The sequence below is a fragment of the Bombina bombina genome, chromosome 7 (genome assembly GCF_027579735.1).
Source record: "Bombina bombina isolate aBomBom1 chromosome 7, aBomBom1.pri, whole genome shotgun sequence".
In the NCBI taxonomy this organism is placed as follows: Eukaryota; Metazoa; Chordata; class Amphibia; order Anura; family Bombinatoridae; genus Bombina; species Bombina bombina.
In genome coordinates, this window is record NC_069505.1 from 431,671,771 (window position 1) to 431,743,859 (window position 72,089).

At 41.1% G+C, this 72,089-nt stretch overlaps 1 protein-coding gene and 8 non-coding genes across 9 annotated transcripts; 1 reads left to right on the plus strand and 8 right to left on the minus strand.

Moving 5' to 3' along the window:
* Window positions 1–19,322: 19,322 nt before the first annotated feature.
* LOC128636838 (U12 minor spliceosomal RNA) lies at window positions 19,323–19,473 on the minus strand. Its single transcript, XR_008398750.1, has one exon. It is a non-coding gene; the product is annotated as a U12 minor spliceosomal RNA (small nuclear RNA).
* Window positions 19,474–20,682: 1,209 nt separating this feature from the next.
* LOC128636835 (U12 minor spliceosomal RNA) lies at window positions 20,683–20,832 on the minus strand. The gene has a single exon (XR_008398746.1). It is a non-coding gene; the product is annotated as a U12 minor spliceosomal RNA (small nuclear RNA).
* Window positions 20,833–21,970: 1,138 nt separating this feature from the next.
* LOC128636830 (U12 minor spliceosomal RNA) lies at window positions 21,971–22,120 on the minus strand. Its single transcript, XR_008398741.1, has one exon. It is a non-coding gene; the product is annotated as a U12 minor spliceosomal RNA (small nuclear RNA).
* A 731-nt stretch (window positions 22,121–22,851) lies between these two features.
* Window positions 22,852–23,001, minus strand: LOC128636836 (U12 minor spliceosomal RNA). Its single transcript, XR_008398747.1, has one exon. It is a non-coding gene; the product is annotated as a U12 minor spliceosomal RNA (small nuclear RNA).
* Window positions 23,002–23,745: 744 nt separating this feature from the next.
* On the minus strand, window positions 23,746–23,895 carry LOC128636832 (U12 minor spliceosomal RNA). The gene has a single exon (XR_008398743.1). It is a non-coding gene; the product is annotated as a U12 minor spliceosomal RNA (small nuclear RNA).
* Window positions 23,896–24,622: 727 nt separating this feature from the next.
* On the minus strand, window positions 24,623–24,773 carry LOC128636837 (U12 minor spliceosomal RNA). The gene has a single exon (XR_008398748.1). It is a non-coding gene; the product is annotated as a U12 minor spliceosomal RNA (small nuclear RNA).
* Window positions 24,774–25,510: 737 nt separating this feature from the next.
* Window positions 25,511–25,660, minus strand: LOC128636833 (U12 minor spliceosomal RNA). Its single transcript, XR_008398745.1, has one exon. It is a non-coding gene; the product is annotated as a U12 minor spliceosomal RNA (small nuclear RNA).
* Window positions 25,661–26,748: 1,088 nt separating this feature from the next.
* LOC128636831 (U12 minor spliceosomal RNA) lies at window positions 26,749–26,898 on the minus strand. The gene has a single exon (XR_008398742.1). It is a non-coding gene; the product is annotated as a U12 minor spliceosomal RNA (small nuclear RNA).
* A 347-nt stretch (window positions 26,899–27,245) lies between these two features.
* Window positions 27,246–58,634, plus strand: POLDIP3 (DNA polymerase delta interacting protein 3). The gene is made up of 9 exons (XM_053721330.1): window positions 27,246–27,413; window positions 32,998–33,385; window positions 41,566–41,652; window positions 42,030–42,134; window positions 43,105–43,293; window positions 44,967–45,044; window positions 56,546–56,675; window positions 56,792–56,858; window positions 57,569–58,634. The coding sequence occupies exons 1-9, from the start codon at window positions 27,343–27,345 to the stop codon at window positions 57,741–57,743; spliced, it is 1,290 nt and encodes a 429-aa protein (XP_053577305.1). The 5' UTR covers window positions 27,246–27,342; the 3' UTR covers window positions 57,744–58,634.
* The last annotated feature ends 13,455 nt before the right edge of the window (window positions 58,635–72,089 follow it).

The following is a 72,089-nucleotide window of genomic DNA, read 5'->3' on the forward strand; positions in this document are numbered from 1 at the left end:
GTGTACAATCGGCAGTCCCCAGAGTTTATACCTTTGGCCCCTGAGAGAAATTTAATCTCAGGTTCTCATTCAGTCACTTTCACACTGTCTGTAATTTTAATTTGTATACCCCTTTTTTAATACCCTAATAAAAGTTAAGTTTTATCTAACCCCTATCCTTAGGGCCTCTTTACCTATGGTACCTGAAGTAACTACTTGACCCTGTGCTGTTGAGTGCTATCCAAGTACATTCTTCCAATTGCGTCAGCAATTGATTTTCTACAGTCCCCAGAGTTTACTGGTTATAAAAGTTCAGACTATTAGGTCGTCATTCAGGAAAAAGGATCATAACTAGGGTTAATATACATTCTGGTAAATGTTGGTAAAGAGGACAATGCTGAGATAATAACGTAACATTGATTTTGTTAGCCTACCCGACACCCAGTCTGCTAATAAGCAGGGATAGGCACAGACAAAGGCTGTGGTGGACATTTTCCAAAGTACAGACCTTAGTGAAGGACACCAAGGTACATTTGAAATTAAAAACATTATTTTATAGTGCTTGGTGTTATTATACTGATGCAGGTACCACTGATCCTATAACCATCCCTCCTCTGGCTATACCCATGAGCCAGTGTCACTACTGTGTCATTATATAGTGCTGGGTGTTATTATACTGATGCAGATACCACTGATCCTATAACCAGCCCTCCTCTGGCTATACCCATGAGCAAGTGTCACTACTGTGTCATTATATAGCGCTGGGTGTTATTATACTGATGCAGATACCACTGATCCTATAATCAGCCCTCCTCTGGCTATACCCATGTGCCAGTGTCACTACTGTGTCATTATATAGTGCTGGGTGTTATTATACTGATGCAGATACCACTGACCCTATAACCAACCCTCCTCTGACTGACTATACCCATGAGCCAGTGTCACTATCTGAGGCTGTGGGTATTTTACATAAAATGGAAAATTCAAGAACAAGGGGTCATGAGCTCAGGCTAAAGGGTAGTAGATTCAGGAGTAATTTGAGGAAGCACTTCTTTACAGAAAGAGTGATTGATTTATGGAATAAACTTCCTCAAGAGGTAGTAGCAACAAACACTGTGGGGGACTTTAAAAATGCATGGGACAAGCATAAGGCTATCCTACGAACTAGATAAGTTTATACTGTTAGGTAAGGTCGGGCAGACTTGCTGGGCCTATGGCTCTTATCTGCCGTCAATATCTATGTTTCTATGTTTACTACTGTGTCATTATATAGTGCTGGGTGTTATTATACTGATGCAGATACCACTGATACTATAACCAGCCCTCCTCTGGCTATACCCATGTGCCAGTGTCACTACTGTGTCATTATATAGTGCTGGGTGTTATTATACTGATGCAGATACCACTCACCCTATAACCAACCCTCCTCTGACTGACTATACCCATGAGCCAGTGTCACTACTGTGTCAATATATAGTGCTGGGTGTTATTATACTGATGCAGATACCACTGATCCTATAACCAACCCTCCTCTGGCTATACCCATGTGCCAGTGTCACTACTGTGTCATTATATAGTGCTGGGTGTTATTATACTGATGCAGATACCACTGATCCTATAACCAGCCCTCCTCTGACTGACTATACCCATGAGCCAGTGTCACTACTGTGTCATTATATAGTGTTGGGTGTTATTATACTGATGCAGGTACCACTTATCCTATAACCAGCCCTCCTCTGGCTATACCCATGTGCCAGTGTCACTATTGTGTCATTATATAGCGCTGGGTGTTATTATACTGATGCAGCTACCACTGACCCTATGACCAGCCCTTTTTCTGGCTATATGCATGTGCCAGTGTCACTACTGTGTCATTATATAGCGCTGGGTGTTATTATACTGATGCAGCTACCACTGACCCTATGACCAGCCCTTTGTCTGGCTATATGCATGTGCCATTGTCACTACTGTGTCTTTGTATAGAGCTGGGTGTTATTATACAGATGCAGATACACATCCAGTATTTCACTCAGGCTTTATTTATATAACTTATCACCCAATATCGTTAGCAGTCTCTTGACAAGCCACTAACTTTATTCACATTACATATTTTTTTTTCTTCCTATTATTAAATCAGAAATAAAAGATATACTAAGGTTGTGGTGGACACTGCAAAGGCTAGTCGCGGACACCAGTGTCCGTGTACGGACACCTTACCTATCCCTGCTAATAAGGCTGACCAAACTGCTCAGTTCTCCATGAGTGCCATAGTGGAGGAGGGGTAGGAAACCAGGACTTTGCTCTATGGTTCTAAACCTGAGGAATTGTGCTAAAAGTTTCAGTGGGTCTGAAGAGGTGATGGTAGTAGTCTTCACCAGCAGAGGCCCTGTGTGATCATGGCGTCTTTTCTGTCGATTATTAACTTCCACTCATGGTTGGCATTCTAGGAGAATGTTCCAAGGGAACAATGAACAAGTGGGTAGGTTGAGGGGCTGGTGGTGTGAGTTTTCTGCTAAGATCAGTAACGTGGCTTCTGCTGCAATGTCCTCCTTAGACACATTAAGTACTGTCTCATATGGGTCCACGAGGGGATCCATGGGGTTCATCACTGCTCTATGTGACTAACTGGGGGCTTCAAAACCACGCTCTGCGCAGCCTGAGCCTTGATGTTATTGTCCAGGACAGCTTCCTCTTTAGAAGCAGGGGGTAGCAATTGTCTCGGTCTTCCAGCATTAGGATCTCTTGAGTCCGCATCTTGTAGCGTGAAACAGGAAGTAGCCATCAGGATCTTAGTGAATGCGGCATGATGTGAAATCAATATATTGTTAATCTCCAGTGATATGTCATTTGCCATCCCCACAGGTATATTACTTATGTGCAGCAGGTGAAGTATACAAGGTATAACATTAGACACAATAAGTGTCGTGTAACGACAGGGTCCAGAGTGCCCTGCCGGGGGTATAATTATTGCCTAGATGTTAAAGCGGCTCCGAGCACTGATGCCAGCAGCAATTCAGGTAATAGTGGGCTTGTTTTTTGTGCCTTCAATAGGAAAGTTTAATTCTGTTAGTTGTTCCTCTGAATAAGGTTGTCGTAAGGTGATATATAAGGATTGCAGCTGAAAAGCTGGAACAGCATACAGTGGTGCGTCCTATTATGAGTGCGTCCTATTATGCTCTAACGATTAGCGCCGTTCCTCCGCCCACCATACTGGTTACTTGATTGACAGATGACGAATATTCAATCGACTAATCATTTTTTTTTCCCCCGGGGCGTTTAGCCCCTTTCATGACACGTCACATTGCGGGCAAGTTTACATTCACTTTAATAAATCTACCCCAAGTGTAAGCTGCATGATAATGTAGGGAAATTATAGTGGGCGTTCTATAAATAATTGTACAAATATGGGTGAATGTAATATAAAAAGATTTGTTTGGGGATTTTGATGAATTAATAATGAAAGAATTGAAGAAAAAAAAAGTAATTAGTGTTTAGACAGAAATATTTAGATAACACCATGGTCCCGAGAGGTTTAAGGTTAAAAAAATGATTGTACTTTGGAACTAAATGAGGATTTAAATATTGAATGGTTTCAAGACCTAGAAAAAGCATCCCTTGATATAATGAGGATTTAAGTAATTTCTAGCACGAGATCCCTAGATGGGTTTAAAGAACCAGTCAATACAGTAGATTTGCATAATCAGTAAACACATGATAAAAAGACAATGCAATAGCACTTAGTCTAAATTTTAAATAAGAAGTAGATTTTTTTCTGACAAATTTCAGTTATATCTATGTCCCCTCCCCCTGTATCATGTGACAGCCATCAGCCAATCACAAATGTATAAATGTATATTATGTTAATTCGTGCACATGCTCAGTATTATTATTATTATCGGTTATTTGTAGAGCGCCAACAGATTCTGCAGCGCTATAAACAAAGGCGGAGTACAACAAAACATTTATAGGGATAAAATGGGTAGAGGGCCCTGCCAAGAGTTGCACTGTTGTAGTCAGCTCTTAAGAAGGTGATCTACAAACAGCTGGACTCTTAGGCTTACATGCTAAGGGGGTTCAGGGGATAGCAATGGAAGAGAGGAACTGGTATAAAGAAAGGTTAGCGTAGGTTGTATGCATCCCTGAACAGTAGAGTCTTTAGGGAGCACTTGAAGCTTTTAAAACTAGAAGAGAGTCTTGTGGAGCGAGGCAGAGAGTTCCACAAGATGGGAGTCAGTCTGGAGAAGTCCTGTAAATGGGAGTGTGATGAGGTGACAAGAGAGGAGGAGAGTAGGAGGTCATGAGCAGAGCGAAGGGGATGGGAGGGAGAGTATCTGGAGACAAGGTCTGAGATGTAGGGGGGAGCAGTGCAGTTGAGGGCTTTGTATGTCAGAGTCAGAATTTCGTGTTTAATCCTGGAGGCAAGAGGAAGCCAGTGAAGGGATTGGCAGAGAGGTGCAGCAGATGAAGAGCGACGTGTAAGGAAGATGAGTCTGGCAGAGGCATTCATTATGGACTGTAAAGGAGCTAGGCGGCAGGTGGGGAGACCAGAGAGGACAGAGTTGCAGTAATCAAGGCGGGAAAGAATGAGAGAGTGGATTAAAATCTTAGTTGTGTCTTGTGTAAGGAAATATCTAATTTTAGAGATGTTTTAAAGGTGGAAGCGGCAGGCTGTAGCCAATGACTGAATGTGAGGAGTGAAAGAAAGATCTGAGTCAAATGTGACCCCGAGACATTTGTAGTTGGTGAATTAAAAATTGTAAAAAGACTGAGCATATTTTGTTAATGGAAGTAAATTGGAAAGTTGTTAAAAATTGCTGCTCTATCTGAATCATGAAATATATACAGTATATAAAAAAATGGGTTTAGTGTCCCTTTAACTACAAAGGGCTCCAATGCACTAAAATATATGTCTATATATGTATTTATGTGTTTATATAAATACATATATAGTTACACATATAAATACATATATAGTTACACATATAAATATATATATAGTTACACATATAAATACATATATAGTTACACATATAAATACATATATAGTTACACATATAAATACATAAATACATATATACACATATAAATACATATCTATCTACAGCCCTGTTAAAATGTAAGGTTTCTGTGATGTAACAAAATGAGACAAAGATAAATCATTTCAGAACTTTTTCCACCTTTAGTGTGACCTATAAACTGTACAACTCAATTGAAAAACAAACTGAAATCTTTTAGGTGAAGGGAAGTAAAAATAAAAAACTAAAATAATATGGTTGCATAAGTGTGCACACACTTAAACTAATACTTTGTTGAAGCACCTTTTGATTTTATTACAGCACTCAGTCTTTTTGGGTATTAGTCTATCAGCATGGCACATTTTGACTTGGCAAGATTTGCTCACTCTTCTTTGCAAAAACACTCAAAATCTGTCAGAATGCGAGGGCATCTCCTGTGCACAGCCCTCTTCAGATCACCCCAAAGATTTTCGATCGGATTCAGGTCTGGACTCTGTCTGGGCCATTCCAAAAATGTAATCTTCTTCTGGTGAAGCCATTCCTTTGTTGATTTGAATGTATGCTTTAGGTCATTGTCATGCTGAAAGTTCCTCTTCATGTTCAGCTTTCTGGCAGAAGCCTGAGGGTTTTGTGCCAATATTGTCTGGTATTTGGAACTGTTCATAATTCCCTCTGCCTTGAATAAGGCCCCAGTTCCAGCTGAAGAAAAACAGCCCCAAAGCATGATGCTGCCACCAAAATGCTTCACTGTGGGTATGGTGTTCTTTTGGTGAAGTGCAGTGCTGTTTTTGTGCCAAACATATCTTTTGGAATTATGGCCAAAAAGTTCAACCTTAATTTCATCAGACCAGAACACCTTTTCCCACATGCTTTTGGGAGACTTCAGATGTGTTTTTGCTAAAGGTAGCCAAGCTTGGATGTTTTTCTTCATAAGAAAAGGCTTCCATCTTGCCACTCTACCCCATAGCTCAGACATATGAAGAATACGGGCGATTGTTGTCACATGCACCGCACAGCCAGTACTTGCCAGATATTCCTGCAGCTCCTTTAATGTTGCTGTAGGACTCTTGGCAGCCTCCCAGATCAGTTTTCTTCTCGTCTTTTCATCAATTTTGGAGGGACAACCAGTTCTTGTTGCGCCATATTTTGTCCACTTGATGATGACTGTCTTCACTGTGTTCCATGGTATATCTAATGCCTTGGGGAAAAAAATTGTACCCTTCTCCTGACTGATACCTTTTTAACAATGAGATCCCTTTGATAATTTGGAAGCTCTCAGCTGACCATGGCTTTTTCTGTCGGATGCGACTAAGAAAATGTCAGGAAAGACCAATTACAGCAGCTGAACTTTATTTGGGGTTAATCAGAGGCACTTTAAATGATGACAGGTGTGGAAAAAGTTCTGAAATGATTTATCTTTGTCTCATTTTTATACATCACAGAAACCTGACATTTTAACAGGGGTGTGTAGACTTCTTATATCCACTGTATATACACACATATTCATCTCTAGACATGTACTGTATGTAATCTCTATGTTAAAGCCCTTTGCAGCTATTTCTTTCCCTAACACCTGAGACCTCAAATCTTTGAGCCCTTTTAACTTGTTTTGTGCAATATTTTTTTAAATAATTTTTATTAGTGTTATTATGAGTGCAAAACAGTTAACCAGAGTCTAACCCGACGAGTGTTAACTTGCATTGCACCTAAGCGATCGCTTTTACTTTAATCTTTTAATACAAGCAAAAAACCTGACGCGCGCAAACACTCTTGATAAACCCCTTATCACTCGCGAGTAACTGTTAGCGCTCCACTATTAATCTGGCCCACAGAATTTAAACCCGAATCACAGTTTAACCCATACAGGAAAGAGATTGCCATTTAGAATTATTCAAAAGGTTAGTGAAAGGAAGAAGCTGTAGATAAATTTGAATAGTTATAGGCTCAATAAAATAAAATGTATATGTTTGTTATGACTTACGTTTTATGACATCAATCTTGTATTGTTTTTTTTTTTAATTCTTTTTATTGAGAGCCAAATACATGAATACAGCAATCAACATTTCCAGACATTATCATGAAGAATACATCCAAAGTTACACTAGGGAAACGATCTACACGGAGGTATCATTGGTCAAGACAGAACAGGAGTTCAGAAAATCAATAATTGACAAATATCCAGGAAACATGCAACATTTTACAATCATAATATCCACACATGTTTAGCTCTCTCGTTTTACACTTTTATTCCCAATTAAACCCCAATCTCCCCCCCAACCATCTAAACACAACCCACCCCCCAACCATCTAAACACAACCCACCCCCCAACCATCTAAACACAACCCACCCCCCAACCATCTAAACACAACTCACCCCCCAACCATCTAAACACAACCCACCCCCCAACCATCTAAACACAACTCACCCCCCAACCATCTAAACACAACCCACCCCCCAACCATCTAAACACAGCCCACCCCCCAACCATCTAAACACAACCCACCCCCCAACCATCTAAACACAACCCACCCCCCAACCATCTAAACATTAACCAAAGTAGAATCAACATCACTACATTCTCCTGTAGGATTATGTGTTGCGCTGTAAAATTAATAAGGAGGCCCTCGGGGGCGTTAGCTATTATGAGTTTTGATGGGGTTTACAAGGTTGCCAATTGGAATGTAACTGATATTCTGGGCGATCAATCCTACGTTAGGTAAAAAGGTGTGTAAATAAAAGCCCATTTGATAGCAAAAAAAAAAAAGGGTCTCACGGGTATGAGTAAAACCGAGATTTCCAGTCTGGAGGCTATGCAGGGTGAAATGTGGCACTAGGTAAAGCTGCTGATTTTATTTCTAAACGTATGTCTCCTACCTCTACACAAAGTGAGTGTGAAGGAAAATGTTTGTACGGGTATAATCCAAGCAACTAATACAGTAAATGGTATGATGAAAGTTAAGATGCACATGCCTTTCAAATTAAAGTGAGGCTTTAGCAGCATAAAATAAGCAGGTATTTTAATCCCCTTCCAACTTGATCAGAAGGTATATTGGTTATAGTGACTAAATGGCAACAACCCCCACTAGATGCTACACCAGTATATGATCCTTTTACTCATAGCCTAGATAGTTATGAGTTAGATCAGTACATAAATTGAACACAAGCTGAGCAATAAGGTATAGGCAAAAACAGTTTCATTACAAGCAGACATACATTATTTGTGCCAATGGCTTTGTAGCAGGACAAGCAATGCAGCAACTTAAATGCACAACCTATACTGTAGATGGCGTTTGAAATAACATGCTACATAGACAGTTAATATGCTCAATACTAAAGGAATACTTGGCTACGATGAGGAACCAGTGACTCTCCAGTGTATGTCCTTAACCTAAGAAATAAACATACTAAAACGATATGAACAAAACAATAATAGAAACAGAACAGTAATAAGCACAAACAGAAATATGTACTCTTAGGAGATAACCTTACTAGTAAAAGTCATTGCCCACTATCAAAGCAAGCTAAGCATTGTGATAACCCCCACAGAGTCTCAGCGTACAATGTAATCTGGGAAGCATTGTGCTGTTTAACAAACTCGGCACAGGTTTTGAGGATAATTCAAGGAGCGCATTAGTTCAGTTACCAGAAGAGCCGACTTAAATATGGTCTTTCCGTTATCAGCCTATACCCTCTTTGGCCGACGCTACAGCTTCGTAGTACAAGACCGGCAACCCCTTCATCTGATTCACAAGATAGCCGGAGGGAAACAGATCGCCTGACAGAAGCAACTGTGAGCACTGAGGAAAACACTGAGTTGCGACTCCAATCTGTGCAGAGGGCTCAGCCGCGCTGTCAGTGAGGAACTGCCGTGCGGAGGGCACTGACTGTAGCAGTGCATTAAGGCAGCAGGTAAGTCCCAAGGTGAGTTCCGGAACATGCATAGGGGCAAAATCCTGTAATAGATCCAGTGTAGGTAGCATCTTAGCGCCTGGCTTCCCAGTATCCGGGATAAGCATCTGGTTCTCTCGATGGGTGCTAGGACTGTAACTGTGCTCAGCTGATGTTGGTAGAGGAAGCAGATCCTCGTTCACGTGAGAAGGCCAAGATCTCTCTGCTGGAACTGAGAGAGGAACCGCCGGGTCGTCAGTTGCAGAGGGCCCATGCAGGTCCGTGATAGTTGAATTTTGCAGGTTTAATACTGGGGGATAGGTTCGCATGGTGACACAGTCACTTTTAGAAAGGCTGAATCTCCCATTTGCTTGAATTTCTTTCTGTAGTTTTTCAAAGCTTAGAAGTAAGCGATCAAATGTAGGCAGAAAGAGCTTGAGTATCTGCGCAGTAACCTCCTTTTCTGCCTCCATTGCTCTGAAAGTTAGTGGGAAGGAGTCCAGTATATACAAAGTCCCTCGTGGGTTCTGATTTTGTCAAATGCCTTCCAGGGAAGAAGAGAGTGGATTACTTCTATCTGCCTGAGGCTCCCGGACAGCTTATCTGTCAAAGGAAATGCAGATGGCATAGAGTGATGGCTATATAACATAAATTAGAGAGTAGTTTCTTCAGAGCAACACAAGCTCACAGCCATCTTCTAGAACCGCCCACCGCCCACCGGAAACCAAAAAACAATCTTGTATTGTTATGGTTCATCATGTGAATAAAGAAGAATTCAAAAACCCAGAGGATTGTGCACATCATGGGCGTGATCTGATATACAGTGCAGGTTTCAGCGCAAGTGTGGAAACCTGCGCCGCCCGTAGTTTCAGCTCGCACATCAAGCTATCTCATATATACGGCGCCGGCAGTTGCTAAAGTGCCGTAAGTCTGACAAACTAGCGATGTCCAGAAATCTGCGTAAGTACAACTTTCTGGAGTCGCCAGTGACTTACGGCACTTTAGAAACTGCAGCCGCATAAAAAAACTGACTAAACTACTAAATCTCCCGTTACTGTCTAACACGCCTCCCAAACATAGCCCGAAACGTATACCCCTCTATCCGCAATCCCCCCTCTCACTCCTAACAATAAATATATTAACCCCTAAACCGCTACTCCTGGACCCCGCCGCCAGCTACATTAACTATATTGCCCCATAATATGATCCCCCTACCCCGCCGCCAGCTATTTTAACTATATTACCCCCTAATGTGAGCCCCCTACCCCGCCGTCAGCTACATTAACTATATTACCCCCTAATTTGATCCCCCTACCCTGCCGCCAGCTATTTGAACTATATTACCCCCTAATGTGAGCCCCCTACCCCGCCGCCAGCTACTTTAACTATATTACCCCTAATATGATCCCCCTACAGCGCCGCCACCTATTTTAACTATATTAACCCCTAATGTGAGCCCCCTACCCCGCCGCCACCTACATTATATGTACTACCCCCTAATCTGACCCCCTTACACCCCCGCCACCTATATTAAAATTATTAACCCCTAATCTAATCCCCCTACAAAACTGCCACCTATATTAACTATATTAACCCTAATTATATTAGGGTTAATATAGTTAATATAGTTATTATATTATATATATTAACTATATTAACCCTATCTAACCCTAGCACCCCTAACTTAATTATTATTGCAATAAATCTAAATAATATTAATATTATTAACTAAAATATTCCTATTTAAAACTAAATACTTACCTATAAAATAAACCCTAACGGCTAGATTTAGAGTTTGGCGTTAGCCGTCAAAACCAGCGTTAGAGGCTCCTAACGCTGGTTTTGGGCTACCGCTGGTATTTAGAGTCAGTCAGGAAAGGGTCTAACGCTCACTTTGCAGCCGCGACTTTTCAATACCGCAGATCCCCCTACGCCATTTGCGTATCCTATCTTTTCAATGGGATCTTTCTAACGCCGGTATTTAGAGTCTTGGCTGAAGTGAGCGTTAGAAATCTAACGACAAAACTCCAGGCGCAGAAAAAAGTCAGTAGTTAAGAGCTTTTTGGGCTAACGCCGGTTTATAAAGCTCTTAACTACTGTGCTCTAAAGTACACTAACACCCATAAACTACCTATGCACCCCTAAACCGAGGCCCCCCCACATCGCCGCCACTCTATTAAAAATTTTTAACCCCTAATCTGCCGACCGCACACCGCCGCCAGCTACGTTATCCCTATGTACCACTAATCTGCTGCCCCTAACACCGCCGACCCCTATATTATATTTATTAACCCCTAATCTGCCCCCCACAACGTCGCCTCCACCTACCTACAATTATTAACCCCTAATCTGCCGACCGGACCTCACCGCTACTATAATAAATGTATTAACCCCTAATCCGCCTCACTCCCGCCTCAATAACCCTATAATAAATAGTATTAACCCCTAATCTGCCCTCCCTAACATTGCCGACACCTAACTTCAAGTATTAACCCCTAATCTGCTGACCGGACCTCACCGCTACTCTAATAAATTTTTTAACCCCTAAAGCTTGCCGACACCTAACTTCAAGTATTAACGCCTAATCTGCCGACCGGACCTCACCGCTACTCTAATAAATTTTTTAACCCCTAAAGCTAAGTCTAACCCTAACACCCCCCTAAGTAACTATAATTTAAATCTAACGAAATAAATTAACTCTTATTAAATAAATTATTCCTATTTAAAGCTAAATACTTACCTGTAAAATAAACCCTAATATAGCTACAATATAAATTATAATTATATTGTAGCTATTTTAGGATTAATATTTATTTTACAGGCAACTTTGTAATTATTTTAACCAGGTACAATAGCTATTAAATCGTTAATAACTATTTAATGGCTACCTAGTTAAAATAATTACAAAATGACCTGTAAAATAAATCCTAACCTAAGTTACAATTAAACCTAACACTACACTATCAATAAATTAATTAAATACAATACCTACAAATAAATACAATTAAATAAACTAACTAAAGTACAAAAAATAAAAAAGAACTAAGTTACAAAAAATAAAAAATATTTACAAACATTAGAAAAATATTACAACAATTTTAAACTAATTACACCTACTCTAAGCCCCCTAATAAAATAACAAAGCCCCCCAAAATAAAAAAATGCCCTACCCTATTCTAAAATTAAAATAGAAAAGCTCTTTTACCTTACCAGCCCTTAAAAGGGCCCTTTGCGGGGCATGCCCCAAAGAATTCAGCTCTTTTGCCTGTAAAAAAAAAACATACAATACCCCCCCCAACATTACAACCCACCACCCACATACCCCTAATCTAACCCAAACCCCCCTTAAATAAACCTAACACTAAGCCCCTGAAGATCTCCCTACCTTGTCTTCACCACACCGGGTCCCGATCGGTCCAGAAGAGCCTCCAAAGTCTTCATCCAAGCCCAAGCGGGGGCTGAAGAGTGACGTCCATCCTCCGGCTGAAGTCTTGATCCAAGCGGCGTCTAAAGAATTCCATCTTCGGGCAGAAGTCTTCATCCTATCCGGGCAGAAGAGTCGATCTGGACCGGCAAACATCTTCATCCAAGCCGCATCTTCTATGTTCTTCCATCCGATGACGAGCGGCTCCATCTTGAAGACCTCCGGCGCAGATCCATCCTCTTCTTCCGACGACTAGACGACGAATGAAGGTTCCTTTAAGGGACGTCATCCAAGATGGCGTCCCTTGAATTCCGATTGGCTGATAGGATTCTATCAGCCAATCGGAATTAAGGTAGGAAAATTCTGATTGGCTGATGGAATCAGCCAATCAGATTCAAGTTCAATCCGATTGGCTGATCGACTCTTCTGCCCGGATAGGATGAAGACTTCTGCCCGAAGATGGAATTCTTTAGCCGCCGCTTGGATCAAGACTTCAGCCGGAGGATGGACATCACTCTTCAGCCCCCGCTTGGGCTTGGATGAAGACTTCGGAGGCTCTTCTGGACCGATCGGGACCCGGTGTAGTGAAGACAAGGTAGGGAGATCTTCAGGGGCTTAGTGTTAGGTTTATTTAAGGGGGGTTTGGGTTAGATTAGGGGTATGTGGGTGGTGGGTTGTAATGTTGGGGGGGGGTATTGTATGTTTTTTTTTTACAGGCAAAAGAGCTGAATTCTTTGGGGCATTCCCCGGCAAAGGGCCCTTTTAAGGGCTGGTAAGGTAAAAGAGCTTTTCTATTTTAATTTTAGAATAGGGTAAGGCATTTTTTTATTTTGGGGGCTTTGTTATTTTATTAGGGGGCTTAGAGTAGGTGTAATTAGTTTAAAATTGTTGTAATATTTTTCTAATGTTTGTAAATATTTTTTTATTTTTTGTAACTTAGTTCTTTTTTATTTTTTGTACTTTAGTTACAGTGGGGCAAAAAAGTATTTAGTCAGCCACCAATTGTGCAAGTTCTCCCACTTAAGAAGATGAGAGAGGCCTGTAATTTTCATCATAGGTATACCTCAACTATGAGAGACAAAATGTGGAAACAAATCCAGATAATCACATTGTCTGATTTGGAAAGAATTTATTTGCATATTATGGTGGAAAATAAGTATTTGGTCACCTACAAACAAGCAAGATTTCTGGCTCTCACAGACCTGTATCTTCTTCTTTAAGAGGCTCCTCTGTCCTCCACTCATTACCTGTATTAATGGCACCTGTTTGAACTTGTTATCAGTATAAAAGACACCTATCCACAACCACAACCTCAAACAGTCACACTCCAAACTCCACTATGGTGAAGACCAAAGAGCTGTCGAAGGACACCAGAAACAAAATTGTAGACCTGTACCAGGCTGGGAAGACTGAATCTGCAATAGGCAAGCAGCTTGGTGTAAAGAAATCAACTGTGGGAGCAATAATTAGAAAATGGAAGACATACAAGACCACTGATAATCTCCCTTGATCTGGGGCTCTACGCAAGATCTCACCCCGTGGGGTCAAAATGATCACAAGAACGGTGAGCAAACATCCCAGAACCACACGGGGGGACCTAGTGAATGACCTGCAGAGAGCTGGGACCAACGTAACAAAAGCTACCATCAGTAACACACTACGCCGCCAGGGACTCAGATCCTGCAGTACCAGACGTGTCCCCCTGCTTAAGCCAGTACATGTCCGGGCCCATCTGAAGTATGCTAGAGAGTATTTGGATGATCCAGAAGTGGATTGGGAGAATGTCATATGGTCAGATGAAACCAAAGTAAAACTGTTTGGTAGAAACACAACTCGTCGTGTTTGGAGGAGAGAGAATGCTGAGTTGCAACCAAAGAACACCATACCTACTGTGAAGCATGGGGGTGGCAACATCATGCTTTGGGGCTGTATCTCTGCAAAGGGAACAGGACGACTGTTCCGTGTACATGAAAGAATGAATGGGGCCATGTATTGTGAGATTTTGAGTGCAAACCTCCTTCCATCAGCAAGGGCATTGAAGATGAAACGTGGCTGGGTCTTTCAGCATGACAATGATCCCAAACACACCGCCCGGGCAATGAAGGAGTGGCTTCGTAAGAAGCATTTCAAGGTCCTGGAGTGGCCTAGCCAGTCTCCAGATCTCAACCCCATAGAAAAACTTTGGAGGGAGTTGAAAGTCTGTGTTGCCCAGCAACAGCCCCAAAACATCACTGCTCTAGAGGAGATCTGAATGCAGGAATGGGCCAACATACCAGCAACAGTGTGTGACAACCTTGTGAAGACTTACAGAAAATGTTTGATCTCTGTCATTGCCAACAAAGGATATATAACAAAGTATTGAGATTAACTTTTGATATTGACCAAATACTTATTTTCCACCATAATATGCAAATAAATTCTTTCCAAATCAGACAATGTGATTGTCTGGATTTGTTTCCACATTTTGTCTCTCATAGTTGAGGTATACCTATGATGAAAATTACAGGCTTCTCTCATCTTCTTAAGTGGGAGAACTTGCACAATTGGTGGCTGACTAAATACTTTTTTGCCCCACTGTAGTTTATTTAATTGTATTTATTTGTAGGTATTGTATTTAATTAATTTATTGATAGTGTAGTGTTAGGTTTAATTGTAGATAATTGTAGGTATTTTATTTAATTAATTTATTGATAGTGTAGCGTTAGGTTTAATTGTAACTTAGGTTAGGATTTATTTTACAGGTAATTTTGTAATTATTTTAACTAGGTAGCCATTAAATAGTTATTAACGATTTAATAGCTATTGTACCTGGTTAAAATAATTACAAAGTTGCCTGTAAAATAAATATTAATCCTAAAATAGCTACAATATAATTATAATTTATATTGTAGCTATATTAGGATTTATTTTACAGGTAAGTATTTAGCTTTAAATAGGAATCATTTATTTAATAAGAGTTAATTTATTTCGTTAGATTTAAATTATATTTAACTTAGGGGGGTGTTAGGGTTTGGGTTAGACGTAGCTTTAGGGGTTAAAAAATGTATTAGAGTAGCGGTGAGGTCCGGTCGGCAGATTAGGGGTTAATACTTGAAGTTAGGTGTCGGCGATGTTAGGGAGGGCAGATTAGGGGTTAATACTATTTATTATAGGGTTATTGAGGCGGGAGTGAGGCGGATTAGGGGTTAATACATTTATTATAGTAGTGGTGAGGTCCGGTCGGCAGATTAGGGGTTAATAATTGTAGGTAGGTAGAGGCGACGTTGTGGGGGGCAGATTAGGGGTTAATAAATATAATATAGGGGTCGGCGGTGTTATGGGCAGCAGATTAGGGGTACATAGGTATAATGTAGGTTGCAGCGGTGTATGGAGCGGCAGATTAGGGGTTAATAATAATATGCAGGGGTCAGCAATAGCAGGGGCGGCAGATTAGGGGTTAATAAGTGTAAGATTAGGGGTGTTTAGACTCGGGGTACATGTTAGAGTGTTAGGTGCAGACTTAGAAACTGTTTCCCCATAGGAAACAATGGGGCTGCGTTAGGAGCTGAACGCTGCTTTTTTGCAGGTGTTAGGTTTTTTTTCAGCTCAAAATGCCCCATTGTTTTCTATGGGGGAATCGTGCACGAGGACGTTTTTGAAGCTGGCCGCGTCCGTAAGCACAGCTGGTATTTAGAGTTGCAGTGGCGGTAAATTATGCTCTACACTCCCTCTTTGGAGCCTAACGCAGCCATTCTGTGAACTCTAAATACCAGCGGTATTTAAAAGGTGCGGGGGAAAAAAAGCCAGCGTTAGCTACGCGGGTCGTTACCGACAAAACTCTAAATCTAGGCGTAAGATAGCTACAATATAATTAATAATTACATTGTAGCTATTTTAGGGTTTATATTTATTTTACAGGTAACTTGGTATTTATTTTAACTAGGTACAATAGCTATTAAATAGTTAATAACAATAGCTACCTAGTTAAAATAATTACCAATTTACCTGTAAAATAAATCCTAACCTAAGTTACAAATACACCTACACTATCAATAAATTAATTAAATTAACTACAATTATCTAAACTAAAATATAATTAAATACACTAAACTAAATTACAAAAAACCCCCCCACTAAATTACAAAAAATTTAAAAAGATTACAAGAATTTTAAGCTAATTACACCTAATCTAAGCCCCCTAATAAAATAACAAAGCCCCCCAAAATAAAAAAATGTCCCTACCCTAAACTAAATTACAAAAAGTAATCAGCCCTATTACCAGCCCTTAAAAGGGCCTTCTGTGGGGCATTGCCCCAAAGTAATCAGCTCTTTTACCTGTGGAAAAAAAGAACAAACCCCCCCCCCATTACAACCCACCACCCACACACTCCTACTCTAAAACCCACCCTATCCCCCCTTTAAAAAACTTAAGTCTAACCCCTAAGTGGTCCTTACCTGTCCTGAAGACCGGCGGAGAAGGTCCTGTTCCAGACGGAGAAGTCTTCTTCCATGCGGCGACCTCTTCTTCTTCCAGGAACCAGCCGGCGTGGAGCGGAGGAGTTGAAGACCGATGACCTATTCTAATCAGCCAATAGAATTACAGTAGCTCTTATTCTATTGGCTATTCAAATCAGCCAATAGAATTAAAGTAGCTTTCATCCGATTGGCTGATTTGAATTTAAAGGCTCAAATCAGCCAATAGGAATTCAAGGGACGCCATTTTTAATCGCGTACCTTGAATTCCTATTCAGTGTACGGCGGCGATCGTATGAAGAGGATCCGCCACGCTCCATGGCTCCGGTCTTCAGTTCCAGCGTCACCGATCTTCAGTTCCTGCATTGCCGGCCTTCAGTTCCAGAGAGGATGGTCTTCAGCTCTGCGGTCATCGGTCTTCAACTCCTCCGCTCCGCGTTGGCTGGTTCCTGGAAGAAGAAGAGGTCACCGCCTGGAAGAAGACTTCTCTGCCTGGAACAGGACCTTCTCCACCGGTCTTCAGGACAGGTAAGGACCACTTGGGGGTTAGACTTAGGTTTTTTTAAGGGGGGATAGGGTGGGTTTTAGAGTAGGGGTGTGTGGGTGGTGGGTTGTAATGGGGGGGGTGGTTGTTCTTTTTTTCCACAGGTAAAAGAGCTGATAACTTCGGGGCAATGCCCCACAAAAGGCCCTTTTAAGGGCTGGTAATAGAGCTGATTACTTTTTGTTATTTAGTTTAGGGTAGGGACATTTTTTTATTTTGGGGGCTTTGTTATTTTATTATGGGGCTTAGATTAGGTGTAATTAGCATAAAATTCTAGTAAACTTTTTTTATTTCTTGTAATTTAGTGTTTGTTTTTTTTCGTAATTTAGTTTAGTGTATTTAATTATATTTTAGTTTAGATAATTGTAGTTTATTTAATTAATTTATTGATAGTGTAGGTGTATTTGTAACTTAGGTTAGGATTTATTTTACAGGTAAATTGGTAATTATTTTAACTAGGTAGCTATTAAATAGTTATTAACTATTTAATAGCTATTGTACCTAGTTAAAATAAATACCAAGTTACCTGTAAAATAAATATAAACCCTAAAATAGCTACAATGTAATTATTAATTATATTGTAGCTATCTTAGGGTTTATTTTATAGGTAAGTATTTAGTTTTAAATAGGAATATTTTAGTTAATAATATTAATATTATTTAGATTTATTGCAATAATAATTAAGTTAGGGGTGTTAGGGTTAGATAGGGTTAATATAGTTAATATATATAATATAATAACTATATTAACTATATTAACCCTAATATAATTAGGGTTAATATAGTTAATATAGGTGGCGACGGTGTAGGGGGGTCAGATTAGGGGTTAATATATTTAATATAGGTGGCGGCGGTGTAGGGGGATTAGATTAGGGGTTAATATATTTAATATAGGTGGTGGCGGTGTAGGGGGATTAGATTAGGGGTTAATATATTTAATATAGGTGGCGACGGTGTACGGGGGTCAGATTACAGGTAAAAGAGCTGATTACTTTGGGGCAATGCCCCACAAAAGGTCCTTTTAAGGGCTGGTAATAGAGCTGATTACTTTGGGGCAAAGCAGTGTAGGGACACTTTAGTATTTTAGGGGGTAATACATTTATTATAGGTGGCGGCGGTGTAGGGGGATTCGATTAGGGGTTAATACAATTAATATAGGTGGTGCGGTGTAGGGGGATTAGATTAGGGGTTAATCATTTTAATATAGGTGGCGGCGGTGTAGGGGGATTAGATTAGGGCGTAATGTAGTTAAAATAGGTGGCGGCGGGGTAGGGGGCTTATATTAAGGGGTAATAATTTTAATATAGGTGGCGGCGGTGTAGGGGGATTACATTAGGGGGTTAGACATTTAATGTAGGTGGCGGCGGTGTAGGGGTTTACATTAGGGGTTAATAATTTTAATGTAGGTGGCGGCGGTGTAGGGGGATCACATTAGGGGGTTAGACATTTAATGTAGGTGGCGGCGGTGTAGGGGGATTACATTAGGGGTTAATAATTTTAATGTAGGTGGCGGCGGTGTAGGGGGATCACATTAGGGGGGTTAGACATTTAATTTAGGTGGCGGCGGGGTCCGGGAGCGGCGGTTTAGGGGTTAAGCATTTTATTAGGGATTGCGGCTGGGGATTGCAGTTGACAGGTAGATAGACATTGCGCATGCGTTAGGTGTTAGGTTTTTTTTGCAGGTAGTTTAGGGAGTTACAGGGCTCCAATACTCAGCGTAAGGCTTACTACGCCTGCAATTTGTGGCGAGGTGAAAATGGAGTAAGATTTCTCCATTTTCGACACTTAAGTCCTTACGCTGTATATTGGATACCAAACTGCGTGGGTTTGGTATACCTGTCTATGGGCCAAAAAACTACGGCCAAAGGCAGAAATATACGAGCGTAACTTCTAGGTTACGCCGTATATAGGATACCAAACCCGGTCAAAATTTGGTGTCGCTTGCTTTTGGGGGCGACGCTGCATATCGGATCGGGCCCCATACCTGTCAGCTAAATCTGCTGTAAAACAAATTAAGGATCAAGAATATCACCGCATCTGAAGGCCCCACAAAGTAAGCGATTCTCCTAGGAACAACCTGTACCCATTTAAAAATGATCCTCCCATGAGCAGTGAGGAACCAGGTGTCAACCCGACCCATTATCTTCCTTACTTATTAATTGTAAAGGGACAGTCTACTCCAGAATTGTTATTGTTTAAATCCCCTTTATTACCCATTCCCTAGTTTTGCATAACCAACACTGTTATATTAATTAAGTTTTTATCTCTGTGATTACCTTGTATCTGAGCCTCTGCAGACAGCCCCCTTATTTTAGTTATTTTGACAGACTTCCATTTTAGCCAATCAGTGCACTCTCATAAGTAACTCCACGGGCATGAGCACAATGTTATCTATATGGCACACGTGAACTAGCACTAAGTGTGAAAAACAGTTCAAAATGCATTCAGATAAGAAATTAGCATATGAGCCTACCTAGGTTAAGCTTTCAACAAAAAATACCAAGAGAGCAAAGCAAATTTTTACAATAAAATTAATTTTGACTAGACTGTCCCTTTAAGGTATAAAGGGCCTCTATCCCACCTGTGGTGTCAGTGGACCCTGGAGAGATCTTATTCAAGTTAAGGAGACAAACTAAACATCTCTAGCTGCAAAACATCTGCTGTCCAATAGGAATGTGTATCTATATTTCAAAACAATAAAAATTCTGGTGTTGACTGTCCCTTTAAGTAAGAATTTAACTGATAGTAGGATCTAATGCTTGTAGTTAGGGCAGGGTGTACATGATTACCGAATTGAATCTGTGAGATAAGGCAGGGTATAACTAATCATTTGATCCAATATGATCACAGCATGTAAGTGTGTTCACTGGTTTTTATATAGGATCAGGACATGAAATCAGTGATTACTGGATCCAAACTGGTAACACAATACAGAGCACAGAATCTCATATTAAACAGATTTGGAACAGTAGATTGATTACTTGATCTATTAAACATATTTAGGGGGTCGGTAAAGTAGTGTCAGTAATCACTAGATCTCTTTAAACAGATTTAGGGGGTTGGTACAGTAGTGCCAGTGATCACTATATCCTATTAAACAGATAAAGTGGGTTGGTAAAGTAGTGTCAGCGATCACTGGATCTGATTAAACAGATTAAGGGGGTTGTTAAGTAGTGTCAGTGCAAACTAGATCTCATTAAACAGATTTAAGAAGTCGGTACAGTAGTATCAGTGATTACTAGATCTCATTTTAACCCGATTTAGGGGGTCAGTAAAGTAGTGTCAGTAACAACTACTGTAGATATCATTAAAAAGGTTTGGGGAACCAGCACAGTAGTGTCAGTGATTACTAAATATAATATTAAACTGCTATAGGGGGTCGGGCAGATCACTACTCATGAAGGTCCCACAAAGTAGGTGGAGCCTCCTAAGGATGACCTGTACCTTCTCAAAAATTATTCTCACATGAGCAGTGAGGAACCAGGCATCACCCTGGCTCGTTATTTTCCTTACTCATTAGTTTAAGACATAAAGAGTACTTTAACCGCCTGTGGTGTGGCCCCTGGAGAGATCCTGGTTCATGTTAGGTAAACAAACTGAAGATCCCTGGCTGCAAAACATCTGCTGTCCAGTAGGGGGGTCTGTGTAACACAAAACAGATCTTTAAAGATCCCTGGCTGTAAAACATCTGCAGACCAATAGTGGGCGTCTGTGTAACACATTACAGATCACAAAGATCCCTGGCGGCAAAACATCTGCTGACCAATAGGGGGCATCTGTGTAACACAATGCAGATTCCTAATAATCCCTGGATGCAAAACATTTTCTGTGCAATGGGGGGAATCTCATATTAAACATATTTGGGGGTCGGTACAGTAGTGTCAATGATCACTAGATCACATTTTAAACAGATTTAGAAGGTTGGTAAAGTAATGTCAGTGACAACTAGATCTAATTTTAAACAGATTTTAGAGGGTTATCAGTGTCATTAATCACTAGATCTCAAACAGGTTTAGTGAACAAGTACAGTTGTGTCAGTGATAAATACATCCACCTTAAAATTGATTTAGGGGGTTGGGCAGATCACTGCTCTTAAGGGCAACCGGTACCTGCTCAAAAAAATCTTCTCACATGAGCAGTAAGGAACCAGGCTTCACCAAAGTTCATTAGTTTCTTTACTTACTAGTTTAAGGTATAAAGAGCCGTAGTCTGCCTGTGGTGTGGCCCCTGCAGAGATCCTGATTCATATTAGGGAGACCAACTGAAGATCTCTTGCTGCTAAACAGCTGCTGTCCAATAGGGGGCGTCTGGGTAACACAGGATATTAAGTTGCTATAGCTCATACAACACAGATTTTGGGGGTCAGTATAGTAGATTGACTGATTGCTGAATCTCAAATTAAACATACTTGGGGGTCAGAACAGTGGATTGAGTGACCACTAGATCTCATATTAACAGATTTAGGGGGTTGGTACAGTAGCGTTAGTGATCACTAGATCTCATATTAAATAGATTAAGGGGATTAGTACAGTAGTGTATGGGGTCACTAGATCTCATATTAAAGAGATTTAGTACAGAAAATTCAATGATGACTAAAGTTAAATACCATATATAATGAATCAGTAAACTGACTAACCACTAAATCTTATATTTTACATATTTGAGGGTTGGGCAGATCACGACTCCTGAAGGTCCCACAAAGTAGGTGGTTCCTCCTAAAGGCGACCTGTACCCACTCAAAAATTCTTCTCACATGAGCAGTGAGGAACCAGGCGTCACCCCGGCTCGTTATTTTCCTTACTCATTAGTTTAAGGCATAACGAGCCGTTGTCCACCTGTGGTGTGGCCCCTGCAGAGATCCTGATTCATGTTAGGGAGACCAACTGAAGATCTCTAGTTGCAAAACATCTGTTGTCCAATAGGGGGCGTCTGGGTAACACAATACAGATTCCTAAAAAAATCCCTTGTTGCAAAACATCTGCTTACCAATAGGGGGCATCTGTGTAAAACAATACAGATTCCTAATAATCCCTGGCTGCAAATCATTTTCTGTCCAATGGGGGAATCTAGGTAACACAATACAGATCACTGAATCTCATATTAAACATATTTGGGGGGTCGGTACAGTATTTTGAGTGATAAATAAATCTAAGATTTTGTACATTAGATTCATTAATTGATCTCATATTAAACAGGGGGCAGGTAAAGTAGTGTCAGTGATCACTAGATCTCATTAAACATATTTAGGGCTTGGTTCAGTATTGTCAGTGATCACTTGATCTCATTAAACAGATTTAGTGGATCGGTACAGTAGTGTCAGCAATCACTAGATCTCATTAAACAGATTTAGGAGGTTGGTACAATAGTGTCAGTAATTACTATATTTCATTTAACAGATATAGAGGTTCGCAAAATAGTATCAGTGATCACAAGATCTGATTTTAAACAAATTTAGGGGATTGTCAAACAGTGTCGACAGTGACCACTTTGCCTCGAAGCACAGTGGCGTCAGTGATAATCAAATCTAATTTAAAACTGATTTGGGGGGTCAGGCAGATCACTACTCATAAAGGTCCCACAAAGTAGGTGGATCCTCCTAAGAGCAACCGGTACCTACTCAAAAAATCTTCTCACATGAGTAGTGAGGAACTAGGCGTCACCCCAGCTCGTTATTTTCCTTACTCATTACTTTAAGGAATAACGAGCCATAGTCTGCTTGTGGTGTGGCCCCTGCAGAGATCCTGATTCATGTTAGGGAGACCAACGGAAGATCTCTTGCTGCAAAACAGCTGTTGTCCAATAGGGGGCGTTTGTGTAACACAATACAGATCTCTAAAGATTCCTGGTTGTAAAACATCTGCTGTCTAATAGGGGACGTCTGGGTAACACATGATGTTAAGTTGCTATATCTCATATAACACAAAATTGTGTGGGTCGGTAAAGCAGATTGAGTTATTGCTGAATCTCAAATTAAACATACTTGAGTGACCACTAGATCTCATATTAAACAGATTAAGGGGATTAGTACATTAGTGTCAGGGATCACTAGATCTAATATTAAACAGATTTAGATTAGTACAGTAGTGTCAGTGATCATTAAATCTCAATAAACAGATCCAGAGGATCAGTACAGTAGTATCAGTGACCACTAGATCTCATATTAAACAATGTAAGGTGATTAGTACAGTGTCAGGTCTTACTAGATATAATATTAAACAGATTTAGGAGATCGGTACAGTAGTATCAGTGATCACTAGATCTCATTAAATAGATCAAGGGGATCAATAGATCTCATATTAAACAGATTTAGTACAGAAAAATCAATGATGACTAGAATTCGATAAACTGTTTTAGAAGATAGATGAGTAGAAATTTAATACCATATTTAGTGAAACAGTAAACTGACTAACCACTAAATCTTATATTTTACATATTTTGGGGGTTGGGCAAATCACGACTCCTGAAGGTCCCACAAAGTAGGTGGATCCTCCTAAAGGCGACCTGTACCCACTCAAAAATTCTTCTCACATGAGCAGTGAGGAACCAGGCGTCACCCCGGCTCGTTATTTTCCTTACTCATTAGTTTAAGGCATAACGAGCCGTTTTCCACCTGTGGTGTGGCCCCTGCAGAGATCCTGATTCATGTTAGGGAGACCAACTGAAGATCTCTAGTTGCAAAACATCTGTTGTCCAATAGGGGACGTCTGGGTAACACAATACAGATTCCTAAAAAATCCCTTGTTGCAAAACATCTGCTTACCAATAGGGGGCATCTGTGTAAAACAATACAGATTCCTAATAATCCCTGGCTGCAAATCATTTTCTGTCCAATGGGGGAATCTAGGTAACACAATACAGATCACTGAATCTCATATTAAACATATTTGGGGGGTCGGTACAGTATTTTGAGTGATAAATAAATCTAAGATTTTGTACATTAGATTTATTAATTGATCTCATATTAAACAGGGGGCAGGTAAAGTAGTGTCAGTGATCACTAGATCTCATTAAACATATTTAGGGCTTGGTTCAGTATTGTCAGTGATCACTTGATCTCATTAAACAGATTTAGTGGATCGGTACAATAGTGTCAGCAATCACTAGATCTCATTAAACAGATTTAGGAGGTTGGTACAATAGTGTCAGTAATTACTATATTTCATTTAACAGATATAGAGGTTCGTAAAATAGTATCAGTGATCACAAGATCTGATTTTAAACAAATTTAGGGGATTGTCAAACAGTGTCAGTGACCACTTTGCCTCGAAGCACAGTAGTGTCAGTGATAACCAAATCTAATTTAAAACTGATTTAGGGGATCAGGCAGATCACTACTCATAAAGGTCCCACAAAGTAGGTGGATCCTCCTAAGAGCAACCGATATCGACACAAAAAAATCTTCTCACATGAGTAGTGAGGTGACAGGCGTCACCCCAGCTAGTTATTTTCCGTACTCATTACTTTAAGGAATAACGAGCCATAGTCTGCTTGTGGTGTGGCCCCTGCAGAGATCCTGATTCATGTTAGGGAGACCAACGGAAGATCTCTTGCTGCAAAACAGCTGTTGTCCAATAGGGGGCGTTTGTGTAACACAATACAGATCTCTAAAGATCCCTGGTTGTAAAACATCTGCTGTCTAATAGGGGACGTCTGGGTAACACATGATGTTAAATTGCTATATCTCATATAACACAAAATTGTGTGGGTCGGTAAAGCAGATTGATTTATTGCTGAATCTCAAATTAAACATACTTGAGTGACCACTAGATCTCATATTAAACAGATTAAGGGGATTAGTACAGTAGTGTCAGGGATCACTAGATCTAATATTAAACAGATTTAGATTAGTACAGTAGTGTCAGTGATCATTAAATCTCAATAAACAGATCCAGAGGATCAGTACAGTAGTATCAGTGACCACTAGATCTCATATTAAACAATGTAAGGTGATTGGTACAGTGTCAGGTCTTACTAGATCTAATATTAAACAGATTTAGGAGATCAGTACAGTTAGTATCAGTGATCACTAGATCTCATTAAATAGATCAAGGAGATCTCATATTAAACAGATTTAGTACAGAAAAATCAGTGATGACTAGATTTCAATAAACTGTTTTAGAAGATAGATGAGTAGAAATTTAATACCATATTTAGAGAAACAGTAAACTGACTAACCACTAAGTCTTATATTTTACATATCTTGGGGGTTGGGCAAATCACGACTCCTGAAGTTCCCACAAAGTAGGTGGATCCTCCTAAAGGCAACCTGTACCCACTCAAAAAATCTTCTCACATGAGCAGTGAGAAACCAGGCGTCACCCCGGCTCGTTATTTTCCTTACTCATTAGTTTAAGGCATAACCAGCCGTTGTCCACCTGTGGTGTTGCCCCTGCAGAGATCCTGATTCATGTTAGGGAGACCAACTGAAGAGCTCTAGATGCAAAACATCTGTTGTCCAATAGTGGGCGTCTGGGTAACACAATACAGATCCCTAAAAATCCCTGGCTGCAAAACATTTGCTGACCAATAGGGGGCGTCTGGGTAACCCAATACAGATCACTAAAAATCCCTGGCTGCAAAACATCTTGCTCTCCAATAGGGGGCGTCTGGGTAACACAATACAGATCCCTAAAAATCCCTGGCTGCAAAATATCTGCTGACCAATAGGGGGCGTCTGGGTAACACAATACAGATCCCTAAAAATCCCTGGCTGCAAAATATCTGCTGACCAATAGGGGGCGTCTGGGTAACACAATACAGATTCCTAAAGATCCCTTTATGACTTTTCATCACACAATAAATCCTGTAGCTTGTTTTGTATTTGTCATTAAAAATAGCAATGTTGATATTTACCTTTAAATTCATACAAAAATAACAATTGTGTGATTATTTATGTAATCTGGTCTCTCGTCACTGCCTATCAGATCCATGATCACTGTATCCTATGTTTGGGATCAGGGTAGGGACTGTGAGTCAAGATAATATTTGCGATCATCAAAGATTACACATTATAATAAGGAATATTATTTTGCATAAAGGGAGGATATGTATTACTGATCACCGGATCTGTTTGTGATTAGACATGTTGTCTAATCTGTAGATAGAATGTGAATAGGGCAGGGTATAAAAAATAACTGGATCCATAAGGGAGGCTATAGGTGTTTTGATAAGAAATGTTATTTCACCTCTGTATCTAATGAGATAAATAGATCTTATATTTAGGCATTAGGGTATAATTGAAAATTGATCAGTCATGAGGGAGTGATCACTGTATCTAACTGAACATGCATCATGCAGTAGTATCTGTGATCACTAGATCTCATATTAGAGATCAGTACAGTAGTATCAGTGACCACTAGATCTCATATAAGACTTAAATCAGTAATCACTAAAATAACACCTCCATTGCAAGCAAGTGAATCTAATATTCTACTTATTATGGGGGTCGGGCAGATCACTGCTCCTGAAGGTCCCACAAAGTAGGTGGATCCTCCTAAGGGCGACCTGTACCCGCTCAAAAATTCTTCTCACATGAGTAGTGAGGAACCAGGCGTCACCCCAGCTCGTTATTTTCCTTACTCATTAGTTTAAGGCATAACCAATGGTGGCCATCAGCGGACACCCAGCCCCGGCTGCACCTCTATAAAATGAGGGTGACAACATTAGTCTGTGATTGTATGAACATATAAAGCCGACGCGCGAGGAGATTACTCTCCCGTTGTCTATTTGTTCATTTGTTTGCTAAACCGGGAGATAGCGCTTCACTAATTCTCGGTAAATCATATGCAAATCAGCCTCGCGCATTGCATTCTGGGAATAGAAGGAAACAGGGCTTCCGGCGTCATGACGTCAGTGAGACGCACCACGTACGTTTTGTTCTGTTGGAACGCATAGCGTTATGACGTCAGGGACACTGTGTTCCGTGGGAACGTTACGCTGAGCGTGGTTGCCGTGGAGGTGAGGTGCGCTGTAAGGGTAGGCTCGGCGTCCTCACGTCATACGGTTAGTCACGCCCCCGTGTTGTTGGAGTGGAGAGGAGGATGGCGGACGTGTCTTTGGACGAGCTGATCAGGAAGCGCGGCCTGGCAGGCGGCGGCGGGATGTACAGTCGGTAAGTGCGGACCTGTGGAGGGGGTGCTGTGCTCGGTGCGAGACTCCTGCGCGCAAGCATGTAAGCCCCGCCCTTCCGCCTGCCTATTGGTTGCTCTCTAGCGGCTCTGTGATGTGTCTTGTACGGTGATTAGTTAGGAACGCTGTCACTCACTCTTGCTGCCCGCTGAGGCCTAGTGGTTCTGCCAAGGGGTATCAGGCGTGTGTGTAGTTATACAAGCTGATCTGTAGTATATCAGTCCTCCCTGGGAGCCAGAGGGTTAATGTTATGTGTGGCAGCTCACTCTAGCATTCAAGGAGTTAATAGTCTCCTCTATAGCATAACTCACTGGGAGCCAGGGCTTAACACTGTGTTGTGTAGCTGCACTTTCTAGCAGTCAATGGTTTAATGCCAAGGGTTAATCATGTGCAGTGTAGCCCCCCATTTGCCAAGCCAAGGGTTAATCATGTGCAGTGTAGCCCCCATCTGCAAAGCCAAGGGTTAATCATGTGCAGTGTAGCTCCCCCATCTGCCAAACCAAGTGTTAATCATGTGCAGTGTAGCTCCCCGATCTGCCAAGCCAAGGGTTAATCATGTGCAGTGTAGCTCCCCCATCTGCCAAGCGTTAATCATGTGCAGTGTAGCCCCCGCATCTGCCAAAACAAGGGTTAATCATGTGCAGTGTAGCCCATGCATCTGCCAAGCCAAGAGTTAATCATGTGTAGTGTAGCCCCCCCATCTGCCAAGCCAAGGGTTAATCATGTGCAGTGTAGCCCCCCATCTGCCAAGCCAAGGGTTAATCATGTGCAGTGTAGCTCCCCCATCTGCCAAGCAAAGGGTTAATCATGTGCAGTGTAGCTCCCCCATCTGCCAAGCCAAGGGTTAATCATGTGCAGTGCAGCCCCCCATCTGCCAAGCCAAGGGTTAATCATGTGCAGTCTAGCCTCCCATCTTCCTAGCCTAGGGTTAATCATGTGCAGTGTAACCCCCTTCTGCCAAGCCAAGGGTTAATCATGTGCAGTGTAGCCCCCCAATCTGCCAAGCCAAGGGTTAATCATGTGCAGTGCAGCTCCACCATCTGCCGAGCCAAGGGTTAATACCTAGCAGATCATAGTCTTTGCATGAGAGAGTAACTGTACCCTGAAGAACACATAGTCTGCTCCAGGCTCACCTGTGTAGTCCAGGACCCGGCTCCTGTGACACTAGTTGGCTCAGCTCTGGGCTAATCGTACACGTGCATGCCAGGTCACTATACGCTGGTACTTAGTGCTCTGCGGACATCACACATATCTAGCTTTAGAGCATTGTGCAGGCAGCAAGTATACACATGTATCGGTGTCACCTTTATGGCTGTAGGAGTTCTGTTTGTCTTTGATGTTGCCCAAATCCACACAGGTGCCCTGCAGCTCTCTTAACTACTAATTCAAAGTGCTCTTTCCCCTCAGTTCAGGGGGTCAGACGGTACCCACCCAGCGAGTCCCACATAAATTATTGCTGGACTCACCAGTATCAGTGCAGTCGAGTCACCTGTTCACCATAAGCTTCTCACTAGTCACGGCTCAACATATTTATCTGCATCCTGGAGCCAGCCTGAAACTTTAGGAGCCATTCATTTATACAAAATAAACAGCATTGCTTATATATGTATCCACTGGCCAGTTCACGTACCGTAGATGCTCACATCCAATGGCGATAGCAGCGCTTACAATGGATATGTAGAGTGGGAACTAATATTTTACCATGATTTGTGATATGTTTGACACCACATGCTGTCTCTGCCCCCTGCTAATGCCAAGCAACTGCATACTTTCCTAACCGCACCTTATGACAACTCAGGCCACCTAAACAATATGTTGGTAGCTGGTTGATATTATTGCCAGTGCCCTGACTAGCTGTTGAGTGCATGCTGACTGCTGCAGTTCTGGGCATTGTGGCTGTACTACAGTGTCTCACTATCTAGCACCTGGACATGTGGGTTAGTCAAGCTCTTCACTAATGAAAAACACAACCAAGGGCTAGAGAGTGTGTTTAGCTTTTTACTAGTGAATATCTGTGATTAAACCTGCAGCCACTTGCACAGTTACTGGTGTGTGTAATTCCATGCACGATCATTTTATAAAGTGCGGTGCTTGGGCACTGGTAATCTGAGCCTCCCTGGGTAAGACGCCTAGATGTGGGCAGACTTGGCATTCATAGTAAACAGTTTATATTAGTTTGCCCTTTACCCAGACACGGTTTATTTGTTTTAAGCTTTTCTCTTTCAGCACCTACCCTGTTTAATCTTCCAAGTTATGCGCTACATGGTCCTTAGCTACTGACTGTTGAGGGCAACTTACTGAAAAGGGACAGTTTACTCAAAAATTTGTCTCATTTAATTTGTTCCCAATGATCCATTTTACCTGCTGGGGTCTATTAAATTGTTTGCAAGTATTCCCATTAAATTATAGAACAAATATTTATAGTTGGCCCTACCCCTATCACTTTTAGTAGGGCTAAATGAGTAAAAAATATATTATCTAGAAGCTAAAAAGTAGTAATCCCTCCTATAATACATACGTAAAGAAAAACAAGAAAAAACGTGGGGTTGGGAGTACTCTTAAAACTTATTTTTAAAGGGCCACTAAACCCAAAATGTTTCTTTCATGATTCAGGTAGAGAATACATTTTTAAATAATATCCCAATTTACTTCTATTATCTAGTTTGCTTCATTCTTTAGATATCATTTGCTGAATAAATAGCAATGCACATGGGGGAACCAATCACATGAGGCATTTATGTGCAGCCACCAATCAGCAGCTACTGAGCCTATCTAGATATACTTTTCAGCAAAGGATATCAAGAGAATGAAGCAAATTAGGAAATAGAAGTAGATTAGAAAGTTGTTTAAAATAACATGCTCTTTCTAAATCACAGAAGAAAAAAATTGGGGTTAATGTCCCTTTAATATGTAGATTAAAATCTATACATTTAAGTCAGAAAGGATGAACAAGCCCAGAAGGAGATAAGATCACGTAACCTATAATAAAACAATAAGAATTATAAGTAAGTTGGGTTACTCAGGGTGTCCACCGCTTTCCTGGAACATTGGCGTCAGGTGGAAACACTTTTAAAATTACTTTGTAAAGTCAAAAATAAGAAGAGAGAAAAAAAGAAAAAGCACAAACTGGCCTTTATCAAATCCAAAAAAACGTTAAAATGCATCTAAAATTAGCTAGAAGTTTAAATTCAAAGGTGACCAATGGTAACAAGGCAGCATTCTGATTGGTCGCCACTATTAGAACACAAAAGCATATACTAATTCTGCACCAAACATAAAAAAATAAAATAAGCCAGAATACAGAATTTTAATATTACCCTTGAAAGAAGAAGCCATTTCTCGATGGTATCGTTAAAATATTCAATAACTGTTATATATCCATCACTCTGAGCTGAACCACATTTGGAAGATGTGCTTTAAAGGGACATGAAACTCAATTTGTCTTTCATTATTCAGATAGAACTTGTGATTTTAAATAACTTTCTAATTTTCTTCTATTGTCTTTGTACTCTTGGTATCTTTTGTTGAAATGCAAAGCCTTCAGCTCAGGAGCATGCATGTGTCTAGAGTACTATATGGAAGCAGTTTTGCAAGAGCACTAGACGCTAGCACCATTTCCTGACATGTAGTGCTCAAGACTCCAACCTGGGCATCTTTTTAACAAAGAATATACAATGGGAACAAAGCTAATTTGTTTATAGAAGTAGATTGTAAACCTTTTTTTTTTATTTTTATTAATTATTTGCACTTTCTGAATCACAAAAGCACATTTTTGGGGTTGTTTTTATTCATTCCTTTTAGCTGAACTGTTGGGGTCACTACTCCTGATACCTAATATCAAATCCTCCAGTCCCTAGCATTTCCGTTATATTCTTTGCCACCGTGATGTACTATGACGTGTCTGGCCACTTTAACATTTTTTATATAGCTCCTAGGACTCCTGGTATTATTCAAATGCTCTGAGCCTACTACATAGACTTCTATTATACATGCCCTTATAGTAGATAATAAATACATAATATTATTAGTTTGACAATTTATATATTGTTTATAACCATGGTTTTGACCAACTCTATCATACTCTACAGTTACCCCATGGTATGGATACTTTAATCAAGGATTCCCATCTACCATATCTGTCAAAATGACTTCTCACCAGCGTGATGTTCTGTAAGTGACTGTAGGTCTTTCAGGAAAAATGTTCACTAGAAGAGGGACTGTTTTTAAAACAACACTTGCATATATTGAGAATAGGGTGAGAGGAATATGTTGTAATGAACCTGGTTTCCTATTGGGTTTTCTGTCTTTGGTGACCAGAAGGTCATTCCTGTTATAATTAAGTGCCTCTTGATAAGCCTTACTAAGATTTACGAGAATAACCTTTACATTTTTTTAATTTATTTTTTTGCAATTCTTTAGCTGCCACTTTTAACGTTGTGATCAGAGATATTCCTTCTCATACGTAGGTATTCACTTGTTGATACTGATGGTAGCTGTAGATTTCCTGTAGACCTTCATGTGTATTTCATCATTAGAAGAGGGTCTGTTCTCAGAATATGCCAGTGTGTTGAAGGGCAACTCCCACAGTGAGGGCCGCGGATAGTGAAAATGAAGTGGGCAGAGGATGTTTCCTGAGAGGATTGGTGGTTAGGTCAGTGCTTGACAAATATGTTCAAAAATTAGGAGCCAGTAAGAATATTTAGGAGCCAGACAGTTGGATTTGTATATAGATATCTGGAGAATAACCCAAAAAGTTAGAAGCCAGGGCTAAAATTCTAGGAGCCAGTGGCTCCCAGGCTCCTGGGTTTGTCGAGCCCTGGGTGGGTTAGGTGATGCCACTCTCTTATCAAAGTTACCGGCAGAAGGTTTTTTTTCGGTTCTGTTGCTTGACAATTTGGTAAATTAAAGGGACATCATGCAGAAGAAAATGCTATAATGTATTAGAGCAGGGAGGAGTAACTGGGGACCCGAGCGCTATGTGTGGCCCTTCAGGAATAGCAGAACTAACAATACGTGCTTTGGAATGACCACACCTTAGAAGAGCCCTCTGGAGGGAAGAACATTGCACCACCACTTGCACATAACCATGTTTAACTTCTTGAAAGGGTGTAAACACACGGTTAACATCAGCTTTGCATTGGCAAAATACTGCTGATCGCCAGCAGAGCATGGCCTGTGAGTGGCATCTACGCACGTAAGCTGCCTCTGATTGGCTCAGTGGTTGTGTTTGGCTCAGGACCAGTAGTGCATTGACTTTGTGTTTAAATCACTTTATAGGGTTAAAATTTGCAAGTATAGACAAGCAACAGTGCAATAAGTGAATGCTTTATGTCCCACTTGATAAGACTGGATGTGAGAGGTGACACCGATGAGTGTATTTGTAGTATGTCAGTTAACTAGGTAATTGCTGGGAGGGGAGGTAATTAACCTGTTTTGAAGTTGTTTAGGTAGAGAGTGACTTCCAGCAGGAGATGAACAGTGACATGACGCACTCAGTGACATGCAGTAGAAGCTCAGGGCCCGTATAGGATGGTGCCAGTTCCACTAACCAATTTGTTTTTATTCAGGCTGAACAATCGCACTGGTACAGGGAGCATGAGGTCACGACTCCAACCACCGGTTCCTGCTGCTCGTCCACCAGTCACCAGTTTCCAGAGGACGTTTGATGCTCGACAGAAAATCGGAGTGACCGATGCCCGTCAGAGGTTGGGGGTGAAGGATGCCCGAGAGAAGCTAGTGGCTACAGATGCTCGCTTCCGCATTAAAGGCAAAGTGCAGGATGCCCGCGAGATGCTGAACTCCAGGAAGCATCAGGTATCTGCTGGGGCTGACAAGACAGTTAAACTAATGGATGCTCGGGAGAAGCTCAGCCTAAAGAGGAGAGCGCCGGCTGTTGCTGTGAGTCCGGCTATGGCGTCTGGGTCTTCAACCATAAACCTCACCAAGACCATCCAGGCAAGTGGGGAACATAAGGGGGGGAGGATCTTTGTAGTGCGGGGAATACAGCCGTGAATGGCGCATTATAGTCAGGTCTTTCTTTTTTTTTTTTTTTTTTTAACTTTTTTTATTGAGAAAAGTTTTGTTACAGTTTTCACAAGGCAATTGGTACAGTGATACTTTACTGTATAACATCCAGCATTAAATAACCTGTTTACAACACTTTTCCCCCCCCCCCCCCTCTTACATCCATAAATGGTACAGGGATGTTTAGCTTCCTCACATTACATCCAATATATACTTTATGCAATCTTACATCCAGCTTACTACCTCTACAGAGTGGACCACTATACTCTTGTTAATATGAATTAGTTCAGTACTATTCTCATTTTTTTTTAATTATATTAATCTTGGTTGTTTCTCTAAATAGGTTACTAAAAAAAAAAAGAAAAGTCTTAATAGCACATCCTTTTTCTTGATGTGTTTGACTATTAAATATCTCATACACTATAACAACAAAACAAAAAAACAGAAAAAGAGTTAGTCATACAGCTCCCCCTCTCCATCCCTCTCCCCTCCTACGCCCTCCAGCTCCCCCTGAGTTGTTCCTCTTGAATATATATAGAGTTTTCAAATGGTTTAATAATAATTTGTTGTATTGCAGGATCTAACGATCTTATATATAACTCCCATTTAGTCATAAATTTTGCTATTTGTTTTTCCGACTGACTATCTGTATCAAATTGCTCGTAAGTCATTTGCTGTTGTATTCGCCTTAAGAAAATCTTTATACTTAAGTTCTTTTTGGAATTCCATTCACATAGTATCATATTCCTAACAATTAGAATTATGGTATTTAATAAACGAGTGCATGACCCGTATACTACCCCTTTTGCTAGAAAGAGAACTTCCTTCGGAGTGATGTCCACGTTAATTTTACTTTTTTTTTTTAAACCAGTAAGTTATTTTTAGCCAAAAAGTGTTAATTTTGGGGCAAGAGTACATACAATGTATTATATCTGCTCTTTCATATCTACATCTCTTACAAAAACTATTTTGGGAATTACCCCACTTAGCTAACACATAAGGGGTTAGGTAAACATGATGTAGTATTTTAGCTTGTGACTCTCTCCAGCTAGATAGTAAAGTGGCTTTTTTTGTTCTATTTATACTTCCTCTTAAATCCTCCTTAGTTATTTCAAGCTCTGGTAAAATTCTCAGCCATTTATTGATTGATTCATATATGTATTTTATCCTAATTTGATTGTTAAGTTTGTTATACAATGGTGAACAACTAATGTTCCCTTGTGAGAATGTATTCATTATGGGAGTCAAATTATGCCAGTTGTCCTTCGTGTAAATAACCCTTCCTAATGAGTTACAGTAGTGTCTCAACTGAAGATATATGAAAAATTGTAAATTCTCCCAACCATACGTATCTTTTAAGTAGTTGAAGTCCCAAATACATTTCTTCTGGTTATCAATTATCTGATGTAAATAGGTAAAACCTCTTTCCTGCCAACGTTGACATACTTCAGCATTAATCATTACCTCAGGATTCCCTATTAACGGTAAGAAATTTGAACAATGAAAATCTATTTTAAGAATCCTGCATATTTTTTGCCAAGCTATTATAAGATTCGTTATGTTATCCAATTTTTTCACCCTATCTGGCAACCTATTGTAATCTATATGTATTAAAGAGTTTAGACTATAAGGTTTTACTATGTTTTCTTCTAATTCTAAGTCTATGATCCTGTTATTATTAGAGATCCAAGCTAGTACTATTTTAACCAAGAACACCTGGTTATATAATTTTAGGTCAGGTAGCCCCATTCCACCCCAATCATTTGCGATGGACAATTTGGAATATGATATTCTAGCTTTTTTATTTTTCCAACATAGTTGAGTTACTGCCTTCTTAATGCAAGCTAGATCCTTATTTTTAATTTTTAGTGGTAGATTTTGCATTAAATATAAAATTTTAGGTGTTGTAATCATCTTAAACATATTAATTTTCCCCGCAAGGGTTATAGGTAAGTGTGACCATCTCTTAACTTCCTCTATGATTTTAGCAAATAAAGGATCATAGTTTAATTTGTACCAGTCGCCTGGTGTTATAGAGAAATGTATTCCCAAATACTTTATGTATGAATCTGCTACTGTAAACTTAGGGTTTCTAACCGAGCCCTTCTGTTTTAATAACCAAAGAATCTCAGATTTTTGTATATTGACTCTGTACCCCGAGAATGACCCAAATGTTTCTATCATTTCCGTTATTGATGGGATCTGTTTTTTAGAATTTCTTACAAATAGCATATCATCCGCATATGCTGCTACTTTTATTTCAATGTCCCCAATCCTTATACCTTGAATTGTTCCTCTAATTTGTGTCATTAATGGTTCAAGAGCCAAATCGAATAATATTGGTGAGAGGGGACATCCCTGTCGGGTACCTCTGAACAATTCTATATATTCTGATTGCTGACCATTTATACAAAAAGCAGTTTTTGGGGAAAAATATAAGTTCTTGATACATTCCAAAATATTGCCTTTAAATCCAAACATTCCCAGTGTATGGAAAAGATGATTCCATTCTACCGAGTCAAAGGCTTTATGTGCATCCAAAGTTAATAACAATAGATCCTCTCCTTTTTTAATAAGCTTATCTTTGTTGGCCCATACGTATGAGATAACATTTGTAACTCTTCTAATATTATAGAAAGATGATCTACCATTAATGAATCCTGATTGATCTGAATGTATTAAAGTCGGGATCACTTTTTGTAGCCTGTCAGCTAAAATGCTTGTCAATATCTTTAAATCTGAGTTTAATAATGAAATTGGTCTGTAAGAGGCCAAATCTTGATAATCTTTCGCTGGTTTAAGTAAAAATATAGTAGTAGAGTCCATAAACCTGTCTATTCTTGATTCCTGAAGGTGAGAAAATACATAGTTATAAACCCTTTGCAAAATTGGTGCTATTTCTGTATTCATTAATCTATAGAACTCGTTTGGGAGATCATCCGGGCCACTAGCTTTATTTACCGATAGAAATTTGATCTTCCCAACTATTTCCTCCAACTCTATCGGGCGATTCAACCCTTCTAATTGGTCTATAGAAACTTGAGGTACTCTCACTTTCTCCCAAAACTTCCTTTTATTTTCCAAATTTATTCCCTGTGTTCTATATATATATGAATAATACTCTTTAAAAGCTTTTAATATTCCTTCTTGGGAAGATATATTAATATCATCTTTTTTAATATTAGCTATAACTGTTTTTTTCTTGTTTATTTTATTTAGACCAGCCAGATATCTGCCAGACTTGTTACCAAATCTTTGAAATCTACTTTTACCCCTAATGTCCTCCTGCGTAGACCTTTGCATTAAAAATAGGTTCCGTTGTTTATTTGCCAGTATATATTTATTCCAATTCTCTATGGAGGTATCTCTTAGATATTGATTGTATGCGTTATTTAAGGTATTTAATAACTGTACCTCACGTTTACCTAATTTCTTTTTCTTATAGGCCATAAATGTGATCATCTCTGATTTTAAGACTGCTTTTGCAGTTTCCCAGTATAGTAATGGTTTCACTATATGTTGGCTATTAGTGTTCTCAAATTCCTTTAGCTTGTTCTTTAAAAAATTGAGAAATTCTGTATTTTCTGCCAGATATTTGGGAAAGAAAAAATTATTCCTTTTCTTAATTCGGGATCCATATACTAGGCCTATCGGAGCATGATCTGAGAGGGTTATAGGGTATATGGTTGTATCTGTAATTATTGGTATTAAATTTTTTGAGACCAATAGCAGATCTATCCTTGAATATGACTTATGTGTTTTTGAAATACACGTATATTCCTGAACTCCCGGGTTCCTATATCTCCATAGATCACATACTCCTATATTGGCAAATAAATCTTTAAAAATCTTAGTCTCTCTTCGAGAATTTCTACCTACCTTCTTATTATTCCCGGACTGAAATCTATCTACTGGCATTCTAGGAACCATATTAAAGTCCCCTCCCAAGATTATTTTTGTGTCTAAATATTTCATTAATTTACACTGAAGTTCATCCCAGAATTTTTTGTTATACTCATTAGGCCCATAAACGTTACAGATTGTGAAGATTTAAAAATTAATTTCTATTTTGATAATAACTATACGTTCGTTGTCTTCTATATTTTTTTCCAAAATTCTATAGTTTAGATTTTTATTAATGAGTATAGCTACCCCTTTCTTCCTTGCTTTACAGTCAGTTGCTATAATTTCACCTATCCAATTACACTTTAATTTCATATTTTCCGTCTCCTTTAAATGGGTCTCCTGGATTAAGGCAATATCTGTACCTACTGTTTTCAGATATTTTATTATAGCCTTCCTCTTGATAGGGGATGTTATCCCACCAACGTTCCATGAAATTATTTTAATTTTTTCCATTACTTTGCTGTGTAGCTGTTAAGTGTATATTCGTGTAGTAATGGAGTACAGGTATATTTTAAATCTAGAGCTAGGAGGGAACGCAAGGTAGGGGGGAGGGAGAAGAGAAGAAAAAAAAAAAACAAAAAAAACCCTAACCGGAAAATAAACAAATTTGCAATCAACACTTGTTTCCCTTTAAATTTAAAATTTATACTCATATTTACACTCATACAATATATAGAACCAAGATTTTCAAAACCCCTAGGTTCTTATATTTATTCCAACTCATCACTTTATCTTTAAACCATTTTAAAAAACTGCTTAACTTCTTCTGGGTCTTCAAAGACCTTTACACCTTCTTCACCTATATATTTCAATTTTGCTGGGTATATAACCACTGCTTTATGCCCTGCTGCTATTAGGTTTGTACACAAGGGGGTCATTTTTTTTCTCTTATTCAATGTTTCCATAGAGAAGTCACTGAACATTAACAACTTTTTCCCTTCAAATTCCAAGCTACCTTTCTTCCTGTATAAGTTCATCATTTTAACCTTATCTTGAAAATCTAGGAATTTAGCAATTACTGCTCTAGGTTTTTGTTCGATGGAGTTCTGTCTTATTGCTCCTATTCTGTGAACTCTTTCTATCCTTAGTGGTAATTCGTTCTCTTCAACCCCTAGTATCCTGGGTAGCTGTATTGACATGAATTTCTGTAGACTTTTATCAATTCCCCCTTCTTGTAGGCCTATGATTCTTACGTTATTCCTACGTGCTCTATTTTCTAGATCTTCAATTTTTGCACATAACTCCAAAATCTGACTACTATTATTCTGTATCTGTTCTAATCTGCTTTGATTGTCTTCTAGCTCAGATATTCTTTCTTCGGCTTCCTGCATTCTCCCTGAAAAACTTTTGAAATCCTCTGCTAGTTTAGAAACTTCAGACTGAATTTTATCAAAGCGTGGCATAAACATCTCTGAGAGTTTCCTAACCACCCAGTCTCCTTCCCCTGATAGAGAACCCTCTTCACCTCCTCCATCTAAGGAGGTTTCACCCTGTGACTTCCTAGTGACATTCTGTTTTTTCTCTTGTGTTTTTTGTCTTTTAGACATTGTGTTGCTCTGTGTATTAGTGATATATTTATCCATATATACAACCAAGTTAATGTAACAAACAGCAAATAAACAAGTATTTTAGTTTCCCTTTTGTGTCTATAAGGTGTGTATCTGATTTCAGATCTTTTTGTGTGTTACTTATCCCTATTCAGGGGATATTTCTTAGTGAGAAAAAAAAAAAGAAAAAAAGCAAAACAAACAAACAAACCTAAAAAAAAAAATATATATATTTTCAACGTGTATCTTCAAAATACAAAGGTGTACCACAAACCAATGTGATTACCACTGTGATTACTCTAAGAAAGGGTATCTCCCCCTGGGGAAGCCAGCTATATTAAAAAAGTGGTTGGAGCTAACCTTGTCTTGTTTAGGGGTTAGGCTTAGTGAGGATATGCACCTTTATAGCTGGAATTTAGTTAAGGCTATAGGGTTGTGACTATCATTTCTACTAATGAAAGTGAGCACCTCTGTATTCCGTGTTTTTTTTAATTATCTCTGTAGTCTATGTCAATAAGAATAACCACCTTTATATTCAGTATTGATGTTACATTTACAGATTTATACCTGTACCCTGTGCGCATACAAATGAACACCTTTGTATATGATATCTCTATGCAGTTATATCTATAACATAAACTATCTAAGGATACCACCTTTATATTCTATATTATAACTGCTGCTAAAAAATATATTCTAGGTCTCTAAGAATGTGTTTTTAGTATAATTTACTGCACAGGTATCTGAAAGATGCTTAGCTTGTAGGGCTGCAAATATATATACAGGAAAAGACAGTTTTGTCATTTAACACTTAATGATTTGCTACACAGCCATTATGCTTAATATGTCTACTCATATCAAACTCCAATACTGCCAGTTTTGAATGGGTTCCTGGACTCTCATTATATATATTTCAGCAAAGTTCTATTTGTGCCTAGAGTCCGTTTTCAAATGTTTAGACCGTCTTTTTTTTAATTAAGCTTTCTTGTTGTACACAGTCCCATCTTTTCAAAGAAATACAGAATAGTCCTCCTGTTTTGGAGTATGGGCTCCTATTTTCATATGGCTTCTGTAACACTTATGTCCTGTTATCTCCACAGATATGTGTTTTTTCCCAGCTTCTCAGCTCTTATATAATCTAGACCAGTGTATGAACAGGAGATATGCTTCACACTACGTTCTTCAATTAACACCAAAATCTAGTTATATAGCCCTCTCCAAGAGCAATGTCCCTTGTGTTATAAAGCAAGTTCAGTTATTTAGACTGTCTTAAAACTCCAAAGCATAAACTCTCAACATAGATCCTTTTATCACCGCTGGGCCTCAGCTATTGTTTTTTTAACCCTTTGTGGCTATTGCTGCTTCTATAGTTTCCCATCCTATGGGTTTTAGCAACATATGTTTGCCCAGGGACTGATATAAGTGCAAGAGCGGGGTCTTATCCCAGACGCTCTGTGTTTCCTCTATTTTAATGTCTCTTAGTTCAGTTACTGTTCCTTTTGAGAAACCAGCCGCTATACATAATCTTGCACCAAAACCTTTTTCAAAACAAGAACCGCTTATAGCAGTGAGCATATACTTGCGTAAAGAAATCCAGGAGTTTCTTCCCAGCCTTTGGGTCTGACTTGATCTTTTGTTCCAGCTTCCACTCCGAGTGTTAAGCTGTTATCTCCTCCTTTAGGTTTCTGCTGGGCCGATTTGCTCTCCCAGTTGTATCTATTTCTCCACGCTGTAGTGTTTGTTTGCGTTGCGGTTACTTGTTTGATGTATACGCCGCTGTAGATTTACACCAGCTGATGCGTCACACGTGTTCCTAACGGCTAGTAGTGATGTGCCGTATAGTAGAAAAGGGGGTGTCTGGGCAAATAGACACTGTAGCCTGATATGTAGAGTTCCAACTGCTTAATACTGCTCTCCCTTTCCCGGGTGCAGTTTTTCAGGCCCGCTAAACTTGTGGTCAGGAATCTAGCAGTTTACTGCGATCTTCCAGGACGCTCACGCTGAGCGATGCACCAGCGCCTCCATTAGCTGGCTCCTCCTACCGGAACTCAGTCAGGTCTTTCTTAATTGCACCTAAAAGAGGGAACATTAGATTTTTTTTTTTTTCTTGTGCAGAACTAAATTCATTTGTTTGGTTGTGGGTCACTTCCCTGCCCACTAGAAGGGGGGGCGCGCGTTGGCCTCATCATCCAGTGAGCATTCTGTCCCCAGTAATCTGTTGTAAACAAACATTTACTTCCTGTTAGATTGAAACAAAGTGCTTTAGTATAAACTTTTTTTATGCAAAATATCCGCAACCTGTATAATTTCCTTTTTATGTGCAGACAGCATTGTATGTAATTTAATGTTGTCAGGAACATGCAGTGCATTTGTTTCAATTGTGACTTTATAAGACCTATACATCTTGTGTAAATGTTAAGTCCTGATCCTAGACATAAAGACTCTAAAGGCATTCAAAGCTAAAGATCACATCTGCTTCTCTCAGGCCCCAGACATGGTATTTCTGGGCCCTTTTGTGCCGCGATGTGACGCCTACAGTCTGGGTCATGTGCACCAATGTGTCAGCGCGTTATTTAGCTCTATAAGGATGTTTATCTGGGTGAGCTCTACGGTTACCCCATATCCATTGGTGAGAACTTTGTTTTGTCTCCCTGACAGATACCCCAGCACAAGCCGCCCTCCACAGGGCTCAGCACCGTTGGTGGAATGAGGATAAATGTGGTTAACCACCAGCCTTCCAAGCAGGTACAAATATACGGAGAGCATGAGCACTTATCACACAGCTCCTTTGTATATTCTTAGGCAATAATGCATCTTTATCAGCGTTCCTGTACTTGGCTTCCAAATTTTATTCAGAGTCTTAGAATTATTTATTTATTTTTGCCTGTGAGTGACTGTACCGGGGGGGGGGAGTGCAGCATGAATTGCATTTGCAGGGCGTGGACAGCAGAAGGGTTGTGACAAGTGGGTAGCAGAGTGTGTCTGAGGAGAGCAGTGTAGATAAAGAGTTAATCTAATCAGTAACTGGGGAACTTAGTGTTATATGGGATCATGCGCGGGCTGCGCTGTCGCTGCGTTTTATACTATTTCCGCGCTGTAACAATGCCTGTGTTTTACTTTAGGCCCCATCACAGCTAGAGGAGGAAGAGGAAGATGAAGAAATGGAGCTCTCTCCACTTTCCACAAAACAGATGAGGATCACAGCCTTAAACCGCTTACAAAAACGGGTAACCTATGGAGTGGGTGTGGGGGGTGCATTATAGCTATATGGTCCATATACACAATCACAATTTGTAATGAGCCTTTATTAAATAAATTAGCCTCCCATCCTGACCTTGTACACACGGCTTTGGTGTATGGCTATGTGATCTCGGGGAGAAGAGCTTGGGATGCCGGGATGTTACTGGGCAGGACACTGCTTGATCTGTTTCTGGGGGTCTCATTATTGCTTCTAGAGCTGAAAGTGACACATTTTATATGAAACTTAGAAGCCAGTCATAATATTAGGGAATGTAGTACAAATGTGTTCTTAAAGAGACACGAAACCCAAAATGTTTTTTTATGATTCCTATAGATCATATCATTTTAAACAATTTTCCAATTTACTTCTACTATCTAATTTGCTTCATTCTCTTGATATCATTTGTTGAAAAGCATATATAATAAAAGGCTCAGTAGCTGCTGATTGGTGACTGCACATAGATGCCTCATATGATTGGCTCACCCATGTGCATTGCTATTTCTTCGACAAAGGATATCTAAAGAATGGAGCAAATTAGATAATAGAAGTAAATTGGAATGTTGTTTAAAATTGTATTCTCTATCTGAATCCTGAAAGGAAATTTTTGGGGTTTACTGTTCCTTTTTATGTATGTAAAATAATCCAGAGGGATAATAGCCAGAAACCTTGGCTCCCAAGCTGCAGGATTTAACAAGCCCCGCCCTAGAGGAACAGCGGTGCTTGTTATTGCACAAATATATAAACAAGTGTTGATGTGCTCTCATTATTAGGATTTGGAGATGTGAAGTGACTTAGAAATATACGCATGACCTTTCTCTGATCTCTCTGCCTTCACTTCATACATATATTTATATACATGATTGTTGCCACTGCTAAGCTCGGGGTCTAATGATCTATAAAACAAGATGAGAATACAAATGCAGGTGTTTGAGTTACTCTCTTGTCTCACTGCACAGCCAGGGGCATCAGGAAACCCATTCACCCTCACCCAGGCGTTGCCGTTTACTAAAGTGGTACAGAATGACACATACACAGGACCAGTGGCCCCTCAGCCAGCTCCTGCTGCCCCCTTGTTACGAGGCAACGTGACCCGGGCTCTGGTAACAAAGGATGAGGCTGCACTGATACAGCCGATCCAGACAGAGGTGAGGATTCTGGGGTGCAGCCAGTGGCACAGACTAGAAACCTTCTGTTGTGTGTTCAGGCACCTGATCAGTTATGTTATTTATTGCAGCTCCGTGTGTGCGCGATGGGGATATGTAGTAAATACAGAGAATGTGTCGCTGGCTGCAGAGGGCTGAGCTATGTCTGGTACAAGATCTGTGTGCGCAATGGGGATATGTAGTAAATACAGAGAATGAGTCGCTGGCTGCAGAGGGCTGAGCTATGTCTGGTACAAGATCTGTGTGCGCTATGGGGATATTTAGTAAATACAGAGAATGAGTCGCTGGCTGCAGAGGGCTGAGCTATGTCTGGTACAAGATCTGTGTGCGCTATGGGGATATTAAGTAAATACAGGGAATGCGTCGCTGGCTGCAGAGGGCTGAGCTATGTCTGGTACAAGATCTGTGTGCGCTATGGGATATGTAGTAAATACAGAGAATGAGTCACTGGCTGCAGAGGTCTGAGCTATGTCTGTCTGGTACAAGATCTGTGTGCGCTATGGGGATATTTAGTAATTACAAGGAATGTGTCGCTGGCTGCAGAGGGCTGAGCTATGTCTGGTACAAGATCTGTGTGCGTTATGGGGATATTTAGTAATTACAAGGAATGTGTCGCTGGCTGCAGAGGGCTGAGCTATGTCTGGTACAAGATCTGTGTGCGCTATGGGGATATTTAGTAAATACAGGGAATGCGTTGCTGGCTGCAGAGGGCTGAGCTATGTCTGTCTGGTACAAGATCTGTGTGCACTATGGGGATATTTAGTAAATACAGGGAATGCGTCACTGGCTGCAGAGGGCTGAGCTATGTCTGTCTGGTACAAGATCTGCGTGCGCTATGGAGATATGTAGTAAATACAGAGAATGAGTCGCTGGCTGCAGAGGGCTGAGCTATGTCTGTCTGGTACAAGATCTGTGTGCGCTATGGGGATATTTAGTAAATACAGAGAATAAGTTACTGGCTGCTGAGGGCTGAGCTATGTCTGTCTGGTACAAGATCTGTGTGCGCTATGGGGATATTTAGTAAATACAGAGAATACGTCACTGGCTGCAGAGGGCTGAGCTATGTCTGTCTGGTACAAGATCTTTGTGCGCTATGGGATATGTAGTAAATACAGAGACTACGTCACTGGCTGCAGAGGGCTGAGCTATGTCTGTCTGGTACAAGATCTGGGTGCGCTATGGGGATATTTAGTAAATACAGAGAATGTGTTGCTGGCTGCAGAGGGCTGAGCTATGTCTGGTACAAGATCTGTGTGCGTTATGGGGATATTTAGTAATTACAAGGAATGTGTCGCTGGCTGCAGAGGGCTGAGCTATGTCTTTCTGGTACAAGATCTTGTCTGTAATTAATAAATGAAGGGGAAGGTGGCACTCCTATATTGGAACAAACCTTTATTAGGTAGAGCAACGTTTTGGAGCACCTGCCTCTCTTTTCAATCTCCGAAGCATTGCTCTGTCTGTTATAGGTTTGTTCTAATGTATCAGTGCTACATTAACCTTCTATTGATGACTACAGATTGGGCCCATTGAGGGTGTCTGGAAGGTGAAGCACATATTTCATGACTTCTGTATGCCTCTGTTGGATTTGTGGTGATGTTCTGATCCTAGCATCTTACTAGATCTGTGTGTAACACCTCCTCTCTCTCCTTTCCCAGCCGGTATTTAGCCCACTGGAAGGCACCAAAATGACAGTGAATAATTTGCATCCAAGGGTGACTGAAGAGGACATTGTGGTAAGTAGTGACACTCAGATATCTGTACGCTGCTGTGTAAATAAGACCTTCCGTTTTACATGAGGGCAGGTGACCTGGCAGTGCCTGTAGCCGCTTAAACCATTATACATTTCTGTGAACAGCAAAATTGTGAGACACCAGGTGACGAAATCCTTTGTTTAAAGGGCTATATAGACCCTGTGACACACATGGTGTGCGCTATTACTGAAGTCTGCAGTCCCTTTGGATGAAAGAAAAAACAGATTTTTGAGAATTATTAGGTGTGTTTCAGTTACAGCAAACTCCTGGTTAGAGCACGGCACTCACTGGTGCAGATACATCCCAGGGGTAGAATGTACAGCTGTAAGTTAGCACGGCCATGTTGCATTGCCATTTTACTATTCTGTATTCTATGGATCTACATAAGCATTTAACTCATGACCTGAACTTTGTTCTTGCTTGGTGGGTTGTGAAAGATATAGAGTAAATACTGACCGGCTCCTTTCTCTGTCACATTTCATTGCAATACTAGTCAGAGCTTGAGTATACCCCGTACTGTAGTATAGGTGTATTCATCAAGTCACCCTAGTAATGCGGTATTGTTGTATTTGGGTCAGTAATACGGGATATGGTCTATACAGGGTACTGCCATAGTAATATTTTTAAAGCGTAGTTCTGATTAACTGGTCAGCATTTCAGATCACAAGATGAGAATATGTATCTGTTCATCTGTTACATTTTATGCAGAAAAACTAACCAACAGCAATTTTTTACCTAACAGAGCACTTTGTCTCATCTGTCTAAATCAGGAGTGCGCAATAGGTAGATCGGGATCTACCAGTAGACCCAGAAGGCGCTGCTGGTAGATCGTGGCCGGTATGATCAAAATGATGTGATCAAGTTACGCGATCTTAACACTGGGGAGTGAGTAGAGTATGGTTGCTAGGGATACTGCTTTATCTGCCGCAGTGTGTGAAGGGGCAGGTCATTAAACAGTCTGATGGTCGCACACGAAAAGTTCTACAGGATTGGATCTTGAGGGACATCGATTTCAACCAATCAATGTAGATGATTTTTGAATGACAACACAATTGGCCAATCAAAAGTATGGTTGAGTGAGTACTTTCCCAATGGATATGGCACTATAGTGTAGTTAGGAGGGTAAGCGTCAATAGATAGAAAAAGTAAAGGCGGAGGCTGCTGTGCTAAAGGAACAAGTCTGATTGACGTCTGGCAGATGAACATGGTCTGCATGGCGCGCTATTGAAATTTATTTGTGTAAGCCTCACTGGGTCATATCAGGCCAAGCCCACGGTCAAAGTAAAGGGTCAGTGGCAGTAATTTGAATGCAGTGTTTTGTAACATGGCACAAGGGGTTGCTCCTGTTAACCTAAATTAAAGTCAGTGCTACTTTTGTCATCGGGAATAATCTGTTGTATCTTTGCTTTTGCACATCTATGTGTTGCTAGATCATGCAACCTTAAAGGGACACACCTGTCTTTTTTTAATGACATGATGAGTCCACAGATCATCTTAATTGCTAATGGGATATTCACCTCCTGGTCAGCAGGAGGAGGCAAAGAGCACCACAGCAGAGCTGATAAATAGCTTCTCTCTTCCATCCCACCCCAGTCATTCTCTTTGCCTAAGTTAGTGATAGGAAGAGGTAAAGTGAGGTGTTAGAAAAAGATTCTTCAATCAAGAGTTTATTATTTTTAAAGTAGTGCAAGATTGTGCTGCTTTGTTCTAGGGTGTAGCTGTAGTCCATATCAGTCTCTTCAGTAGAGCAGTGGTGACTTTAGAGCAATGGGAACTTGTGGGACATAATTCTCACTGCACCTCCCCTATATTTTTGCTGCCCTTACCCTGAAAACCTGAGGGATATTACTCAGGACTTTCGTTTATTTCCAGGTCCATGGGAAGGAGAGGACCTCTCAAACCTGGGAACTGCCTTGCTGCCAGGTAGAAGATGATGTAAGTGCTGATTTTATTTCTGGGGGTAGAGGATCTCAGAAAAACTTTGGGCACTTTATTAATTTAGACCTCATTGAATTTGGACTCAGATTCTCCTAGTCTATTTGAGGACATTAAGGCAGTTAGGACGCTAATCAAGGAATTACTTGATCAGTTTATATTTGTTTTTTCTTTTTTGTTTTGTTTGTTTTTTTCCTGGATTCTGTATTAGATATGTTTTGATTTCTCTAGTACCTGTATAATGATATGCATAATTTATGCTGACAGTATTTGTTTATTCTCCTCTTTTTTTTATTACGATTGACACCCTGCGTGGTGTGCGGAAAAAAACCATATGTTTTTTGTATTGTTTCTCTATCCTATTGGATTATCAATAAAAAAAATATTTAAAAAAAAAAAAAAATGGCAGTTAGGACGCAGGCACTGGGGTTGACGTGTCTCATCTCCTGGCGGTCTCATATCTAATAATAAAGCTGACCGGGAGAGTTTATATTGAGTTTGAACTTTTGATAGAGTGTGAGCTCTAAAGAGGTTTTCTCTGTTATGTATAGCTATCGAAATAAACAGCTGTTTATACTGAAGCTGTTCAGTCTGTTCTTGTGCTCCCAGTGGCTATACTTAAACAATGGCGACCGGGAGATCACATATTGAGTTTTTTATTTAAATGATGAGCTGTTTGTCACAGTGTGAGAGGTGTTTCCGTGATTGGTAACAGCGGACTAGCAGCTTTTTAATCTGAAGCTGTTCATTCAATTCTTTTGCTCCCGGTGCCTCTACTTAAACAATGGCGACCGGGAGATAACTTGTGAAATGCCCACGAGGAGCGGAGCTTGTTAATGGCGCCAGTGTATTTGCACTCCTCCTTCCTAACACTTCCGACTATTGAAAGGAGCGGGGGAATTTAAGTCTAGAATGTGCGCCTTGCAGAAAACTCTTCCTTCCTAACTCTTCCGGTTATCGGAAGGATCGGAGGAATTCTTGTCAGAGTTTTTGCGCTTAAAGGGACACTACACCCAAAATTTTTCTTTCATAATTCAAGTAGAGAATACAATTTTAAACATCATTCCAATTTACTTCTATTATCTAGTTTGCTTCATTATTTAGCTATCCTCTGTTGAAGAAATAGCAATGCACATGGGTGAGCCAATCATATGAGGCATATATGTACAGCAACCATTCAGCAGCTACTGAGCATATCTAGATATGCTTTTCAGCACAGTATATCAAGAGAATAAAGCAAATTAGATAATAGAAGTAAATTTGAAAGATATTACAAATTGCATACTCTTTCTAAATCGTAAAAGAAAAAAATTGGGGTTTCATGTCCCTTTAAGACAGCGCTATAACAAGGTCAGGATTTGTGTAGAGGCTGTCTGACGCCTCAGCTGGGTCAGACTGAGGTGTAGAGGGGGTTTAGCAGTATTGAAATTCCTCACGTACATATTCAGACATTTCTGACCTCATATAAAATAAAGAAGTTTCACTTTAACATTTAAAGAGACAGTAACATTGTTATATGTTAATTTTTATTAACAAAAGGTTAAGTCTTATTTAATTATTCTGCCATATGTGAGTCAGATTGATTAAGGAGGTGTACATAAAATTTTATAATACACATGCAGTGCCCTGCGGTTCCTCGCAAACTCCATCTGGAGTTGCTGCGCAAGACATCGCTTCTTTAATATAATGGTGATATCTGTGAACAAAGAAGTAACGTTTATTTAATTTTAAGTAAAGTAAGGTTCTGCAATGTCTGCGTGCTAATTTAGCTTACTTCTGCACACACAAATAAAAGGTTACTTTTTAAAATTTAAAGAGACAGTAACGTTTTTCTATGTGTTAATTTTTGTTGAAGAATTCCAGCTGTTTATTTGTGTAATTCATCCTTTGTGACTCAGGATTGACCAAGAGGCCCTGCTAGGGGTCTCTTGTTTTAGGCTTGGATACCATTGTGGTACTACCAATCCACTTCTATTTCTCATTTATTGAGAGATCCTTAATTGATAAAGATAGACTTGTTCTAAACCTACTCCTTTCTAAGGCGCATGCTGCTTAGGAGCCTAGTGACAATGGTCAAGATATGCCACAATTTTCTCCTAAGGTGTCCCTAAAAATGTATAGCCCACATGCAGTGCCCTGCGTTTGCTCTCACACTCCACCTGGAGTTACCTTGTATTTAATACATGATCCGTCTTTCCCACGCTCTAGGGAAAAAGTGCAAGAGGACATATTCACTCAGAATCTGACCCTGAGTTTATTTTCCTTCTGTTTTAGTTTGAATACCTCCATTTGCTACTTAGAGGAGGTTTTAGCTACTCTGGGTGACCCTGACACCAGTAGATTATTCTAATATTGTGATGTGCCCTTCATGGTGGAAGTATTTCCTGTACCAGATAGGGCTATAGAGTTACCCCTTTTTCTCTTTAATTTAGAAGGAAGATGATACTCAGGGGGACTGAGAATTTCCACGCTAGCCAAGAGAGATGCTAGTCGCATGGAGGATAGTAGTTCCTTAGGACTATGCAGGTGAAGAACCCTATGGTTAGAGGGTTTACATGTCAACCTGCAGTTGGTATGGCTACTGTTTCCAGTGTGACGGCGTACTGGTTTGATGCTTTGTCTGTCTCTATTGGACAGACACCCCTCTCGCAGGGATAGGATAAGGGTTTTTAAGTTAGTAGACCCCTTTAAATACAGAATAGCGTAAATGAAGTATGAGATTTCATTCCTTTCGAGATTTCTAGGAAAATCCTTCCACGCCTTTTCACAAGTAGAAGCAGGTTAAGCCTTTCTGGAGACCCTATCTGGCTTAGAATAGGGGAAAATAGTTCAAGAAGCCTGCTGTTGAATCGAAGACAGCATGAGGGGTGTGCACCCGATTCGTAAGGGGGCAGGTTCTCCTTTTTCAATCAGGTTTGGTTTTTGTTATCATGATCCCTGGGTAGTGTACATTGTGTCCCAGGGATACAAATTAGAGTTCAAGTCTTTTCTCCCAGGGGCAGGTTCCTGCTTCAAGATTATCGGCAATGGCGCCCTATCTGGGCAACATCCTAGTCCAGGTGCTATCCTTACAACAAGCAAGATTCCACTCGGACATAGTGCTATCCTTCCTGCGATTTCACGGGTGGAAGATAAATTTGGAAAAGAGTCCCCTAGTCCCAAATTTGAGGGTAGCTTTTTTGGGAATAAAAGTCACAAAGAAGGCAGGATCCAGCTTGTGTGAAATAAAATCCAAGTTTTATTGGCATCGTTAAAACGCCTAGCAGGCTAAACAGTACAGCATGAAACAAGAAAGGTGTGTGAGCGTGACACCAACGGCTTACATGATTCGGCACTCAGCCGTAATCTTAGCCATTTTGGGAACCATAATAGATTCCCTATCAATGAAGTTTTTTCTGACGAAAGTCAGGAAATCAAAGATTATCTATACTTGTCTAGTCCTTCAGTCCGCTTCTAGGCCATCAGTTACTGTTACGGTACCAACTGTGTACCAAGGGTTAATACCAGATGAACAATGTCCTGCATAGGGAATCAGCAATTCACAACCCAGCCAGTTTCAGGTTTAAAACAGAATGTCATTTATTAAAGGCTAGATGCCTAGTATTTATACAGGTTTGACCCCAGATGGGGGGGTTGAAAGACTCTTGTACATTTAGATAAAAAGGGGAAGACGCCCTTTTATGAAACAGTAGAATTACATTACTTAAATACTTTACTTAGGCAGATAACAACTTAAACACATTTGGCTTGTCTTATCACCTAGCGTCTGCTCTCTGAGGGTGATTAAACAATGGCCTGTTTATTACTTAAATGTAATTATAGCACACAATAGCTGAGGCCAGAAAACCTGTCTTTAGAAATTAGATTCTTAGCTAAACACAATTAACTCCTTCAGTCCTGACAGAAGGGTCTGTCACATATCTCCCCCCTTGTGGAACACTCCGGCAGACCCGGCTTGACCCTTTGTCGGGTCAACCTGGGGATGACCGGACTAGGAGGTGGTAGGCATGTCAGTTTGCCAGGACAATCCATCTGTATTCCCGTTATGAGAGAGAATTCCTGTCCATACAAAGAAGGGTTCAACTTCCTCAGTGCCCAGACTAGGGCTAAACAGTCCTTCAAAATCCCATCAGCTTCTTTACGAGTTTTCTGTACCTGCTCTTTATAGGTATCCACAATCCCTTCATACTGACATAGGGTGCCCTTGAGTTGCTGCACCTCACTATGAGCCAGCGTCGGCTTCTCCTCAAGTGTCGCTAAGTTTGTCTTTAATGTTTCATGTCCCACTCTCAAGCTGGTGTTTTCTGCAGTCTGTCGGTGCAGCTTGTCTAGCAGAGATTCACGTTCTAAACGTGCTTTTTCCTCTGCGCTCCTCTTCTCCTTCATCAGCGCATTGTAACGGGACTTCCACGTATCAGTAGCGGATAGAGATTTACTGAGCTCAGCGTCCTGGGGCTTAGCAGCAGGGGGGTCAGTCTCTGCTGCACGGGTAGTCACAGAGTTAACATCAGCGGGACCCATAGGAGCGTAGGCAGAAACAAGGGGGGCCAAGTCATTTCCAAGAAGAACATCAGCAGGTAAGTCCTTCTTGACCCCCACATTCACAGGTCTAGTGCCCACTCCCCAATCCAAATGTACCCTGGCAACAGGTAGGCTGAACACATCGCCCCCTGCTACCCTCACAGCCACAGTGTCTCCAGTGTACTGTTTCTCAGACACCAAGTTCTTTTGAAGCAAGGTCATGGTAGCACCAGTATCCCGTAGACCACTGACCTTCTTCCCATTCACTTTAACCAGTTGCCGGTTATTCCGGTGGGCAGCTTGCACAAGGTCTGCCTCATGTAGGATGCTCCAGCATTCTTGCGCCTCTACGTAGCGGGCCGCAGGCTGAGAGTTACGTGGGATTCCGCCGGCGGGTCTTCTCCAGGACTGTGCTTGGTTCGCTGCATTTAGGGGACACTCTGGTCTTTTGTGCCCTAGTTGCTTACATCCAAAGCACCAAATAGGCTGTGAGTAGCCCCGTGAATTGAACCGGGTTCTCTGAGGGTAGTTCGTGGCCGGAGGCCGTGTGGTATAGCGGTGCGCCGGGGGTTGGTAACTGGCAGCTGCTGGGGTGACTGGGGGTCTGTACTCCACTCTAGCAGGGGGCTTAGTGGTAGCAGTGTCCAGTTTGCGGGCATCCATATACTCATCTGCCAGACAAGCAGCTTCATGCAGGGTGGAGGGTTTACGGTCCCGAACCCACTCTCTAACTCCTGCTGATAACTTGTCAAAGCAATGTTCCAACAGGAATAGCTGCAGCACCTCTTCCCCAGATACGGCTTGGCACCCCGCTATCCAGTGAGCTGCTGTGCGGTGCACCTTACATGCCCACTCAACGTAGGAATCACCAGCTAATTTAACAGTGTCTCTGAACCGCCTCCGGTATGCCTCCGGTGTAACCGCATACCTGGAGAGCAGAGCCTCTTTCACAGTATTATAATCCCCAACCTCCTCATCTGGAATGGCCCGAAAAGCCTCACTGGCCCGGCCGGATAATTTTCCGGATAATATCGTGACCCAGTCCTCTGCGGGTACCTTGTGTAGTGCACATTGCCTCTCAAAATCCGCAAGGAACCCATCAATCTCTCCTTCTGTTTCCAGGAAGTTTTTAAAAGCTGCAAAATTTACTTTTCTCTTTTCCACTTGGGCTGCTGCAGCGCTGCTTTGGCGAAGTAGGTTGGCTTCCACAGCTGCTATGACCCGGTCGATAATTTCCGCAGATGGGTTGGGGCCATAATATGCCAGTCTTATTTTAACCGCCCGATCAAAGCTTGCTTCTTCAGGGGTTCTGTCTGATATGCTGAGCCCATTGGTTCCTTCTGTCCCTGGTACTCTTTCCATCTTAGTCAGTATTGTAATAATCCCCCTCTTCCTGAGGTTACTGGCTTGTGTAGTTGCTCTTCTGGGCGATAAGGTTCATTCCGTCGCTTGCCACCAATTGTTACGGTACCAACTGTGTACCAAGGGTTAATACCAGATGAACAATGTCCTGCATAGGGAATCAGCAATTCACAACCCAGCCAGTTTCAGGTTTAAAACAGAATGTCATTTATTAAAGGCTAGATGCCTAGTATTTATACAGGTTTGACCCCAGATGGGGGGGTTGAAAGACTCTTGTACATTTAGATAAAAAGGGGAAGACGCCCTTTTATGAAACAGTAGAATTACATTACTTAAATACTTTACTTAGGCAGATAACAACTTAAACACATTTGGCTTGTCTTATCACCTAGCGTCTGCTCTCTGAGGGTGATTAAACAATGGCCTGTTTATTACTTAAATGTAATTATAGCACACAATAGCTGAGGCCAGAAAACCTGTCTTTAGAAATTAGATTCTTAGCTAAACACAATTAACTCCTTCAGTCCTGACAGAAGGGTCTGTCACAGTTACTCAATGCATGGAGGTAATAGGGCTGATGGTGGCAACAATGGACATCAGCCCGTTTGCTCGGTTTCACCTCAGACCTCGGCAGTTAAGCATGCTCAGGCAATGGATCGGAGATTATGTGGATTTGTCTCCTCAAATACTACTGGAGCAGGAGACAAGGAATTCTCTTCAATGGTGGTTGTCTCTGGATCATCTCTTCCAGGAAAACTGCTTCCGCAGACCATCCTGGGTGATTGTGACAACAGACGCCAGCCTTCTAGGGTGGGGATCAGTCTGGGGCTCCCTTAGGGCTCAGGGAGTTTGTACTCAGTCAGAGTCTGTTCTTCCTATAAACATTCTGAAGCTGAGAGCGATTTTCAATGCTCTTCTGGCCTCGCCCAGTTAGCCTCGGATGAGTTTATCAGTTTCCAGTCGATTAACATAACTTCAGTGGCTTACGTCAATCATCAGGTAGGAACGAGGAGTTCCTTAGCGATGACAGAGGTAACCAAAATAATTCAGTGGGCGGAGGCCCATTTTTGCTGCCTGTTGGCGATCCACATCCCAGGGGTGGACAACTGATAGGCGGAATTCCTGAGCAGACAGATCTTTCATCCGGGGGGGCTGGGAACTCCATCCGGAAGTGTTTTCCAGTCTGATTCTCAAATGGGGGTCAGCCAGAATTAGATCTCATGGCATCTCGGCAGAATGACAAGCTCCCTAGATACGGATGGATCGAGGTCCAGGGACCCCAAGGCGGAAATGATAGATGCCTTGGCGGTTCCTTGGACCTTCAGTCTAGCATACCTATTTCCTCGGTTTGCTTTTCTTCCTCGGGTCATTGCGTGAATCAAACAGGAGAGGGCATCAGTGATCCTCATTGCACCGGCTTGGCCTCGCAGGATTTGGTATGCAGATCTGGTGGAAATGTCGTCTGCAATCTTGGAGACTTCCGTTGAGAAAGGACCTTCTACTTTAAGGGCCCTTTCTTCTCCCACATCAAGTTTCTCTGAAGCTGACTGCTTGGAGATTGAATACTTAATTTTGTCCAAGCGAGGTTTTTCTGATTTGGTCATTGTGACCATGATTCAGGCTCGTAAGCCTGTAGCTACAAGGATTTGCCATAAGATATGGCGTACATATCTGTATTGGGTGAGTCCAGGGGCTACTCATTGAGTAGAGTTTGGATTCCTAGAATTTTATCTTTTCTCCAAGAGGGTTTGGAGAAAGGATTATCCACAAGTTCCCTAAAGGGGTCAAATTTCTGCCTTATCTATTTTGTTACACAAACGTCTGGCAGATGTTCAATCATTTTGTCAGGCCGTGATCAAGATCAGAGCTGTCTTCAAGCCAGTTACTCCTCCGTGGAGTTTTGAACTTAGTTCTTAAAGTTTTCAAAGGGGTCCGTTTGAGCCTATGCATTCCTTAGATATTAAAACGTTATCTTGGAAAGTTTTATTTCTGGTTGATATTTCTTCTAGACACAGAGTATCAGAGCTCTCTGCATTACAGTATGAGTTCCCTTACCTTATTTTTCATTCTGATAAGGTAGTTTCTCGTACTAAGCTAGGATTCTTCCTAAGGTAGTTTTCTGCCCGGAACATTAATCAGTAGATTGTTGTTCCTTCCTTGTATTCCAATCCTACTTTTCAGAAGGTTTCAGAACGTATCTTGCACAACTTGGATGTGGTTCGTGCCTTAAAGTTTCCCCTGCAGGCGACTAAGGGTTTTTGTCAGTCTTCCGCATTGTTTGTAGTTTTATCTGGAAAACGTAGGGGACAGAAAGCTACGGCTACTTCTCTCTCTTTTTGGCTGAGGAGTATTATTCGTTTTGCATATGAGACTGTGGTCAGCACAGCCTCCAGATAGTTACGGCTCATTCCACGAGGGCTATTGCTTCCTCATGGGCATTCAAGAATGAAGCTTCAGTGGAACAGATTTGCAAGGCTGCAACTTGGTCCTCGCTTCACATTTTTTTCAAAATGTTATAAGTTTGTCTCTTTTGCCTCGGCTGAGGCTGTTTTTGGGAGAAAGGTTCTTCAAGCAGTGGTGCCTTCCGTTTAGGTTCCCTATCTTGTCCCTCCCGTATCATCTGTGTACTCTAGCTTGGGTATTGATTCCCATTAGTAATTAAGATGATCCGTGGACTCATCGTGTCATTAAAAAGAAAACAAAATTTATGCTTACCTGATAAATTTTATTTCTTTTTTGACACGATGAGTCCACGGCCCGTCCTGTTTTTGTAAGAGACAGGTTGTTGGGCTTATAAACTTTCAGACACCTCTGCACCTTATTACTTCCTTTCTCTCCTTGACTTCGGTCGAATGACTGGGTTGGGAGTGAGGGGAGGTGATATTTATCAGCTCTGCTGTGGTGCCCTTTGCTTCCTCCTGCTGACCAGGAGGTGAATATCCCATTAGTAATTAAGATGATCCGTGGACTCATCGTGTCAAAAAAGAAATACATTCATCAGGTAAGCATAAATTTAGTGTGTTTTATTTTTTTTTTTCATGATTCAGATATAGAACATGCAAATTTCTAATTTACTCCTATTATCACATTTTCTTCATTCCCTTGGTATTTTTATTTGAAAAAGCAGGAATGTATGCTTAGGAGCCGGCCTATTTTTAGTGGGTAGATCTCGTTGAGCTGGTTATTTGATAAGTAGACCTCAACACAAAACAGTGTGGGCACCCCTGGTCTAAATAATGTGTTAGCTAAGTTGTGCAGTTCTGCTGCCACTAGACTATATTGTGTGTGTAAACTCCTTATGCTAATACTGTACGTAACTCAGTGTGCCTCACTATTTGTGTGCTGGGACAGTAAAAAACACACATTTATTACTAAATTAGATTGAAACATAATAAAACTGTTGCTAGTTTTCCCCTTATTGTCGGTGACTGCCCTAGGCAGCTGTGTAATCTATAATCTAAGGGGCCAGTATGGTTCTGGCCTTGGAGGGAGTCTGACTCCCTGTGTGCTCTCTATTGGCAATGGGCAGCTTGAGCCACAGATCTGGTGACCCCGGCTTGTTATCTGGCTGTGAACTGACTCTGACTGCTATCTCACACTAGACGCCCCTCTGCCAGCTGCAGCTGTTCTCCTTTCATTTGTGCACATTTTATTTCCAATCTCAGGAGCTGTTCTGCGTCTGTGGTGCCCTGAAACGTGCCCGTCTGCTGAGCCCGGGGGTGGCGGAAGTGGTGTTTGTAAGGAAGGAAGATGCAGTTGGTGCCTACAAGAAATACAACAACAGATATCTGGACGGTAAGCAGCTCCCTGATATCCTGCAGGTCATTATGTAGTCAGCCTTTGTATGTGTTGTTTAAGGTCAGACAGGTGGGTGTTCTGTGATCCTATAATAACCTCTTGTTCACTCTCAGGTCAGCCAATGAAATGTAACCTTCATCTGAATGGGAACATCATCACGTCAGACCAACCTATCCTGCTGTAAGTATTCTGCAAAAATACTGCTACAGTTAGTCGCTGACACCCAAGTATCATAGGCCAGAGACCAGTAGCAAGAACTCATTAGGTTAGCAAGTCGTTAATACCTGCACGTTGTCGCGGTAACATTATATATTACTGTTAACACCACACTCTGTCACTAATAGATGCTACAACTCATGAGACTGTCAGGTATCAGTCAGGCTAAAGACGAGTAGCAAGTACTCATTAGGTTACCAAGTCGTTAATACCGGACTCGTTGTCGTGGTAACATTATATATCACTGTTAACACAGACTCTGTCACTAATAGATGCTACAACTCATGAGACTATAAAGTATCATAAAGATAACTGGACAAAGAGAGAGGATATTGATGTACAAAAAGGAACTAACTGCATCCTACAAGTAAAGGTACCCATAGGCAGCTGTATATTGTGCATAATGACTCTTATGGCCAAAAAACTGTAGATATAAAATTATTTTCGCACAATAATGTAAATGTGATAATTAGAAGTGAATTGAAAGGTTTCTGAAACCTGCTGCTCTGTAGGATCTGGGAGAGTTTAATTTTGACGTTAGTGTCTCTTTAACAACTACAATAAAAGCATATAAGAGCGAACAGTATGATGGTGACAGGATATTTGTTTGCCGTCCCTGCACCAGACGAGCGTGTATTAGATACTAATCCCTCCTGTTTCACTGTGTTCTTCAGGCGACTCAGCGACACTCCAGCCACAGCCAAGAAAGAAGGAGAAACACGGAGGTCCGGCTCATCTGCTGCTAACCCTGCCGCTGAAGTAGACCCAGACACCATCCTCAAGGCGCTGTTCAAATCATCAGGGTCACCCGCTGTCATTCAGTCAACCGCGTTCAAAATAAAACTCTGAGCCTAGCCCAGGCTGGCAACTGGAAGAGGGAGCTAAACCTTTACTGTCCCCACAGACACTAGAGTGGTGTTCAGCGCGGTTCACCAGCAGATCAAGGACAGTGGCTGAGGTGTGCAGGAGTCCTCATCCCTCGCGTTTTTCCTTTTTGTTTTATGTTGTTGCAAAGAACATTTTGGTCGTCCTTCCTTCCAGGGACGTGTAACGTTCATTCACTCAACCAGTTTGGAATAATAATTGTTTCTACAAAAACAGTTTTTGTTGTTGTTGTTTAATATGGAATAAATAATGACTTTATGAGCTGTAAATGCACAGCTCTGCCCCTTTCCAAAACGTTACTACTTTCCAGGACTGTACATTTTATCGCAGGTCTTTTATATTCTTTTTTATTTTTCTGCCCAGAACCTTTGGTTAACGTCTTCCCTTTGGCCTCTCCATGAATATTCTGCTCATTATGAGAAAGAGAACTTGTGTTTTTTTTTTTATTATTATTATTTAACGCATCAAATGTGTCACAAATTAAAAAAATGATGGAGGAAGAGTTTGTAATATTCCATTAGAATGTACAGTAGACACATGGTAATAAAGCTGAAAGGGGGTCTGATTGTACCCTGAGCATAACCGAATATGTTACATGACTTGGCGTATATGCGCGCCACGGAGCGTTTCCTTTACATTCTGCAGAAGGAGTTGATGCATCTAGTTATTAGCAGGTGCGGACAAGAGTGTATAGATGAGTGGTAGCATATGGCAGCAGGTAAGTAGATTTAGCATTAATTGCCCACATCAGTGGTACTGTGTAGCTATGTTGGAATATACATTAAACCTTGAGATTGTAATATAAACAGTATAATTATGCACAGTAAAAAAAACAAGCTTTGTAATAGAAATTCATTATCTTGTCCAATTCTCCACTTATTTAACGCCTGAAAGTTATGGGTTTTCCAGTTCTGAGAATTGCAAGTGTACACTGCAGATTTCACAAGCCTAATTTCTTCTCATATCTGTTCCTAAATGGCCACAGCAGAGGTGATAAGACGCTGCAAAACAATACAACTTTATTAACAAAATAAGTGTATCTAGCTGGCGCTACTCCAATAACCAGTCTAGATGGGGGGAGGTGGTTGCAGCACACGTATTTCTTGTTCAGCTGACATGAGCATTCATAACACGACTACACGCACACGCCTTCTAATGAGGAGTTTTATGACCTGTCACTATGTGATGCTTGCGTTGGTAAGTACTGTGGTACTGTTTACTACATAGAGCCGGTATCGGGGGCTATGCACGGTGGGTCATATTTGTCAGCAGGTAGGTACATAGGGTTCCTGTGGCTGTCAGTGAGCACTTGTAACCTGCATTGGTAAACACATTTAGTGGTGGAGCAGAAGTTACTGTATGTGGCCTGTTCCAGTAGATAGACTTGGTAGTATTTGTTCCTTGCTAGTCTTTGGTATAATTAATAGCCGTGTTGTGTGCATACTGAGTAATCACAGCTGGCACAAGTATTTATTCTCTGTGTGCGCGCGCATTGGGCTGTATTTGCAGTGTAATCACAGCTTGTGTCAGCAATGGTTGTATTAATATACTATGTGCCTCGCTGGCACACACCATATGTGCGTACAGCCACTGCTTACCCAAGCTGTGATTAAACTGTGAATAATGGACAATGCACACACCTACATAAACGTGCTGGCATAGGGCAGAATTGTATATACTAGACTGGCACACTACGCTTACGACTGCAGGCGCAAGCTGTGCTTACTCTGTGAATAGTACCCAGTACACACACATGCATGTGCTGGCACTGGCAGGAAGATATGCATTGGGTATATACACAGAGTAAGCTCACCCGTGGTTGTATGCAGTGGGTTCTGTCCATGTGTACCTAATGGCAGTACATGTGCATGCGCTTGTTTCCAGTTAATGTCCACAACAGCATTTAATGATTTTGTTTACATCAGTAAGTACGTGTATTGAGTGTTAGTGGTAATTTTGGGTAGCATTTTGTGCTCTATAATATTATTTATTTTTTTATTCTGCAGGGGGTACTTGATACCAATATTACTGAAAATAGCGATTAAATCGCCAGTACAGGGAGATTTAGCCACCTACGGAACTTTAAACATTAAAATATATATATTCTTTATACTGGCATTCAAACAATAAACAGAAAGGTAAACAAGTGAATACATCACAAAGGAATGCTACTTTCCACTATTAATAGCATAACGATATTGTTTATATGACAATAACTGTAATAACTAAAGTATATATAGAATGCCTGACCATCTGCTAACCTTCCAGGAAGAATTCAGGGGGCCACTCTTGGACCTCAAACATTTAGAAAATGATTATGAATAATAGAAGGTGTCAAAAAGGGACAAGAAACCCCAACATTGTCTTTCATGATTTGGATAGGACATACGGTTTTAAATAACTTTCCAGTTCACTTTTATTATCACATTTTCATTCTCTTGTTATCCTTTGCTGAAGGAACAACATTTGACTACTGGCAGCCAGCTGAAAACATCTAGTTAGCCAATCACAAGAAACAAATGTGTGCAGGCGCCAATCAGAAGCTATCTCCGACTAGTGTGGGATACGTGCGTATTCATTTTCAATAAGGGATACCAAGAGAACGAAGCACATTTGAAAATAGAAGTGACTTTAAAAGTGTCTTAAAATTACCTGCTCTATCTGAACCATGCCAATTTGATTATTATTATTTTTTTTAAACAATTCTTTTTATTGAAGTCATAAACAGATGTAGCATAAAAGATACATCCCAAAACAATAACAGATAAGGAGATACACATTGCTATTACAAAGATATTGTCCACTAATACAAGTTATGCCTACTTACAATATATTTGTTAAATTAAAGTGTGGTATACATAGGTAGCTGTTAGCGAAGTAAGGAGGCTATCGGATAGATTAGAGTTGTGCGTTAAGCTTAAAAAGCAGCGTTGGCCGGTCCTAACGCTGCTTTTTAACGCCCACTAGTATTACAAGTCTTGCAGGTACAGGCGTACCGCTCACTTTTTTGGCCAGACTTGGAAATACCACAAATCCACTTACGTAAATTGCGTATCCTCTTTTTTCAATGGGACTTGCATAGCGTCTGTATTACGAGTCTGCCAAAAAGTGAGCGGTACGTACAGCCTCTCCTGTCAAGACTGGTACCGCATTTTAAAGTCAGTAGTTAAGAGTTTTACACTACAACGCCGTAGCATAAAACTCTTAACTAAAGTGCTAAAAAGTACACTAAACACCCATAAACGACCTATTAACCCCTAAACCAAGGCCCTCCCGCATCACAAACACTCAAAAAAAAATGTAACCCCTGATCTGCCGAACCGGACATCACCGCCACTATAATAAATATATTAACCCCTAAACCGCCGCACTCCCGCCTCGCAAACATTAGTTAAATATTATTAACCCCTAATCTGCCGGCCCTAACATTGCCGTCACCTACCTACATTTATTAACCCCTAATCTGCCACTATATTAAAGTTATTAACCCCTAAACCTAAGTCTAACCCTAAACCTAACACCCGCTAACTTAAATATAATTAAAAGAAATCGAAATAAATATTCCTATTATTAACTAAATTATTCCTATTTAAAACTAAATACTTACCTATAAAATAAACGCTAAGCTAGCTTCAATATAACTAATAGTTACATTGTAGCTAGCTTAGGGTTTATTTTTATTTTACAGGCAAGTTTTGTATTTATTTTAACTAGGTAGAATATTTAGTAAATAGTTATTAACTATTTACTAGCTACCTAGCTAAAATAAATACAAAAATACCTGTAAAATAAAACCTAACCTAAGTTACAATTACACCTAACACTACACTATAATTAAATTAATTCCCTAAATTAAATACAATTAAATAAAAAGTACAAAAAAAACCGCACTAAATTACAGAAAAAAATAAACAGATTACAAGATTTTTAAACGAATTACACCTAATCTAATCCCCCTAACAAAATAAAAAAGCACCCCAAAATAAAAAAAGCCCTACCCTACACTAAATTACAAATAGCCCTTAAAAGGGCCTTTTGCGGGGCATTGCCCCAAAGTAATCTCTTTTACCTGTAAAAAAAATTACAAATCCCCCCCAACATTAAAAACCACCACCCACACAACCAACCCTACTCTAAAACCCACCCAATACCCCCTTAAAAAAAACCTAACACTAGCCCCTTGAAGATCACCTTACCGGGAGAAGTCTTCATCCAAGCCAGGCGAAGTGGTCCTCCAGACAGGCAGAAGTCTTCATCCATCCGGCGCGGAGCTGGTCCATCTTCAAGACATCCGACGCGGAGCATCCTCTTCATCCGACGGCTAACACTGAGTGAAGGTTCCTTTAAATGACGTCATCCAAAATGGCGTCCCTTCAATTCCGATTGGCTGATAGAATTCTATCAGCCAATCGGAATTAAGTTAGAACAAATCCTATTGGCTGATGCAATCAGCCAATAGTATTGAAGTTCAATCCTATTGGCTGATCCAATCAGCCAATAGGATTGAGCTGTCAGTCTATTGGCTGTTCCAATCAGCCAATAGAATGCCAGCTCAATCCTATTGGCTGATTGCATCAGCCAATAGGATTTTTTCTACCTTAATTCCGATTGGCTGATAGAATTCTATCAGCCAATCGGAATTGAAGGGATGCCATCTTGGATGACGTCATTTAAAGGAACCTTCATTCAGCTTTAGTCGTCGCCAGAAGAGGATGCTCCGCGCAGGATGTCTTGAAGATGGACCCGCTCCGCACCGTCTGGATGAAGATTTCTGCCCGTTTGGAAGACCACTTCTGCTGGCTTGGATGAAGACTTCTCCCGGCTTCGTTGAGGACTTCGGCCCGGTTGGATGAAGACTTCTCCCGGTAAGGTGATCTTCAAGGGGTTAGTGTTAAGTTTTTTTAAGGGGGTATTGGGTGGGGTTTAGAGTAGGGTTGGTTGTGTGGGTGGTGGGTTTTAATGTTGGGGGGGATTTGTAATTTTTTTTACAGGTAAAAGAGCGGATTACTTTAGGGCAATGCCCCGCAAAAGGCCCTTTTAAGGGCTATTTGTAATTTAGTGTAGGGTAGGGCTTTTTTTATTTTGGGGGGGGCTTTTTTTATTTTGTTAGGGGGATTAGATTAGGTGTAATTGGTTTAAAAATCTTGTAATTTGTTTATTATTTTCTGTAATTTAGTGGGGTTTTTTGTACTTTAGCTAATTTTATTTAATTGTATTTAATTTAGGGAATGAGTGTAATTATAATGTAGTGTTAGGTGTTAGTGTAACTTAGGTTAAATTTTATTTTACAGGTACTTTTGTATATATTTTAACTATGTAGTTATTAAATAGTTAATAACTATTTATTTTACAAGATACGATGAGTCCACGGATTTCATCCTTGTGGGATATCTACTCCTGGTCAGCAGGAGGAGGCAAAGAGCTCCACAGCAGATCTGCATAAATAGCTCCTCCCTTCCCTCCCAACCCAGTCATTCTCTTTGCCTGTGTTAGTGATAGGAAGAGGTAAAGTGAGGTGTTAGTTTAGATTAAATGGTGCCAAAGTGTACTATTTTACTATAGGGCAGCCTCTGGAGTTATAGCCTTTAAGGCTATGGTAACTGGTGGGGTTTTTGCCTCACTGCGCCTCCCATAATTGTGCTGCTCTTCTTTGGATGGTCTTAGAGAATGTTAACTAAGACCCTTCTGCCTTCACAGGACCTCAGGAGGAAGAGTGGACCTCTTGACACTGTGAGATTATCATGCTGTTCCTCAGCGTGGAGGTAAGTGCAGTCTTTTATTTCTGGGGCTCTGCAGCATATCTCAGAACTGACTGTACTCTGCCTTTTCTATTAGGGGCTATGGGCCTAAGGGCTTCCCTTCGACAGTATGTAGGTTCTCATTAATTTAGAGAGAATGCGAACAGACATATTGCTTATTTCTACAGACATTCTGGCATTTCAGAACTTAGCCTAGAAGCGCTGGGATATTTATGTTAGTATGCATCTGAACTGTAACGGGCATTGCTCTATTTAGTTTTATTGCTCATAGAGATGGCTGACGCTGGGAGTAGTGCCGGAGTTGGGAAAGTGTTACTGGACTCCGGTACATGGCGGTACTTTACTTGTTTTTGCCGGGTTTGTTTTTTTGGTGTTTGTTCACCCACAAAGGGCGGGGCTTGGTGTTCGTGCGCTTAGCTGCGCAGTTACTCCTCGACTGAGTTCCGGTTGGCAGCGTCTCCTCACGGCTCCTAAGTCGGCTTGTTGCAATATCTTACAAGCGATCTTAGGTGCGCAGTCCTAGAGGAGATAAGATTAGTCATGTGGAGGCAGGTAGGAGCCGCAGCGGAGCTGTGGCGAGGTGACTGCTTTATTTTTCTGGAATACCAGTGTGTTATTTTTCTAAGGCTCACGTGCAGGAAGTGTGGGGTATAAATTAAACAGCTTACTCTGCCTATTTATATATCGGGCTTTAATTCAGAAGGTTGTTTGTTATTAAAGACACAGTACAACATTTTTTTATTATAAGTTCATTGGACTGAATTTTATATTATCAGTAAATTGACCAAGCTTGCCTTTGCTTATGTTATCATGGATGACATTGAACAATGTACATGTCCTATGTGTTTAGATGCCATTGTGGAACCCCCTGTTACACTTTGTCCCTCATGTATTGAGAGGGCTTTACAGTGTAAAGAGCAAATTTTCTTTAATAAAGATATATGTAAGGAATGTTCTCAGCCACAACTTTCTCCCCAAGCGACACAGCCTTTAACACCCGCTCAGGCAACGCCGTGTTCTTCAACTGCGTCTGCTTCATTCACTCTGCAGGATATGGCTGCAGTTATATCATCCACTCTTTCAGAAGTTTTATCTAAGTTGCTAGTGTTACAAGGTAAACGCAGTAGGAAAGAGGCCCATGTGGTCCTTGCGACTTCTGATGCTTTGATGGCGATCTCCGATGTAATCTAAAAAGACAAGAGGAGACAGATGCGCCACATGGCCCAATATTGTATGATCCAAAACAGATTGGTAGGCATGTAAGATGTAAACTCAAATTTATGAAAGCACCTCAATCAGTGCTGTAGAGACAGTCTGTGATCTATTTCAGTCACCCAGAAGACTAACTTCCCGCATAAAGTGTGATGTCTGTATAAAAACAGTAAGAGAGACACATGGTGCCTATATGGCCTAGTATTGTTGGGACAATGGTGAATAAAGACCAGAAGTAAGAATGGTACTAACAATAGTAGTAGCGTCTCCATTGATGCTATTAGAGCAGGATGGGGTCAATAAAGTCATCCAACAGACTTGGTACAAGGCACTCAGGATAAAACAATGATCCAGAGATCAAACGGCAGTCAGGAAAATCCAAAAGAATCCTCAGCACAGGGGACCAGGTCCCAGAAAGAAGGCAGCAAGTGTTCAAAGTAAAAAATTACTTTATTTAAAATATTAAAATCAAAGGCGACGCGTTTCTCAGCCAATGGCTGTTTCATCAGGCTTCAGTGATGAAGCCTGATTCTTTTGGATTTTCCTGACTGCCGTTTGATCTCTGGATCATTGTTTTATCCTGAGTGCCTTGTACCAAGTCTTTTGGGTGACTGTATTGACCCCATCCTGCTCTAATAGCATCAATGGAGATGCTACTACTATTGTGAGTACCATTCTTACTTCTGGTCTTTATTCACCATTGTCCCAACAATACTAGGCCATATAGGCACGTTGTGTCTCTCTTACTGTTTTTATACAGACATCACACTTTATGCAGGAAGTTGGTCTTCTGGGTGACTGAAATAGATCCCAGACTGTCTCTACAGCACTGATTGAGGTGCTTTCATAAATGTGAGTTTACATCTTACATGCCTACCAATCTGTTCTGGATCATACAATATTGGGCCATGTGGCGCATCTGTCTCCTCTTGTCTTTTTAGATTGCTGTTCCTGGATCCCGGCCTGGATCTCTACAGATAGCTGCTTCCATCTCCCAATCAGAGACTTTCTCTACAAACCTATTATATAAGTGTTATTTTGTATCATATTATTATATGGTTATTATAATTTTATGTTATACCCTTTTTTTATCAATTGAATGTGAAATCTTATAGAGACTCAAATCTATGATCCAACCTTTAAATCCCTATTTAGTTGGAATATATAATTGTCATCTCTTGTTTAGGGCACGTTATACACTTTTTTGCAGCCACCTATATCTGTTACTGCCTCTATAGTAACCATTTTTTATATTTTATATTAATTATACTGCACCAATACCTTACTATTTTTAGTGGTGCTTAAAAGGATTTTTAGTCCTTTATTATTTTCCACTACACTCCTTGTCCTTTGGACTTTAGATATACTTATCTCTTACTCTTAGAGTGCCCCCTCACTTTTTGTTGATCTCCGATGTACCCTCCCAGGGCTCTGAATTGGGGGGGGGGGTATGGAGGCTCTGTCTGAGGGGGAACTGTCTGACTCAGGAAGTGCATTGCCCCAGACAGATTCAGATGTCATATCTTTCCGATTTAAGCTTGAACACCTCCGCCTGTTGCTACGTGAGGTTTTGGTGACTCTGGACGACTTTGACTCTATTGTGGTCCCTCCAGAGAAATTAAGTAAGATGGACAGATATTTGGAGGTTCCTTCTTATTCTGACATTTTTCCGGTTCCTAAGAGATTTTCAGAAATTATTGCTAGGGAATGGGAATGACCGGGTATCCCGTTCTCCCCTTCCCCTATTTTTAAGAAAATGTACCCTATAGCTGACACCGTTCGGGATTCTTGGCAGACGATCCCTAAGGTGGAGGGAGCTATCTCTACCCTGGCTAAGCGTACAACTATCCCTATCGAGGACAGTTGTGCTTTCAAAGACCCCATGGATAAGAAGTTGGAGGGTCTCCTCAAGAAACTATATGTTCATCAGGGGTTTCTATTGCAACCGACGGCCTGCAATGTAACAGTCACAACTGCGGCTGCTTTTTGGTTTGACGCCCTAGAAGAGTCTCTTAGGACTGAGACTTCTTTAGAAGAAATACAGGATAGAATTAAGGCCCTTAAGCTGGCTAATTCTTTTATTACGGATGCCTCCTTTCAGATCACCAAATTAACGGCTAAGAGTTCAGGATTCTCCATCTTAGCACGAAGAGCCTTATGGTTAAAATCTTGGTCTGCGGATGTGTCCTCTAAATCCAAGCTCTTGGCTATTCCTTTCAAAGGAAAGACCCTGTTCGGGCCTGACTTGAAACTGATAATTATTATTATTATACTACTGGCAGAACAATCACTTGTGAATATAGGGAGGGGATAAGGATAAAGGGGCTATAAAAATATTGATAGGGTGCATGCGGAGCACACAGGCTGGGACAGTATATTGCAATGAAAACAAAGAAATAAACATTTGTGTCCCTTTAAAGCAGTGTTTCCCAAACCCAGTCCTCAGGACCCTTACTCATACCAGATATTCATTATATCTTAATCAGAGCACAGGTTAAACAATCAGCTGATCAGTCGCCATGGTTACTGACTTGATGATTATTTCACCTGTGCTCTAGTTAAGGTATAATGAATATCTGGCATGAGTAAGGGTCCTGAGGACTGGGTTTGAGAAAACGCTGCTTTAAATAGAAACATCAATATCTAAAGATCTGTTATGTGATCTATAATTAAAGGGATAGTAAACTGATTTTTTTGTATAAAATATTTAGTTATGTGCAATGAAACAATTGTACTTTTAGTCCCCCCCTTTATGTAAATTAGCTCTGAAAATGTGACATGTACCTGCTGACTTCTCAAGGCTAAAACTGCTACACATCTTTCCCTGTCATTATTAGACCATTCATTTTATACTAACATAATAAACGTGGCTAGCCTTGTGGTCTCCAATGGTGGGTGGAGTTTGGCTATTAAAAAACAACTGCAGCAAACAAGATGTTATAGAAACATTTGGACTTGGCTGATAAGTTGTTTTTTAACAGAAATACCTTGCAAGGCATTTACTGTCCCTTTGACTGGGTCTTTGCAGGTCAGTGAGAGGAAGGTGTTGTGGACTTAAAGTGATGGTAAACTCTCCCCTTTTTTAAATCAGATCTGGAATGTAAGCGCTATTTTAGAAGGAGTTTTATTCATCATGTGCAATGAAGATGCGCTATAACTTAGTTATTAATATAGATATGAAATTCAAATACCCCACGTTACACCACCCACTTCAAAAGTCAATTTTCCTGTCAGCTAAATGATTGAATTACTCTCCAATCAATGCTCTAACTACAACAAAAGTGCCATATGGGGAGAGCGCTGATTGGACAACAATTCAATCTGTTAGCTCACAGAAAATGTTACTTTTGAAGTGGGCGGAGGAGCATGCAGTATTTGAATTTCATATCTATATTAAAAAACATGTTATACTGCATCTTCATTACAGCTAATGAATTAAACTCCATCTAAAATAGCGCTTACATTCCAGATCTGATTTTAAAAAGGGGAGAGTTTACCATCACTTTAATATGATACAACCCAGAAAGGTAAATTTCCAAAAATGTAAAAAACCATAGAGCTGAGAGCAAATTATTTTTGTAAATGTTGAACACATCTTTAAAGAGACAGTTTAGCCAGAAATGTTTTCCCCTTTAATTTTTCCCCCAATGGTCCATTTTACCTGCTGGGTGTATTAAATTGTTTACAAGTAGCTCCTTTTCCCTTATTTTGTCATTTGACATAGCTGATTTAGCCTGTGGTATCCCCACCTATACTAAAAGTTTAGGCTATTGCCAGGCAACGTAAACACAGCCAGCATAAGAAATTACACTCCCTGTTGGTTGTAGAAGAGATAAGTAATAAAATTATAATTTTTCATTGTTCTCTCTACGTATTGGGCTTTGGTTTACAGACAGATATAAGATAAGGAGGCAAGTGTGTGTACACAACGTGATAACAATGAGATCTAATTTTACCTGCAAACGCTACCCAATAGGCTGTGGTATCAAAGCACGAAACCAGCTATTTCATATACACAAATAAACCTGAAAAAAGCAATTTCTCATACATTTTATACGCAGCAGCTGGTATAACAAATCACTGAAAATACATTAAAGGAAAAACAATTTTACAGTGTACTGTCCCTTTTATTCATTCCCAAAATCTACATGCAAGAAAGACCAGAACAAATACACAACGGTGATGAGCAGGCCCTAGTACCCACCTTCACAAGACTCAAATGCAGACGGCTCGGTGGGGAGGGTCTGCAGGCTGCGGCTCACTGTGGTCTTCATGTCCTTGTTGAGAAGCTGTGTAGATGAACCTAACCAATTTGGCTCCTCCCAGCTCCACTTACCGGATTGACTGGACGGGGAAGGAGTTGCTGGAGCAGTGATTGCGCGATCATACATCTGAAACATTTAAACCCCAAACTGTAGTACAAGCATAGAAAAACCAGAGATGTAAACACAGGGCAAATATATAAATAACCAATTCCTGTTTATAAGTGTAACAAAACACAGGAGAGAGTAGTAAGGGCTCCCTATAACCCCTCCCCTAACTGCTCTCTATAACCCCTCCCCTTACTGCTCTCTATAACCCCTCCCCTAACTGCTTCCTATAACCCCTCCCCTAACTGCTCTCTATAACCCCTCCCCTTACTGCTCCCTATAACCTCCCCTTACTGCTCCCTATAACTCCTCCCCTTACTGCTCTCTATAACCCCTCCCCTTACTGCTCCTTATAACCCCTTCCCTTACTGCCCCTATAACCCCTCCCCTTACTGCTCAATATAACCCCTCCCCTTACTGCTCCCTATAACCCCTGCCCTTACTGCTCTCTATAACCCCTCCCCTAACTGCTCCCTATAACCCCCTCCCTTTACTGCTCCCTATAACCCGTGCCCTTACTGCTCTCTATAACCCCTCCACTTACTGCTCCCTATAACCCCTCCCCTAACTTCTCTCTATAACCCCTCCCCTTACTGCTCCCTATAACCCCTGCCCTTACTGCTCCCTATAACCCCTCCCCTTACTGCTCCCTATAACTCCTCCCCTTACTGCTTCCGTATAACCTCTCCCCTTACTGCTCCCTATAACCCCTCCCCTTACTGCTCCCTATAACCTCTCCCCTTACTGCTCCCTATAACTCCTCCCCTTACTGCTCCCTATAACCCCTCCCCTTATTGCTCCCTATAACCCCTCCCCTTATTGCTCCCTTATAACCCCTCCCCTTACTGCTCTCTATAACCTTTCCCCTTACTGCTCTCTATAACCCCTCCCCTTACTGCTCCCTATAACTCCTCCCCTTACTGCTCCCTATAACCCCTCCCCTTACTGCTTCCTATAACCCCTTCCCTTACTACTCTCTATAACTCCTCCCCTTACTGCTTTCTATAACCCCTCCCCTTACTGCTCCCTATAACCCCTCCCCTTACTGCTCCCTATAACCCCTCCCCTTACTGCTACCTATAACCCCTTCCCTTACTACTCCCTATAACTCCTCCCCTTACTGCTCCCTATAACCCCTCTGCTTACTGCTGTCTATTACCCCTCCCCTTACTGCTTCCTATAACCCCTCCCCTTACTGCTCCCTATAACCCCTCCCCTTACTGCTCCCTATAACTCCTCCCCTTATTGCTCCCTATAACCCCTCCCCCTACTGCTCCCTATAACGCCTCCCCTTACTGCTCCCTATAACCCCTCCCCTAACTGCTCTCTATAACCCCTCCCCTTACTGCTCCCTATAACCCCTCCCCTTACTGCTCCCTATAACCCCTCCCCTAACTGCTCTCTATAACCTCTCCCCTTACTGCTCCCTATAACCCCTGCCCTTACAGCTCCCTATAACCCCTCCCCCTACTGCTCCCTATAACCCCTCCCCTTACTGCTCTCTATAACCCCTCCCCTTACTGCTCTCTATAACCCCTCCCCTTACTGCTCTCTTTAACCCCTCCCCTAGCTGCTCTCTATAACCCCTCCCCTTACTGCTCCCTATAACCCTTTCCCTTACTGCTCTCTATAACCCCTTCCCTTACTGCTCCCTATAACCCCTCCCCTTACTGCTCCCTATAACCCTTTCCCTTACTGCTCCCTATAACCCCTCCCCTAACTGCTTCCTATAACTCCTCCCCTTACTCCATTCTTTAACCCCTCCCCTTACTTCTGCCTAGAACACCTCCCCTAACTGCTCCCTATAACCTCACCCTTACTGCTGCCTATAACCCCTCCCGTTTACTGCTTCCTATAACTCCTCCCCTTACTGCTCCCTCTAACCCCTCCCCTTACTACTCCCTATAACCCCTCCCCTAACTGCTCCCTATAACCCCTCCTCTAACTGCTCTCTATAACCCCTCCCCTTACTACTGCCTATAACCCCTCCCCTTACTGCTCCCTTTAATCCCTCCCCTTACTGCTCCCTATAACCCCTCCCCTTTTGGCTCCCTATAACCCCTCCCCTTACAGCTCCCTATAACTCCTCCCCTTATTGCTCCCTATAACTCCTGCCCTTACTGCTCCCTATAACCCCTCCCCTTACTGTTGCCTATAACCCCTCCCCTTTCTGCTCCCTACAACCCCTCCCCTTACTGCTCCCTACAACCCCTCCTCTTACTGCTCATTATAACCCCTCCCCTTACTGCTCCCTATAACCCCCTCCCCTTACTGTTGCCTATAACCCCTCCCTTTACTGCTCCCTATAACCCCTCCCCTTACTGCTCCCTATAACCCCTCCTCTTACTGCTCCCTATAACTCCTCCCCTTACTGCTCCCTTTAACCCCTCCCCTTACTTCTGCCTAGAACACCTCCCCTAACTGCTCCCTATAACCTCACCCTTACTGCTGCCTATAACCCCTCCCGTTTACTGCTCCCTCTAACCCCTCCCTATAACCCCTCCCCTTACTGCTCCCTATAACCCCTCCCCTTACTGCTCCCTATAACTCTTCCCTTACTGCTCCCTCTAACCCCTCCCCTTACTGCTCCCTATAACCCCTCCCCTAACTGCTCTCTATAACCCCTACCCTAACTGCTCTCTATAACCCCTCCCCTTACTACTGCCTATAACCCCTCCTCTTACTGCTCCCTTTCATCCCTCCCCTTACTGCTCCCTATAACCCCTCCCCTTTTTGCTCCATATAACCCCTCCCCTTACAGCTCCCTATAACTCCTGCCCTTACTGCTCCCTATAACCCCTCCCCTTACTGTTGTCTATAACCCCTCCCCTTACTGCTCCCTATAACCCCTCCCCTTACTGCTCATTATAACCCCTCCCCTTACTGCTCCCTATAACCCCTCCCCTTACTGTTGTCTATATCCCCTCCCCTTACTGCTCCCTATAACCCCTCCCCTTACTGCTCCCTAC

Coding starts and splice junctions, on each gene's coding strand:
- POLDIP3 (XM_053721330.1), top strand. CDS start 27,343: ATGGCGGACGTGTCTTTGGACGAGCTGATCAGGAAGCGCGGCCTGGCA. Junction 27,414..32,997: donor GGCGGCGGGATGTACAGTCG/GTAAGTGCGGAC, acceptor GTTTTTATTCAG/GCTGAACAATCGCACTGGTA. Junction 41,653..42,029: donor ACCACCAGCCTTCCAAGCAG/GTACAAATATAC, acceptor GTTTTACTTTAG/GCCCCATCACAGCTAGAGGA.